The 72,089-nt window shown below is 45.8% G+C and overlaps 1 protein-coding gene and 1 long non-coding RNA gene across 2 annotated transcripts; one reads left to right on the top strand and one right to left on the bottom strand.

Annotated features, from left to right (window-relative positions):
• Positions 1–43,727: 43,727 nt before the first annotated feature.
• LOC119952134 lies at positions 43,728–57,412 on the bottom strand. The gene is made up of 3 exons (XR_005457773.1): positions 57,284–57,412; positions 55,146–55,533; positions 43,728–44,932 (listed from the first exon to the last, which is right to left on the bottom strand). It is a non-coding gene; the product is annotated as an uncharacterized LOC119952134 (long non-coding RNA).
• On the top strand, positions 57,356–68,689 carry LOC119952133 (gastrula zinc finger protein XlCGF8.2DB-like). The gene is made up of 2 exons (XM_038775713.1): positions 57,356–57,423; positions 67,015–68,689. Exon 2 carries the CDS (start codon positions 67,122–67,124, stop codon positions 67,905–67,907), a length of 786 nt encoding a protein of 261 aa, XP_038631641.1. The 5' UTR covers positions 57,356–57,423; positions 67,015–67,121; the 3' UTR covers positions 67,908–68,689.
• The last annotated feature ends 3,400 nt before the right edge of the window (positions 68,690–72,089 follow it).

Genomic DNA, 72,089 nt, shown 5'->3' with positions numbered 1-72,089 from the left:
AGAGATGTAGAGGAAAGGATTGCAAAGATGATTCGCGACAGGAGCGAGAGTAACAGGGTAGTTGTTATGGGGGATTTTAACTTTCCAAATATTGACTGGAAATGCTATAGTTCGAGTACTATAGATGGGTCAGTTTTTGTACAGTGTGTGCAAGAGGGTTTTCTGACACAGTATGTAGACAGGCCAACAAGGGGCGAGGCCACATTGGATTTGGTACTGGGTAATGAACCCGGCCAGGTGTTAGATTTAGATGTAGGTGAGCACTTTGGTGATAGTGATCACAACTCGGTTATGTTTACTTTCGCAATGGGCAGGGATAGGTATGTACCGCAAGGCAAGAATTATAGCTGGGGGAAAGGCAATTATGATGCTATTCGGCAAGATTTAGGATGTATAGGATGGGGAAGGAAACTGCAGGGGATGGGTACAATCGAAATGTGGAGCTTTTTCAAGGAATAGCTACTGCGTGTCCTTGATAAGTATGTACCTGTCAGGCAGGGAGGAAGTTGTCGAGCAAGGGAACCGTGGTTTACTAAGGAAGTTGAAGCACTTGTCAAGAGGAAGAAGAAGGCTTATGTTAGGATGAGACATGAAGGCTCAGTTAGGGCACTTGAGAGTTACAAGTTAGCCAGGAAGGATCAAAAGGGAGAGTTAAGAAGAGCGAGGAGAGGACACGAAAAGTCGTTGGCGGATAGGTTCAAGGAAAACCCTAAGGCTTTCTATAGGTATATCAGGAACAAAAGAATGACTAAAGTAAGATTAGCGCCAATCAAGGATAGTAGTGGAAAGTTGTGTGTGGAATCAGAGGAGAATGGGGAAGCGTTAAATGGATATTTTTCGTCAGTGTTTACACTGGAGAAAGACAATGTTGTCGAGGAGAACACTCAGGTTCAGTCGACCAGGCTAGATGGAATTGAGGTTCAAAAGGAGGAGGTGTTAGCAATTTTGGAAAATGTCAAAATAGATAAGTCCCCTGGGCCAGATGGGATTTATCCTAGGATTCTCTGGGAAGCCAGGGAGGAGATTACAGAGCCTTTGTCCTTGATCTTTATGTCATCTTTGTCGACAGGAATAGTGCCGGAAGACTGGGGGATAGCAAATGTTGTCCCCTTGTTCAAGAAGGGGAGTAGAGACAATCCTGGTAATTATAGACCTGTGAGCCTGACTTCAGTTGTGGGTAAAATGTTGGAAAAGGTTATAAGAGATAGGGTTTATAATCTTGAAAAGAACAAGTTGATTAGCGATAGTCAACACGGTTTTGTGAAGGGTAGGTCATGCCTCACAAACCTTATTGAGTTTTTTGAGAAGGTGACCAAACAGGTGGATCAGGGTAAAGCAGTTGATGTGGTGTATATGGATTTCAGTAAGGCGTTTGATAAGGTTCCCCACGGTAGGCTATTGCAGAAAATAAGGAAGTATGGGATTGAAGGTGATTTAACGGTTCGGATCAGTAATTGGCTAGCTGAAAGAAGACAGAGGGTGGTGGTTGATGGCAAATGTTCATCCTGGAGTTCAGTTACTAGTGGTGTACCGCAAGGATCTCTTTTGGGGCCACTGCTGTTTGTCATTTTTATAAATGACCTGTAAGAGGGTGTAGAAGGATGGGTTAGTAAATTTTCAGATGACACGAAGGTCGGTGGAGTTGTGGATAGTGCTGAAGGATGTTATAGGATACAGAGGGACACAGATAAGCTGCAGAGCTGGGCTGAGAGGTGGCAGATGGAGTTTAATGCGGAAAAGTGTGAGGTGGTTCACTTTGGAAGGAGTAACAGGAATGCAGAGTACTGGGCTAATGGCAAGATTCTTGATAGTGTAGATGAACAGAGAGATCTCGGCATCCAGGTACATAAATCCCTGAAAGTTGCCACCCAGGTTAATAGGGCTGTTAAGAAGGCATATGGTGTGCTAGCCTTTATCAGTAGGGCGATTGAGTTTCGGAGCCACAAGGTCATGCTGCAGCTGTACATAACTCTGGTGCGGCCGTAACTGGAGTACTGCGTGCAGTTCTGGTCACCACATTATAGGAAGGTTGTGGAAGCTTTGGAAAGGGTTCAGAGGAGATTTACTAGGATATTGCCTGGTATGGAGGGAAGGTCTTACGAGGAAAGGCTCAGGGACTTGAGGTTGTTTTCGTTAGAGAGGAGAAGGCTGAGAGGTGACTTAATAGAGACATATAAGATAGTCAGAGGGTTAGATAGGGTGAACAGTGAGAGTCTTTTTCCTCGGATGGTGATGACCAACACGAGGGGACATGGCTTTAAATTGAGGGGTAATAGGTATAGGACAGATGTCAGAGGCAGTTTCTTTACTCTGAGAGTAGTAGGGGTGTGGAACGCCCTGCCTGCAATAGTAGTAGACTCGCCAACTTTAAGGGCATTTAAGTGGTCACTGGATAGACATATGGATGAAAATGGAATAGTGTAGGTCAGATAGGCTTCAGATGGTTTCACAGTTCGGTGCAACATCGAGGGCCGAACGGCCCGTACTGCGCTGTAGTGTTCTATGTTCTATGTTCTAAACTGAAGGCCCAAGATGCCGCTATCAAGGACCTTGAAACAGCCGCAAACAACCAGACTGATCAGATCGTGGCACTGGAAAAAGAGGTGTCAAGACTAGCCGCAACGCATGGTAACCTGAGGGGAAAGGTTGAAGACCAGTTATACCCAGCCAAGCCCTGGGTCACATACATGGCAAAAAGCATTTTTATTTTTACCGCTGAAGCAGACAGGTGTATTGCAGAGTGCGGGCTGGAACAGCGACAACAGGATTGTCGGGGGAGGCCCCCAGGAAAAGAACGGCAACGCGGCAGCAACCCAACAAAGTGAGGAGAGAATAACCTCTCCCCTCCTTCACCCAACGCATCTGGATTGGTGAACAACGAGCCACCATCCGAGAGACCGCCACAGGCAGGAGAAGGTGGCCCCCTGAGTGCAGACGATGGCCACAGCAGAGCAAAAGCAGAGTAGCAAGCGGGACAAGTAGAGGGTAAGATGGGGAAAGAACAGACAGAAATCACAGAGAGTGGGTGGGAGGAAAAGGGAACAATAACTCACAGGAGGACGGTCACCACCCTCACGGGAAATATAGCACCAGGATCATGCAACCGATAAAGGCTGCTGTGCACCCCCAACGGGGGTGGGGGGGACAGAGCCTGGCATGTGCGTGGGGGACAAACAGCAGGGAGGGGGAAGCAAAGGGGATAATGGGCTGGGGGAAGGGGACATGGGGGGGCAAGGGAAGGTGAGAAAGAGGATGGGAAGGGGGCAGGAAGGGGGAGGTCATGGGGAAAGCAAAAGGACCAGGAGCGGAGCGTACCTGATAGTCTGTCTACATCGGGCTGCAACTAGGAGCCCGGCACAAAGAAGCACTGCAGTCAACCACATGGTATGGTATCTGGGTGAAGGGAGATCCCGGAGTACTGGTGCATATCCACATGGCAAATGCACAGTTGGCGGCCCTGTTAGATGACCCCTGGACAAAGAGAAACCCCGGAGTGTAGGACCATATCCGCATGGCGGAGGCACATTTGGTGGCCATGTTGGGTGCCGTTTGGAATAAGGAAACCCTGGAGCACAGAGACCCAACCGAATGGGAAAGCAGTGATAGCGATGATCTTTGATGGCCCCCTAACAAACAGAAACCCCGGAGTGCAGGAATGCATCCACCAGGTAAGTATGCATGGGGGAACAAAACCCCCCATCAGGATAGTCACCTGGAATGTCAGAGGGCTTAACGGCCCAGTGAAAAGATCCAGCATCTTCATCCACCTAAGAAACATGAGAACCGACATAGCCTTGCTCGAACAGACACTCCTGAGAGAACAGGACCAACTGCGGGTATGGAAGGGTGGGACAGACATACCATTCAATACTACGGATCGAGGGCCAGGGGGTTAGCAATTCTGATATATAAGATGATGATGTTCAAGGCGACGAAGATGGTAATGGACCCAGGGGGACGGTACATTATGGTCAGCGGGGCCCTAGATGGGGCATTTGTACTACTCATTAATGTATAGGCTCCCAACTGCGACGACACAAAATTCATTAAATAGACCATGACGAAATCTCCGACATAGAGACGCATTGGCTGATAATGGAGGGGGAGGAGGGGATTTTGAACTGTGTGCAGGACCACAGAAAGTTTGAACCACTAAACGGGGAAGATCTCGAACATGGCAAAGGAACTCGGTCACTCTATGGGGCAGATAGGGGCAGTGGACCCATGGAGATTCACCCCTCAGGAGAGAAGGAGTTCTCCTTGTTTTCCCCAGTACAGAACGTATGCTTGAGGATTGACTTCTTTGTGGTTGGAAAATCTGTGCTTCCAGGGTTAGTCAAGCGTAGTGCATAGAACTTACAGTGCAGAAGGAGGCCATTCGGCCCATTGAGTCTGCACCGAACCAGTTCAGCCCTCACTTCCAGCCTAACCCCATAAACCAATAACCCCTCCTAACCTTTTTTGGTCACCAAGGGCAATTTTTATCATCGCCAATCCACCTGCACTACTATGTTGTGCTTTCTGTGTTTGTGTGCTTTGTTGCGCACCTTCATTTCTCTGTGTATGTTTTAGTTGAATGTGCGTGTGAGTTTGTGTCAGAGTGGGGTGTGCGTGTTTGCGTGTGCCTTTACTTACGTGCGTGTATAAGTGTGTGTACGTTGTATGTGTATGTGTGCGGTTAAATGCGAGCTGCAGTTGGGGAGGAAAATTGCGGTGTGGCATGACAGTTGCGACATGCAATGTTTCTACATGAAATACGGGACAGTCAATAGCCTGTGAATGATTTAGCTTTTCCATTTATTAATGATTTTTACGATGGCATACGATGGATATTTCAATGCATTCTTTAACTCCTGTCTGAACTTACTCTGGGTCACTGCATAAGTACACGTGTTGATACAGCAACTCAGAAGGAGCAGCATGTTTCCAGTTTCTTCCAAAATAAACTTAGGATCATTGAAATTAAATCCTGTAAAATAAGAACCATCTGTAAAGCGCACATACACAACATTTACAACATAGGTTGTCCACAATAGAATGAAATTGCCTGATATAAGGAAGAGTAAAATTATAGACTTCCTCCGGCTCTCCATTTCCGGGTCACACTGAATATTTCCATTGCACTGGGTCTGGAGTCTCCGTCGGGCGCTGCTGGCCGCTACAATGTGTCTGACCGTCAGGGCATTGAGCAGTAAAATCAGTAGGAACGGTAGAGTAGGCGTTAAAACACGGTCGAACCAGTCGAAACTTGTCCACGCAAAAGATGCATAAAAACCTATTTCAATTCGACAAAACCAGGGCACATTGTTAATCACATAAACTGGTTCATACACAAAGTACCAAGGAATGTTTTTCAAAGTTCCGAGGCAGCAAACTGAACATATTACCAGACGAGCTGTTTTTCCGGTGCAATAATTTGTTTTCGTATTCTGGCAACAGATGGCTATGAAACGATCGAAGGTGAAAGCGACGGTCAGCCAGACGGAACAATCACGGGATGAATAGATGAACACGGTGCTGAAACTGCAAGCCGGGGTGGTGGACAGGAAAGTAACTGGAAGATAAGTACCACTGATTGGGTTCAGTAATAGAGCGGTGATCACAACCAGGAGATCGGTTACAGCCATGGAGACCAGGTAACGAGTGATGCAGGTGGAGAGACCGCACTTTCCCCGTGGCAGAATTAGAATAGACATTAGGTTGGCTAATTACAGACCGAGGAAACAAAAAACAAATCAATATATAAAGGGCCCATCAGTCCAGAGTGAAGTGATCAGATTGGCCACATAATCTTACAATAGCTTTTATAGATCTCATAATTTATTCTATGACTTAATGTCATAGAGTCATGGCAATTTACATCAGAGTTAGAGACACTTCAGCCTGCGCCAGTCATCCAACGCCAATTTATTCAAATCCAATTTGGCAGCATTTGGTCCATCGCCTTTTATGCTATTGCGTTTCCTCAAATCCTCTACAAATCCCACATTCCTTACCTTCAATCGTTGAAGGTAACAACAACCGCTGGTTGTTGACCCCGCTACTTCGGAAATGGTTTATTCCTATCTACCTTATCTATGTTTGTCACTATTTTACACAGCTAAATCAGGCCCCCCTGGGCCATTTCTACTCGAAGGTAGCCTAACCAGGCTGTCTTCATCGCTGAAACGCTCCAGCCCAGGCAACATCTTTGTGAATCTCTTCTGCACCCTTTCAAGTGAAAGCACATGCTTCATATGGTTTGGCGAATGAAACTGCATTCAGTACACTATCTTCTGAATAATTCGGATTTTATGCCATTCCATCATAACCGTCTTTCTCCTACACTCTATGTCTCGGCTAATAAAGGTAAGTATCCCATATGCCTTCTTAACCATCTGATTGCCTGTCGCCCAAGATCCCTCCAGTCCTTTATAATTCCTAGCGTCTACCGTTCATTAAATACTTTCTTGTTTTCTTCGTCCTCCCAAAACACATCACTTCACACTTTTCAGGGTTAAATTCCAGTTGATACTCGTCTGCCCATCCTACCAGCTTATCCATGTCACCCTGCAATCTAAGGCTTTCATTGGCGCTATTTCCCACCCGTGCAATATTCCTATAATCTGCAAATTTACTGACCATATCCATACAGTATAGTTTCCATAACTAACATACACCAGAAAGAGCAGGGGACCCAGCATTGATATCTGTGATACACCACTGGGCATAAGCTTCCAGTCACAAACCAACTTTACATAGAATTTACAGTGCAGAAGGAGGCCATTCGGCCCATCGAGTCTGCACTGGCTCATTGAAAGAGCACCCTATCCAAGCCCACACCTCCACCCTATCCCCATAACCCAGTAACCCCACCCAACACTAAGGGCAATTCAGCATGACCACTCCGCCTAACCTGCACATCTTTGGACTGTGGGAGGAAACCGAGCAACCGAAGGAAACCCACGCACACACGGGGAGAACATGCAGACTCCGCACAGAGAGTGAACCAAGCCGGGAATCGAACTTGGGACCCTGGAGCTGTGAAGCAAATTGTGCTAACCACCATGCCACCGTGCTGCCCGAACTTTCGGCCATTACCCTCTGTCCTCTGTCACTGAGCCACTTGCCTTTTTGAGAGTCTTCAATTCGAGATCTTGCCAAAAGCCTTACTGAAATCCATGTCGACTACATGAACTGCACTGCACACCTAGTCATTTCCTACGAAAGCACAATCAAATTTGTTAGACATTATCTCCCCTGGCAAATCCATGCTGACTATTCTTGATTCACCCTTGCCTTTTCAAGTGGAGATTGGTCCTGTCCCTGTGACGCCCCTCCCCCCCCCCCCCCAAAAAAAAGAAAGTCCCTACAACAGATGTCAGATTCACTGGCCTGCAATTAAATAGTTTTCCTGTCTTCCTATCTTCAACCATTGTACCATATTAGCTGTCCCCCAGTCCTGTGATACCTCTGTGGTGGCCAGAGAGGTTTTAAGAAATAGTGTCAGAGCCCCTGAAATAACCTCCCTTGTCTCACACAACAGCTTCGGGTAAATTTCATTTTGGCCTGTAGATTTATCCATATTTTAACCCGTTGAAATGCCGACAGCTCCTCCCTTTCAATGTCGATCGGTTCAATTACATCATAGTGTCCCTGCCCGAATACTATACCAATATCGTCGTTCTCCATAGAGAACACTGATGCAGAATATCTATTTAATACTTCACGAATGTCTTGCAGATCCACACACATGTTGCAACATTCATCCCGAATTATTAGTTGTATTTACCCGCTGGTTACCAACTTGGCTTTAACATACTGATGTAAGATCTTCGGATTCCCCATTACTTTCCATACAAGTGTAGCCAACCCTCCGCCCCCGGTCCCGCTCCCGGTCCAGCTAAAAGCTGCCTGGCTTTAGTCCCTCAAATTAGATCAAATGGAGTAGGCAGTGGCGTAGTGGTATTGTCGCTTGACTAGCAATCCAGAGTAATGTTCCTGGCTCCTGGATTCGAATCCCAGTGGAATTTCAATTCAATAAAATCTGGAATTAAGTATCTAATGACCATGAAACCATTGTGAATTTTCTAAAGACACATATAAAACGCCATCTAATTCACTAATACCTTCAAGGAAGGAAATCTGCCATCCTTACCTGGTCTTGCATATATATAACTCCAGACACACAGACACAAAGCAATGTGGCCGATACTTAAATGATATGGGCAAGCAAGCGATGCCCGGGTAATAAATACTTGGGACGTACAAATCCCATAAAAACGAATAAAGAAACAAAATAGCGCTCTCTAACGTGTAGGCTTCTCTACATGTTGGTTTAAAATACTCTTCTGGATGCACTTTAAGAAATCCGCCTCCTATAAGTCTTTCACACTTTGGCTATCCCAATTAATATTGAGGACCCCGACTATTAATAACCTTTTCTGTTTACATTTCTCTGAGTTTTCTTTCGACAGATCTTCTCTTCTATATATCCCTGACTATTTCAGGCACAAGAGTACACACCCACCAACGTGATTGCCCTCTTTTTGTATTTCAGTTCAACGCATATGGCGCGAATTGAGGAGCTGCTGAGAATACACCCTCCTCGCTGTAGTAATTCACTCCTTGATCAACATTTCAACACCAACTCCTCTCTTGCAACGACCACCACCCCCCCCCCCCACCAACCTTACATCTCGCCTAAAGGCCGTACACCCCAGAACATTGAGCTGCTGCCCTGCCCCTCTAGCAACCATAAGAACATAAGAACTAGGAACAGAAATAATCAAGGCAGCGCCTCAAGCTTGCGCCGCAAATGACCATATCATGGCTGATTTCAACTTCGCCTCAAGTCTACGTTCCTGCCCGTTCTCTTTAACCCTTCAGTTCATGACTAATGCAACATCTGTCTATCTTCTCCATAAAATAACGCAATAACTCGCCATACACCACAACCTGGGATAGTCAATCTCACAGATTGAAGACACATTCAGAGAAGTAATTTGGAATCATGGAATTTACAATGCAAAAGGAGACCATTCGGCCCATCGAGTCTGCAGCGGCCCTTGGACAAAGCATCCTACTTAAGCCCACACCTTCACCCTATCCCTGTAACCCCATTTACCCCACCTAACATTTTGGACACTGAGAGAAATTTAGCATGGTCAATCCACCTAACCTGCATCATTTTGAACTGCTGGTCGAAACCGGAGCACCCGGAGGAAACCCACGCACACACGGGGAGAAAGTGCAAACTCCACACAGACAATCAATCACCCGAGGCCGGATTTGAACCCGGTCCGTGGTGCTGTCAGGCAGCAATACTAACCACTGTGCCACTTTAAATAAATTTAGAGTACGCATTTCTTTTTCAATTAAGGGACAATTAGCGTGACTAATTCGCCTACCATGCACATTTGGGACCCACGCAGACACGAGGAGAACGTGCAAACTCCACATGGACAGTGACCCGGTGCAGGGATCGAACCCGGTTCCTCGGCGCCTTGAGGCAGCAATGCTAACCACTGTGCCGCCCTCCCTGAAATTCCTCCTCACCTCTGTTTTAAATATACTACCCGAATGCTAAATCTACGAGCTCTCCGTTTAGTTTGCCCCACAAGAGCAAGCATCTGCACAACTTTGCCATTATCTGTTATAATCGTCTACACAACAGTTAGATTTTCTCGTATTCTTCTGAACTCCGGAGTGTATCGATGTAAACTTCTCAACCTTTCTTCATACAAGAATCCCTCCATTTCCAGCATTAAACTAGAGGACCTCTTCTGAACTACCTTCAATGCGACGACATCCTTGTTCTAAAACTGTGCACTGCACTCCAGCTGCCCTCTGACCAATGCCTTGTAAGGTTGCAACAACACTTTTCTACTTTTGTAGACCAAAATTTAATTTGCCGTCTTTATTATCTGCTGTACCCTCACAATAGTTTTCTGTGATTCGTGCATGAGGTCACCCAGTTCTCTATGCACCAGAGCACTCTGATGTTTCTCTCCGTTTAGATATTTAGTTGCCTTTCTATGTATAGACCATAATGTTTATCCTCATAGTTATCCACGTGAACCTCCATCTGCGAAATTCTGACCCACTCACCTAACCTATATATATATATGCTTTCGTAAATTACTTAGTTCCATGTTGCAACTTACGAGGGTAAATGTTAGGTGGGGTTACTGGGTTACGGTGATTGGGTGGAGGTATGCGCTTAAGTAGGGTGCTCTTTCCAAAGGCCGGTGCAGATTCGATGGGCCAAATGTCCACTTTCTGCACTGCAAATTCTATGATTCTATGATACCCCATGAAATTTAATGTTGTGTATTATCCATTGTGTAACACCTTATATCTGTGATGGCAGTAATATCCTGATGCCATAATCAACGCCCTCAGTTTATCAGTCTCACCCTTTTTGCATTAAAATAAATGCCACTCGGCCTTATCATGTTCCCTTGCGTCTTAACATGACTCTCTTTGCACTGTCTTCCGCATTGACTTACTTTATCTCCTATACTTCCTGCACATCACCCCCCCCCCCCCACTATCACCACCACCACCACCACCATCGCCCCCACCTCAACACACACACATACCACACAGTGTTCCTCCACAGTGTGATCCCTGCCTAAATAGTCCCAACAGCACTATCAAACTTCCCTTTGAATGGTATTGTTCCCATTCCGGTCCAGGTGTAAGCCGCCTGAGCTTTACCACTCCCACCTGCCCAGAAATGTACTCAGTGACCTAAGAAATGAAAGCCCACCCTCCTGTACCATCTGTTTATTTCTATTCAAACAATGAATCTCGATTAGACCGTAGCTCTCGAATTTCGATGAAGTTCCTGAAACATTCTCCGTATCCTCGGGCTTGTCTGGGTCCACAGTTTTCAAAAATACCATGAACCAGTTTCCAAAGCCTCGCACTAGCAGTTTTTTTTTCTGTCCTGGTATAAATCATCAATCTATCCGTGCATTTCGGCGCCCAAAGTAAGAACCAACCTCAATAGTCTTGATTCAATAATCTCTTTGGATACATGTCGGTGTTGTCAGAGGTGAAATAGAATATTATAGGCAATAAAACATCTTTGTATAAAATTAATAACACTGTAGTAACTCACCTGGGATGCCAATAGCTGCAAGAATGGGATAATAAATTGCATACAAAGGGCTGGGTTCTGATCCAAGCATTCTCTGTCAAAATCTCTGGTGTGTCTACGGACTGTTAGCAGTATCTACAGGTCTTCGGTGAAATTGCTTGAACCTTTCCCTTATTTATACTTAATGCAAACCTCCCGGGGAGCAATTAAATACACCACCTGTGTGGAAGTCATAGTTACTTGAACAAACACATGATTTAACGTTTTACAGTCTGCAGGATTTTAGAGATTATGTTTGAATCTGAAATGCACTCCGTTATAGAATCATTCTGTTTTTTAACAGCTACACATTTCATAATAGAGGATTTTTCAACTGGAGATTAAACATTGGGTTTGGAAACCTGCTGCTTATTATCACGTACCATCGCCATCAGCTGATGAATCAACACCCCTCCATGTTGGACACGACTTTGAGGAAGTAATGGAGAGGGAGGGACAGCGAGCAATATTACACACGTTTAAAATGATTTTTATGCAATAGAGTCGCACTAAATTCAGTAGGAGGAAGGCCTTTCGAGGGGAGAAAAATAAATACGTTACGTGTAGGAGAATGTGAGATTTGCAGAGATGTGAAGAATTGGAAGTCTCAATTATTCCAGGTAGTTACAGATATTAATTGTATTGACACATGTGCCATACCGAGATTCTCATATTAAGTGAATTCGGAACTAAGAATGGTTAGACCCTCTGTTGTATGTGATGGTAACTGCCTGGCACTTGTGTGGCGTGAATGTCACTTTCCCCTTGTAAGACCAAGCCTGGATATTGTCCAGGACTTGCTGCATTTGTATATGGACTGCTTCATTATCTGAGGATCGCGAATGGTGCTTAACATTGTACAGTTATTTGCAAACAGCCCCACTTCAGACCTCATGATGGAAAAGAGGTCAGTGATAAAACAGCTGAAGATGGTTGCGCCTAGGACATTACCCTGAGGAACTCCTGCAGTAATGTCCTTGGACTGAGGTGATTGACCTCCAGCCACCGCAACCATCTTACTTCATGCCGTGTATGAATCCAGCGGAGAGTCCCCAACACCCCCCTCCCCTCCCCCGGCCACAACCCCCCCCGGCCACAACCCCCCCCCCCCTCCCCCCACCCGCGCCCCATTCGCCCCCTCGCGAATCCCATTGACTCCTGCTTTTCTAGGGATTCTTAATTCCATACTCGGTCAAATGTCATCTTGATGTCAAGGACAGTCACGTTCGCATCGCCTCTGCCTCTCATCTATATTGTCCATGTTTGATCCAAGGTTGTAAAGAGATGAAGAGCTGCGTCACCCTGGTGGAACCCAGACTAAGTGTCCGTAGCAGATTATTACTGAGTTGGTGCTGATTGATCGAACTGCTGATGACTCCTTCCACCATTTTCTGATGATGGACAGAAGACTGGTAGGACGGTAATGTGCTGGATTGTACTGGTCCCTTTTCTTGTGCAGAGAACACAGGTGGACACGTTTCGTAATTGTCGGGAGATGCCAGTGTTTTAGCTGCACTGAAACAGCTTGGCTGGGGTGCGGTAACTTCTGGAGCACAAGTACTATTCACAGAATATTTTCAGGGCTCATTGCCTTTCTAGATATCACGTGCAGTAAATCATTTTGCCTGAAGATGAATAGTGTGATGCTGGTGACCTCTGGAGAAGACCTCTGGATCAGCCACTCAGCACATCTGGCTAAAAATAATTGCGAATGCTTCACCTTGTCTTCTGCACTGATATACTGGTCTACGCCATCATTGAATATATTCACAGTGAAGCATCATTCACAGTGCTATCACATCACTCCTGTAATGTGTATTCTAGAACGGCACAAAATATTCTTGCTGTGGCATAACCAATTGTTTTATACAGATCCAGCATAACATCCATGCTCTTAACCTGTATGTCTCGGCTAATAAAGGCAACTTTACCATGTGCATTCGTAACCACTATTTTCACCTGCTCTTTTACCTTAACGCGCCACTCTACATGCAACCAATGTCTCCCTCATCCTCGGTGCTTCCCAGGGTCTTGCCGTTTATTCTGTAGTCCCTTGCCTTGTCTATCCTGCCCAAGTGCATCACCTCACATCTATTCAGATTAAATTCCATTTTCCACTGATCCGCCCATTTTCATTTCATTTTTCATTTCATTTCTTTTCATCAGCCCCTATATATCCTCCTGTAATCATAGGCTATCCTCCTCATTATTGACCACGCCACCAATTTTTGTTTCATCCGCAAAGTTACTGACCAACCCTCCTACATTCATATCTGAATAATTTACATAAACCACATTCACAGCTGGATACAACAGAACTTCATATCTTAGATAAGATCCGTTTATTTTGGAATCGCTCATTGCTGCCTATTAGTTGCCAACTTTTCTGTTTGGCAGGCAATTAGCCCTCTGTTGTAGCTTCACCTGGTTGACACCTGATTTTTAGCTATGCCTGGTGTTGCGTCTGACGTGCTACCCTTGACCCTCCATTGACCCTGGCTTAGTGGGAATGGTAGAGTGGGGGATAAGTCGGGCCATGAGGTTACAGATTGTATTTGAGTGCAACTCTGCTGCTGCTGATGGCCCACAGCGCCTCATGTATGTCTATGCATGAGGTTCTAGATCTGTTCGAAGTTGATCCAATTTAGCACAAAGCTGGTATCGGTGTGAATGAACATCACACAATGAAGGGTATTCTCAATGTAAAGACGGGACTTTGTCTCCTCAAGGCCTGTGCAGTGTTCATTTACACCAATAACTTAATGGGCAGGTACAGCTGCAACAGGTGGGGAATGAGTATGAGATCAAGCATGTTTTCCCCCTTGTCCTTTCCTTCACGACATGCTGCAGTCTGAGTGTCACAGCTCTGACATTTAGGACCCGGCCAGAACGGTCTATGTTGGTACTCCCTAGCCATTTGTCGTAATGGTCTCTGAAGGGTATATTCTCTGCCTTGGCCTCCTCAGTACTTCCTCAAAGTCGTGTCCAACATGGAGGGGTGTTGATTCATCAGCTGATGGCGATGGAACGTGATAATAAGCAGCAGGTTTCCAAACCCAATGTTTAACCTGTAGTCAATCACAATAGAATGAGGTAAAAAGTCACAAGAGTCACCGCTGGTACATTGCAAGCATCGATTTGCATGTCTAACATCACAGCCGAAACACCTGAGAGAACTGATGACACATGAATTTAGAAATTAGAATCAGGAATAAGAACATAAGAACTAGGAGCAGGAGTAGGCCATCTGGCCCCTCGAGCCTGCTCCGCCATTCAATGAGATCATGGCTGATCTTTTGTGGACTCACCTCCACTTTCCGGCCCAAACAGCATAACCCTTAATGCCTTTATTCTTCAAAAACTATCTATCTTTACCTTAAAAACATTTAATGAAGGAGCTTCAACTGCTTCACTGGGCAAGGAATTCCATAGATTCACAACCCTTTGGGTGAAGAAGTTCCTCCTAAACTCAGTCCTAAATCTACTTCTCCTTATTTTGAGGCTATGTCCCCTAGTTCTGCTTTCACCCACCAGTGGAAACAACCTGCCCGCATCTATCCTATCTATTCCCTTCTAAATTCCAACGAGTACAGTCTCAGTCTACTCAACCTCTCCTCATAATCCAACCTCTTCAGCTCTGGGATTAACCTAGTGAATCTCCTCTGCACACCTGCCAGTGCCAGCATGTCCTTTCTCAAGTAAGGAGACCAAAACTGAAAGCAATACTCCAGGTGTGGCCTCACTAACACCTTATACCATTGCAACATAACCTCCCTAGTCTTAAACTCCATCCCTCTAGCAATGAAGGACAAAATTCCATTTGCCTTCTTAATCACCTGTTGCACCTGTAAACCAACTTTCTGTGACACATGCACTAGCACACCCAGGTCTCTCTGCACAGCGGCATGCTTAAATATTTTATTGTTTAAATAATAATCCCGTTTGCTGTTATTCCTACCAAAATGGATAACCTCACATTTTTCAACATTGTATTCCATTTGCCAGACCCTAGCCCATTCACTTAACCTATCCAAATCCCTCTGCAGACTTCCAGTATCCTCTGCACTTTTCACTTTACCACTCAACTTAGTGTCATCCGCAAACTTGGACATATTGCCCTTGGTGCCCAACTCCAAATCATCTATGTAAATTGTGAACAATTGTGGGCCCAACATGGATCCCTGAGGGACAACAGTAGCTGCTGATTGCCAACCAGAGAAACACCCATTAATCCCCACTCTTTGCTTTCTATTAATTAACCAATCCTCTATCCATGCTACTACTTTACCCTTAATGCCATGCATCTTTACCTTATGCAGCAACCTTTTGTGTGGCACCTTGTCAAAGACTTTCAGGAAATCCAGATATACCACATCCATTGGCTCCCCGTTATCTACTGCACTGGTAATGGGTCTAGGACAACTCATCGCAGCCGACTCATCGCCGCCGACTCAGCGCCAGCCCAACTCATCGCCAGCCCAACTCATCGCCAGCCCAACTCATCGCCAGCCCACAATAATAATAAAAACAAATACATAACAAGTAATTACCGACTAACTAGATCCACAAGTTACTCAATTACCAACACACCTATTTGTCAACAAATAAATCTGCTCCTCCACATAACAAGTAATAACCGAACTAGATCCACAAATTACCTTCAGGACAGGAACTTCAATTTTATTTCTTCCAATTTTAAACCCTTTACTTCAATTTTAATTCTTCCAATTTTAAACCCTTTACAATGGAGCAAATTTTAAGCCAGCGAGGCAAAGAGAAGTTTTCTCATAATGGATATTTGTTCATTTTTGATAAATTCAGTAAAACCGAAGGCGATTTGATGTTTTGGCGATGTGAACAGCTCAGCAGATGCAAAGCAAGAATTCACACAAGATTTGGAAACGTAGTGAAATTCATAAATACTCACACCCATGACTCTTCACCAATACGAATAGAAGTGGCAAGGACGACTACAAAAATTAAAACCCGAGCCGAGGAGACAATGGAAAACCCAAGTGTATTGATTAATGAAGTTTTGGCGAATGTTTCCCAAGCGGAACATGCATTACTACCGTGTGCGTCTGCTCTGAAGAAAACAATTCGACGGAAACGGAATCAAATTAGCGTCCCTCCGCCAGACCCAATTGACCTTCATCAGTTAGCAATCCCTGATGAATATGTGACCTACGAAACGGAGCCAAACCAGAAGGAAGTTTTTTTTACTAAAAGACAGTGGGCCCGGAGAAGACAGAATCTTGCTGTTTGGAAGGAGAAGTTGCTTGCAACAGTTGGCTTCATCAGAAGTTTGGTATGTAGATGGAACCTTTAAGATAGCTCCGAAGTTATTTTCTCAGGTTTATATTGTACTGGCTCAAAAATTCGGAGGTTTCATCCCAGTACGTTATGATCTTTTACCTAACAATCAAAAAGTTACATATTCAAGGTTATTTGAAATGATAAAAGAAATTGAGCCCATCGTAAACCCGAAATCAATTGTATGTGATTTTGAACTCGTGGCATTTAGTGCAATCAAAGAAATATTTCCAAACGTAGAATTAAAATGGTGCTTCTTTCACCTTAGTCAAAATATGCAGAAGCACATTGCGGCTTTGGGTCTAACTTCTCGTTATAATAACGACAGCAAGTTTTCGTTACAAGTCAAGATGATACTGGCTCTTGCATTTGTCCCTGTCAAACATATAGATTCCTATATTGAGCCTTAGTTGACGAATTATCTACAGAGCATTTGCCAATTCTGAATTGGCTCGAAAACAATTATATAGGTCGGTTAAAAAGACGCGGAAATAGCAGATGTGCCCCACTCTTCCCAATGGAAATGTGGAATTTGTATGTTCGAACTTTAAATCATGAAGTCAGAACCAACAACCACGCAGAAGCAGCAAACAAGACTACAAATGGAATTAGGGATGGAACATCCTACAATATGGAAATTCATTAATGCACTCAGAAAAGTTCAAAAAGGACGAGACTGTTGTTTGGAATTGCTTATAGCTGGCAGTGTACCACCAGCAAAATTAAAAAGATACCTGGATACTGTTAACCACATTCTTAGGATAGTCCAAAATTTTAATGAAAGGATTCCTATTGAATATTTACGCGGTATTTCTCATAACATAAAATAAGTATTTTCACCTCCATTAATTTTTATTGAGCACACCATGAATTTCAATTTTAAATAAGTCTTTTCACCTCCATTAATTTTTATTGAGCACACCATGAACACCATGAATTTCAATTTTAAATAAGTCTTTTCACCTCCATTAATTTTTATTGAGCACACCATGAATTTCAATTTTTAGTTGGGCTGGCGATGAGTTGGGCTGGCGATGAGTTGGGCTGGCGATGAGTTGGGCTGGCGATGAGTCAGCGGCGATGAGTCGGCGGCGATGAGTCGGCAGCGATGAGTTGTCCCATTCCCCAGGTAATGTCCTCAAAAAATTCCACGAAATTAGTTAGGCACGACCTGCCCTTTATGAACCCATGCTGCGTCTGCCCAATGGGACAATTTCGATCCAGATGCCTCGCTATTTCATCCTTGATGATAGATCCAGCATCTTCCCTACTACCGAAGTTAAGCTCACTGGCCTATAATTTCCTGCTCTCTGCCTACATCCTTTTTTAAACAGTGGTGTCACGTTTGCTAATTTGCAATCCACCGGGACCACCCCAGAGTCTAGTGAATTTTGGTAAATCATCATTAGTGCATCTGCAATTTCCCTACCCATCTCTTTTAGCACTCTGGCATACATTCCATCAGGGCCAGGAGACTTGCCTACCTTTAGCCCCATTAGCTTGCCCATCACTACCTCCTTAGTGATAACAATCCTCTCAAGGTCTTCACCTGTCATAGCCTCATTTCTATCAGTCGCTGGCATGTTATTTGTGTCTTCCACTGTGAAGACCGACCCAAAAAACCTGTTCAGTTCCTCAGCCATTTCCTCATCTCCCATTATTAAAACTCCCTTCTCATCCTCTAAAGGACCAATATTTACCTTAGCCACTCTTTTTTGTTTTATGTATTTGTATAAACTTTTACTGTTTGTTTTTATATTCTGAGCACATTTACTCTCATATTCTATCTTACTCTTCTTTATAGCTTTTTTAGTAGCTTTCTGTTGCCACCTAAAGATTTCCCAGTCCTCTAGTCTCACACCAATCTTTGCCACTTTATATGCGTTTTCCTTCAATTTGATACTCTACCTTGTTTCCTTAGATATCCACGGTCGAATTTCCCTCTTTCTACCATCCTTCCTTTTTGTTGGTATAAACCTTTGCTGAGCACTGGGAAAAATCGCATGGAAGGTTCTCCACTGTTCCTCAACTGTTCCACCATAAAGTCTTTGCTCCCAGTCTACCTTAGCTAGTTCTTCTCTCATCCCATTGTAATCTCTTTTGTTTAAACACAAAACACCAGTATTTGATCTTACTTTCTCACCCTCCATCTGTATTTTAAATTCCACCATATTGTAATCGCTCTTTCCGAGAGGATCCCTAACTATGAGATCATGAATCAATCCTGTCTCATTACACAGGACCAGATCTACTTCCCTCGTAGGTTCCATTACATACTGTTCTAGGAAACTATCGCGGATACATTCTATAAACTCCTCCTCAAGGTTGCCTTGACCGACCTGGTTAAACCAATCGACATGTAGATTAAAATCCCCCATGATAACTGCTGTACCATTTCTACATGCATCTGTTATTTCTATGTTTATTGCCTGCCCGACCATAACATTACTATTTGGTGGCCGATAGACTACTCTTATCAGTGACTTTTTCGCCTTACTATTCCTGATTTCCACCAAATGGATTCAACCTTATCCTCCATAGCACCGATGTCATCCCTTACTATTGCCCGGATGTCATCCTTAACTAACAGAGAAACACCACCTCCCTTACCATCCACTCTGTCCTTCCGAATAGTTTGATGCCCTCGGATATTTAACTCCCAGTCGTGACCATCCTTTAGCCATGTTTCAGTAATGGCCACTAAATCACAGTCATTCACAATGATTTGTGCCATCAACTCATTTACTTTATTCCGAATACTACGAGCATTCAGGTAAAGTACACTTATGTTAGTTTTTTAACCTCTGTTTTGAATCTTCACATCTCCAGCTTTATTCCTTTTAGTATTACTGGGACTATTCACTGAGCTCCCCTCAGTCACTGTACCTTGTACTGTCGCCCTTTTTTTTGACTATGTCTTCTCTGCCTTGCACTTTTCCCCTTACTTCCTTTTGCTTCTGTCCCTGTTTTACTACCTTCCAACTTCCTGCATCGGTTCCCATCCCCCTGCCACATTAGTTTAAACCCTCCCCAACAGCTCTAGCAAACACCCTCCCTAGAACATCGGTTCCAGTCCTGCCCAGGTGCAGACCGTCCGGTTTGTACTGGTCCCACCTCCCCCAGAACCGATCCCAATGCCCCAGGAATTTGAATCCCTCCCTCTTGCATCATCTCTCGAGCCACGCATCCATCCTATCTATCCTGACACTCCTACTCTGACTAGCTCGTGGCACTGGTAGCGATCCTGAGATTACTACCTTTGAGGTTCTACTTTTTAGTTTAACTCCTAACTCCCTGAATTCCGCTTGTAGGACCTCATCCCGTTTTTTACCTATATCGTTGGTGCCTATGTGCACCACGACAGCTGGCTGTTCACCTTCCACCCCAGAATGTTCTGCAGCCGCTCCGAGACATCCTTGACCCTTGCACCAGGGAGGCAACATACCATCCTGGAGTCTCGATTGCGTCCACATAACCGCCTGTCCACAGAACCACAAAATGGGGCATAAGGGCACACCCCCATGCTTGATCCGCCCGCCCCCCACCAGGGCGGCGCCGACTGAGTCCACAGCCATCGCCCATAGTCCGGACCATCCAGACGTGGTTAGAACCTCGCCGTCAGGAATTCGGCCAGTCGGGACCGGAGTATCGCTGGGAGGGCCTCTGGCAATGGCCCTCCCAGCCACGCCACGTAATTTGGGAATGGGCCATTCAGCCCTTTGAACTGCTCCTCCATTCAACATGATGATGGCTGATCCTATTTTCGCTGTGTCCCCACACCCATTTCTGCGTTTAAAATCGAACAAAAATAAAACAAAACCTCTCTCTTACTCGAATACATTAGGAGACTTCGCCTCCACCCCCTTCTGTGGTATAGAATTCCACAAGTTGATCACAATATGAATGAATAAATGTTTTCTCATCTGTAGCCTAAATGGTCTACCCCATATCCACAGACTGTGTACCCTGATTCTAGATTCCGCAAACTGTGTCCCCTGATTACAGATTGCAGGAAAACCTCTGCTCTGCCAGTAGTCTGTCAAGCTTTGTAATAATTTTCTACGTTTTAATTATATCTCCTCTCTTCATTCTAAACTGCAGTAAATATAGGCCCAGTCAAATCAATATCACCTCTCAGGCCACTCACCACAAACCCATTCTCAGCCGAGAAGAACTGCTCTGGTTGAGCGAGATCTAGCAAAGTAAAACTTGCCAACTGCCGCTCAGTGAGGGTTACTTCTAGCTCTATTCAAGGACATTGGTTCAGGTTACACAATATTTTATAACTCTGTGAATGCAGTAACTAATGACATTATGGTTGGTGCTGGATTTGCTCACATGAGCAATTTTGTTGGTTAGTTAAAGTTCCCTCCCAAGCAAGCTGATGAACATCTGATTCGTAAACACACTTTGCGCTACAATGGAGACTGAATTCTCATCAGTGCGTATGGCCTGACTATAATCAACATTGATAAAGTGAACAATAATTTCTATGATAACATCCATTTGTTGGAAGCCACTGTGCTAAATTAAGATAAGCTGCCATTCTTGGTGAATTGAAGCAAGACATATAGTGCAGATTACCAGGCGTGAGGAGGGCATAATTGAACAAACAATGGGGTGTCAGTGATAAAAGGAATACTCTCCTCTTGAGAACATAGGAACCCGAAAACGTACAACCATGAGAATTAGAAGCAGGGAGTAGGTCTGCTCAAATATTCAATCAGATCATGGCTGATCTGACAGCGGTCTCAACGTAATTTTCTTCCCACTGTCATCAACGTTTTATTCGTCAAGAATCTATCTACATCTGCCTTAAAAATATATTTAATGTCTCTGCATTTACTGCTCTCTGAAGAAGAGTAACGTGTGTATACTCTTTATCAGGAATAGGTTTTCCAGCTGCCTAATCAGGACAAGCTGTCTTGTATGCACTACCAATCTATTCATTGTAATAACATCCAAATTGTTCTTTGAAGCAAGATGATCGATAACATGTAGTCTAACGAAAACCATCTGCCATACTTATGGATGGTTTATTAATACATGGGATGTGGCTGATCCAGCATTTATTACCCATAAACTCTGGAATTACATGTAGGGCAGACCAGGTAAGGATGGCAGACTTCCTTCCCTGAAGGACATCGGTGAACCACATGGGTTTTATGACAATCATTCCGATTCATCATTATAATTATATTCAACATTTTTCTCTAATTTAAATTTCTGGATCACAAGCTAAGTGACAAAACCACTATGCAATTGCCTCCCCAATTTTTGCTAAGAACCATAGAAACCCCACAGTGCACGAGGAGGCCATTCAGACCATTGCGTCTGCACCAACCCTGCAAAAGAGCACTCTATTCAGGCCCACTCCCCTGTCAAATCCCCATAACCCCGCTTATTGAACATGGTCAATCCACCTAATTACACATCTTTCGACAGTAAGGGGCAATATAGCATGGCCAATCCACCTAACCTGCACATGTTTGAACCCTAAGAGGCAATTTCGAATGGCCTCATCAAATCAAAATCATTATCAGTAACTAATTTAGAGGTATTGGGTCCTGGACTAAGTCACTTTAATGTTCGAAAAAAGGATAAAGTGGTAGAGTTGAATACAACAAAAACTATGTATATCTGATGCAGAATACAACAAGATACTTACAAAGAAAGTTACAATACAAGTTTCACTTAAAGTTAGACAGAGTGAGTATATAATGTAAGTCTGTTTAAAATGTCTAAACCAGTCTCCTTATACATTCAGGTAATATAGTGTTGAGTAATAAAGTTCTAAATAAAATCACACTATCACAGCTATTCATATACTGTCACAAAGTTTAATTCCATTACAAAGTTAAAGGTAATTGCTTCTTCTTAACTTATGAGTGAAACTAATGAAAGGAACATGTGTTGTTATACTTCACTCTCTTGCGCCTCTCAATTCCTGCTAGCTTCCCTCTATACTTAACACATCCATAGTAACTGTATTCTGTCTAAATTCCCAAGATGCAATATGCTGTCAAGTGAAGCTAAGAATAGTGACAGGATGCTAAACCTAAAATAGACTGCAATTTCATCAGATTCAGACAATAGGATGTTAATTGATTCTTACAAAAAATGAGGAAGGAGCAGTGCTCCTAAAGCTCGTGTTTGAAACAAACCTGTTGGACTTTAACCTGGTGTTGTAAGACTTCTTACTGTGCTCACCCCAGTCCAACACCAGCATCTGCGTGTCCTTGATAAGTATGTACCTGTCAGGCAGGGAGGAAGTTGTCGAGCAAGGGAACCGTGGTTTACTAAGGAAGTTGAAGCACTTGTCAAGAGGAAGAAGAAGGCTTATGTTAATATGAGACATGAAGGCTCAGTTAGGGCACTTGAGAGTTACAAGTTAGCCAGGAAGGACCTAAAGGGAGAGTTAAGAAGAGCGAGGAGAGGACACGAAAGGTCGTTGGCAGATAGGATCAAGGAAACCCCTAAGGCTTTCTGTAGGTATATCAGGAACAAAAGAATGACTAGAGTAAGATTAGGGCCAGTTCTGGTCACCACAATATAGGAAAGATGTGGAAGCTTTGGAAAGGGTTCAGAGGAGATTTACTAGGATGTTGCCTGGTATGGAGGGAAGGTCTTACGAGGAAAGGCTCAGGGACTTGAGGTTGTTTTCGTTAGAGAGGAGAAGGCTGAGAGGTGGCTTAATTGAGACATATAAGATAGTCAGAGAGTTAGATAGGGTGGACAGTGAGAGTCTCTTTCCTCGGGTGGTGATGACCAACACGAGGGGACATAGCTTTAAATTGAGGGGTGGTAGATATAGGACAGATGTCAGAGGCAGTTTCTTTCCTCAGGGAGTAGTAGGAGTGTGGAATGCCCTGCCTGCAACAGTAGTAGACTCGCCAACTTTAAGGGCATTAAAGTGGATAGACATATGGATGAAAATGGAATAGTGTAGGTCAGATAGACTTCAGATGGTTTCACAGGTCGGCGCAACATTGAGGGCCGAAGGGCCCGTACTGCGCTGTAATGTTCTATCTCCATACCATTACAAAAAATGTAAAACATTGACATGATATCAATTTACCTACACCCATATAAAATATATTAAAAGAAAGTAATCAAAGAGGATTGAAATTCTGAGTAAAACTAAATTTAGATTGGATCGGCAGTCATTGTACATTTTGTATTATTAACTTATTTTTCCACATTGAAATTATTCTTCAGAAGTTTGTGGAAAAACATATAAACCTAGTAGTAATCCAATCTATACATCAGAGAAAAAAGTCAGAAGAATAGTAAGTGGAGTAAACATTCCAGAACTTAGGAACAAATGATTTCTAAAAATGACAGGCGTTGAAGTTTAGGGAGTCAGTTGAACTGAAAACTGCAATGATTTTGTACGAAGCAAAAAATAATTCATTGCCTGAAAATTTTGTAAAAGAAAATTGGCTTTAAAGGTTGATGATTGTGAATTAAGTGGGGAAAAGCAACTTTTAAAAATGTTATGTCAGTATGACTTTAAAGTCTGTATTTCAGTTTGTGGGGTGAACCTTTGGAATGCTTTGGATGAAATATGAAAAGATGAGCAGATACTTAAAGCATTAAAAAAATACAAGCACCAAAAGTTTAGGTCATATTAAGTTAGTGTTATGAAGTATTATTAGGATAATCAAGCACAAAAAAAGTTTGAAAAGTATGTGACTGTGAACGAGAAAATGAAGTACTTGAGCTTATTTGTAGTAATAATAATCATTATTTCAAAAAGGAATAGAGATGCATAAGATTGTACTTGTTCCTGGTCTTTTCATCAGGCATGTGCTGTATATCATTTGGTATTTATTTTATTCATGTACTGTGTGTGTGGTACTTTATTATTTGTTTATGTTCGAAATAATCAGTTTAGTGTGACTGCTATTAGGAGGTCCATTAGCTACTCCCCTAGGAGGCTTCTTATGACTCCTTATCTCTACCCAAATTGATTCCACATCCTGATCTTTCAGGTTAAGGTGGTCATTCAGTACTGAACAAAAGTCCCTTCCAAGTTAATGGTCTCAAAACTAAAGCTAAGCATATTAAACAATTTACACCCATTCTAACACACCATGAGTATAGAGAAGGGAGAATGGGACTGATTGGTTTACTCAACAGAGAGCTGGAATAATATTAATGGGCCAAATGGGCGGCATGGTAGCACAGTGGTTAGCACTTTCGCTTCACAGCTCCAGGGCCCCAGCTTAGGCCACTGTCTATGCGCAGTCTGCACGTTCTCCCCGTGCCTGCGTGGGTTTCCTCCAGATGTTCCGGTTTCCTCCCACAGTCCAAAGATGCGCAGTTTAGGTGGTTTGGCCATGCTAAATTGCCCTTAGCGTCCAAAAAGGCTGGGCAGGGATAGGGTAGAGGCATGGGTTTCAGTTTAACTGGGGTGCTCTTTCCGCAGGCCGGTGTAGATTCGAATGAAAAAGCACTCCACTCCCCTGCCCTATCCCTGTATCCAGCAAGTCACTTGACACAAATGGACACTTTTAGCATGACCAATCCACGTATCCTGCACATCTTTGGACTGTGGGAGGAAACCGGAGCACCCTGGGGAAATCCATGCAGACATGAGAACAAGCAGACTCCCAGACAGTCACCCAAGTCTGGAATCCAACCCGGGTCCCTGGCGCTGTGAGGTGAGTGATGAAAGTGTGGAACTCGCTACGACAGCCAGTGGTTGAAGTGCATTGTATGAATGCAATAAAGGGGAAGCGGGATGAGGGAGAAAAGAATAGAATGATATGCTGACGGACAAAGAGGAGTGGGTGAAACATAAATAATGACATACATAAATTGAGCCAACTAGCCTGACCCAATGCAAAAGATACAAATGTATTTATTTTAGATCGATTGGTAGTGAGAGGAAAAGCACTATTTACCATCCAGGATAAAATAAAAGTCCTTCATTAGGTTTTGTGGATCATTTCAGTGGAAATCTGCTGGCCCAGGCTTAAAGAGCATCAGTCCAATGCAAGCAAGGTCATGAGGCCGACCAGTCCAGCAGAAAGAACCCCTCAAACCCCCCCCCCCCCCCCCCCCCCCCTCCTTCACCAAGTGTCAGAATGAACATGGTTCAGTCCTGGGTGTGATTAACAGCAGCAATAACAGCAGAATACAACCCCTGACATCACTCAACTTGCTGGTGTCTCAGCAGGTTGTGCAAATCCTTTCCCACACATAGGGCATATGAACGGTCTGTCCCCAGTGTGAATTCTCTGATGTCTCAGCAGCGTGGATGATCGAGAGAAATCCTTCCCACACTCAGAGCAGGTGAATGGCCTCTCCCCGGTGTGAACTTCCTGGTGTCTCCGCAGAGTACCTGAGGTACTGAATCCCTTGTCACACACGGAGCAGATGAACAGCCTCGCCCCAGTTTGAACTATCTGGTGTGCCATTAAGTTATCTGATTGACCGAATCCCTTCCCACACTCCGAGCAGACAAACGGTCTCTTCCAGTGTGAATTTGCTTGTGTGTCTGCAGGTGGGATGGCTCAGTACATCCCTTCCCACACTCCGAGCAGGTGAACCACCTCTCTCCCGTGTGGCTGCATTGATGAATTTCCAGCATAGAGTATGATCTAACTCCCTTCCCACAGGTTCCACATTTTCACAGTTTCTCCATGGTCCTGGTCTGCTACTGTATCTCCAGATTGGGCGATGAGTTGAATTCTTGTCCACATACACAACATGTGTGAGGCTCCTCCCAGCTGTGATGTGATAAATTGTAACTGGCTAAAGGTCTTTCCACAGTCCCTGCCCTGGAACACTCTCACGTATGTGTCTGAGTGTCTCACAGCCTTTCCAGTCTCATTGATATTTAAACTTTTTTAAATAAGACAGAACTGACAAACATTACTCCTTCCTAGATTCAAACGTTAATGGTATTCAGGCCTTGATGAATCAAGTGACTGTCAGATCTTGACTCACCAACCAATCTGGTATCCTGTAAAAGGAGTTTGCAAATGTCATTGTCAGTATGGGACAGAAATTCAGAACAGACAATTCGACAGAACATTCTTTCCTCTCTCGTTCCCCAATAGCAGCAAATCTCCATCCCACACACCAACCCACCATTCACACTCAGCTGTACATAACATCCATCCTCCCAATTCTCCTGCAGGTACTGCTTGGGATGTAGCACAGTGTTTAGCACTGTTGCTTCATAGTACCCGGGTTTGATTCCCGCTTGGGTCGCTATCTGGGCAGAGTCTGCACGTTCTCTCCGTGTCTGCGTAGGTTTCCTCCGAGTGCTCTGGTTTCCTTCCACAATTCCCAAAAGACGTGCTTGTAAGGTGTATTGGATATTCTGAATTCTCTCTCTGTGTACCCAAACAGGCGCCAGAATGTGGCGACTCGGGGAATTTCACAGTAACTTCATTGCAGTGCTAATGTAAGCCTACTAGTGACAATAATAAAGGTTATTATTATTCAGAGATCCATGCTCACTGAGTTAATGGACAAGATATTTATTGGACTAGAAAATGGATATAACATACAGCACAGTATCACAGTAATGACTCTATGAATGGAAATATGTAACATAACTACAGCGCTATATTATAATGCAAAAAATAAAAATAAACGTGCTTTATTACAGAACCATAAATAACTTCTCTATTCTGTTCCATATTACAACACCAGACACATCATAAGAACATAAGTGCTGGTAGCAGGAGTAAGCAATTTAGCCCCTCGAGCCCGCTCCACCATTCAATATGATCATGGTTGACCTCCTCTGAGCTTCAACCTCATTTCCCTGCCTGTTCTACATATCCCTTCAACCCATTACCAATTTAAAATCTGTCTATCTCGTCCTTAAGTTTACGCAATGTTCTAGCATCCATCGCATTCTGGGATGGTAAATTCCACAGATTCATAACCCTTTGAGAGAAGTAATTCCATCTCACCTCTCTTTTAAATGAACTGTACACAGAACAATATAATTCACTGTACCTTGGAACACGTGACAACAAATCCAAATAAATCCAAATCTGTAACCCCTTTTTCGACAACTATGACTTCTCATTCTAGATTGCCCACAATAGGAAGCATTCATTCCACGCCTACTTTGTCAATACCTTATATGAACTTATATACTTCATTTAGATCTCCCCTCATTTTTCTAAATGCGAGTGCATGCAGGCGTAAATTGCTCAATCTCTCTTCATAAGACAAAACTCTTTGGAATCAATCGAGTGAACCTCCTACGTTAGGGTGCAAAATGAACACTGTGTCAGTGTGCACTCATGAGAGGGACAGTGTGGATATAGAAATCAGGGAGAAGGACCATGATAAAGTTAAAGAAATTAACACAAAGAAGTGATTCTAACCAGTCTGGCAGGCTTAAAAGTAGGCATATCTCCAGGGGCAGATGAAATATATCCCAGGCTGTCGAGTGAGACAAGAGAGGAAATAGCAGGGGCGCTGGCAATAATTTCCAATTCCTCTCTAGCTACAGGAGAAGTGCCGTAGTCCTGGAGGATAGGCAATGTGGTACCATTATTCAAGAAGTGAGGATGAAATAAAATAGGAAACTACAGGCCAGTGAGTTTAACCTCAGTGGTGGTTAAACTATTGGAAGCAATTCTGAGAAGCAGGACTAATCTGCATTTGGAGAGGCAGGGGTTATCAAGAACAATCAGCGTGGTTTTGTTAAGGGGAGGTCATGTCTGACCAACTTGCTTAAATTTTGTGAAGAGGTGACAGGTATGTAGATGAGGGAAATGCATTTCATGTAGTATACTTGGACTTCAGCCAGGCTTTTGATAAGGTACCACATGGGAGACTGATAGTGAATCTAAGCGCCCTTGGAATCCAAAGAAATTTGACAAATTGGATCCAGAATTGGCTGAGTGGGAGGAAGAAGTGGGTGATGGTCGAGGGGTGTTTTTCTCACTGAAAGTCTGTGACCAGTGGGGTACCACAGGGATCAATGTTGGGGCCCTTGCTGTTTGTGGTTTACATTAATAGTTTAGATGCGAATATAGGAGGATTAATCAGCAAGCTCGCAGATCATAGTAAAATTGGTGCAGTGATAAGTAGTGTGGAGTTGAAAGGAGAATCTTGACAGGCTGGTCAGATGGGCTGATCAGTGGCAAATGGAATACAATCCAGATAAATGTGAGATGATGCTCTTGGGCAGGACAAACAACGCAATGGAATACATGCTGAATGCCAGGACACTGGAAAGCATTGAGGATCTGAGGGACCTTGATGTGCTTCCACACTGGAGCACCCTATCTAGGTCCACTCCCCAGCCATTGCCCTGTGACCCATGTAAACTACATGGGCGCGATTCTGCACCCCCCCCCCCCCACGGCCGCCCCACGACACGAATCGCTGCTCGCCATTTTTTATGGCGAACAGCGATTCTCCCCAGGCCAATGGGCCAAGTTCCCAGGCCTTTACGGCCGTTTTTACGGCAGCAAACACACCTGCTTGCTGCCGTCGTAAAAACGGCCGCAACATGCCCGTTTTGGGCATCCAGGGCCCTGTTTGGCACGGCAGTACCACGGCCGTGCCAAGGGGGGCATGGGCCCGTGATCGGTGGGCACCGATCGCGGGCAGTGCGTCCGTAACGGACGCATTCTTTCTCCCTCCGCCGCCCCGCAGGATCAGTCCACGGGTGGCAGAGGGAGGTGACTGCCCCACGCATGGAGCGCATGCGCGGCTGACGTCATCGTGCGCATCAGCCGACGTGACGCTTGCCGCACGGACTTAGCGATGGTCACTAAGGCCGCGATGCCTGGTTCACAGGGCCCCGCTGCTAGCCCCACCTGGGGGGAGAATCGGGTCCCGGGAGGGGGCGCGGAGGTGGCCGTGAAACACGGCCAGTTTCACGGCAGCCTTTACGACTCGCCGCATTTGCGGAGAATTGCGTCCCATGGCATGTCTTTAGTCTGTGGGAGGAAACTCTGAGAAAGCCCATGCAGACACGGTAGCAGAGTAATTGGTTCCTTCACAGCTCCACTGTCCCAAGTTCGATTCCCGGCTTGGGACACTGTCTGTGTGGAGTCTGCACATTCTCCCAGTGTGTGTGTGGGCTTCTTCCAGGAGCTCCGGTTTCCTCTCACAGTCTAAAGATGTGCAGGTTAAGTGGATTGGCCATGCTAAATTGCCTTTAGTGTCCAAAACGGTTGGATGGGTTACTGGGTTATTGGGATAGGGTGGAGGTGTGGGCTTGGGTAGGGTGCTCTTTGCAAGGGCCGGTGCAGACTTGATGGGCCGAATGGCCTTCTTCTGCACTGTATATTCTATGAACTATGACACAGGGAGAGAGAATCAACACCACACATGCATCCAAGGCCAAAAATCGAACCCGGGTTCCTGGGACTGTGAAACAACACTGCTATCCTGATCAGCTTCACTATCTAAATCACTGTACCATGCATGGAGTCCCATTCACTCACCCATGACCATGTCCTCCCGGTTAAATAGCAACTCAATTTAAAATTCACATCCTTCTTTTCAAATACCTCCATGACATTGCTCTCCCCTATTTCCAGTCATACAGATGTTTGAATGTTTTTGCACTGACTCACTTACATTCAGGTTTGATTCAATCGAGTGACTCTGTCAGGTTTTGATCTGATGCTTGGATTGAGTTTTCCACCTCAAATTCTGATCTGATATCCTGCAAAGAAAGTTCATAATATCAGTCCAGGCTAGAAATTGGTCCCCTTGGTTTGTGTTTCCTCCGTGTAAACCATCCGCTTCTCAGCCCCTATAAGAGGAGTTTGCAAAACCCATCAGTGTCAGTCCAGGATAGAGATTCAGAAGATCCTCTCCTGCTGCTTCCTGCTGCCTAGAGCAATGTGCATTGCCCCCTATAAAGATAAAGATGATGGCCGTTGACTCAAAACCTTCAACTTAGGCGGCTGCTGCCGCGGACTCGTTTGGGACGAATGGAGAACCAATCGGTCCTTTCACGGGTTTTCTGGCATCCACTGGGTCTTTATGAAGCCTTCCCACCCACTCCTTCACCTTCATTACCCGCCTATAATCCAGCCGCCCCTCTCCGGTTATGGGACCGGAATTCTATCTTTCCACCACTGCAGCGTCCACACTGCACATGCGCATATCTCAAACCACGCTCCGCATGCTCAGCTCCTAAACTTATCCATGCGCAGCGAACTCCAGTAATGTGGATTGGGCACATTCTGAGAGTCATTAAAGGCAGAACAGTCCTTTGCAATTGGATATGAACCCACTGGACTCTCAGCAGGTTGGGTGACCGATGTAATTATTTTTCCCCATAAACTGAACATTTAAACTGTGTTTTGCCAGTCGGAGTGCACTGATTGTGGATCAAGTCGTTTGAAATTTCAAAACTTGCATTTTAACAGGTGAAATAACTGATGAAACTGCTTCACACATATCAAATATATGAATGGTCTCTCTCTGGTGTGATGCTGTCACTGTGTCAGTAAATTGGAGAACGGAGCAACACTCATTGCACTTTCAACCAATCAATGGTCTTTTCAGGGTGGGATTTACTCATGGGTAAATCCAGCTCAGTTTAAGGGGTGATCTGATCGAAGTATTCAAGATATTAACAGCTGCAGACAGGGGTAGATAAAGATAAAATATTTCCACTGATTGGAGAGTCTAAAACAAGGGGCACAGTCTAAAAATTAGGGCTGGACTGTTCAGGAGAGATGTTTGGAAGAACCTCTTCACTCAAAGGCAGGTAGAGGTTTGCAACTCTCTCCTCCAAACAGCAGTTGAAACTAGATCGGTTATTCATTTTAAATCTGACTGAGGTAGTTCACTGTTGAGCAAAGATCTTAAGGGATATTGGGGGCAGCACGGTAGCACAAGTGGATAGCACTGTGGCTTCATAGTGCCAGGGACCCAGGTTCGATTCCCCGCTAGTTCACCGTCTGTGCGGAGTCTGCACATTCTCCCCGTGTCTGCGTGGGTTTCCTCCGGGTGCTCCAGTTTCCTCCAACAGTCGAAAGACGTGCAAGTTAGGTGGATTGGCCATGATAAATTGCCCTCAGTGACCAAAAAGGTTAGGAGGGGTTATTGGGTTACAGGGATAGGGTGGAAGTGAGGGCTTAAGTGGGCCCTCTAGATGGGCCGCATGGCCTCCTTCTGCACTGTATGTTCTATGTTTTATGTAAAGGCAGCTCTTTGGAGTTCGGTCATAGATCAGCCATGACTTCATTGAATGCCAGGGCAGGCTCGATGGGCTGAACGCCCTACTCCTGTTCCTATTTCCTATGTTCCAATGAAACTCAAACATTCTGACAATGCGTTCCATCGTAAATGACTATGATTTAGTGGCCATTACTGAAACATGGTTAAAGGATGGTCACGACTGGGAGTTAAATATCCGAGGGTATCAAACTATTCGGAAGGACAGAGTGGATGGTAAGGGAGGTGGTGTTGCTCTGTTATTTAAGGATGACATCCGGGCAATAGTAAGGGATGACATCGGTGCTATGGAGAATAAGGTTGAATCCATTTGGGTGGAAATCAGGAATAGTAAGGCGAAAAAGTCACTGATAGGAGTAGTCTACCGGCCACCAAATAGTAACGAGATGGTGGGGCAGGCAATACACAAAGAAATAACTGATGCATGTAGAAATGGTACAGCAGTTATCATGGGGGATTTTAATCTACATGTCGATTGGTTTAACCAGGTCAGTCAAGGCAACCGTGAGGAGGAGTTTATAGAATGTATCCGCGATAGTTTCCTAGAACAGTATGTAATGGAACCTACGAGGGAACAAGCGGTCCTAGATCTTGTCCTGTGTAATGAGACAGGATTGATTCATGATCTCATAGTTAGGGATCCTCTCGGAAGGAGCGATCACAATATGGTGGAATTTAAAATACAGATGGAGGGTGAGAAAGTAAAATCAAATACTAGTGGTTTGTGTTTAAACAAAGGAGATTACAAGGGGATGAGAGAAGAACTAGCTAAGGTAGACTGGGAGCTAAGACTTTATGGTGGAACAGTTAAGGAACAGTGGAGAACCTTCCAAGTGATTTTTCACAGTGCTCAGCAAAGCTTTATACCAACAAAAAGGAAGGACGGAAGAAAGAGGGAAAATCGACCGTGGATATCTAAGGAAATAAGGGAGAGTATCAAATTGAAGGAAAAAGCATATAAAGTGGCAAAGATTGCTGGGAGATTAGAGGACTGGGAAATCTTTAGGGGGCAACAGAAAGCTACTAAAAAAGCTATAAAGAAGAGTAAGATAGAGTATGAGAGTAAACTTGCTCAGAATATAAAAACAGACAGTAAAGGTTTTTACAAATATATAAGACAAAAAAGAGTGGCTAAGGTAAATATTGGTCCTTTAGAGGATGAGAAGGGAGTTTTAATAATGGGAAATGAGGAAATGGCTGAGGAACTGAACAGGTTTTTTGGGTCGGTCTTCACAGTGGAAGACACAAATAACATGCCAGCGGCTGATAGAAATGAGGCTATGACAGGTGAGGACCTTGAGAGGATTGTTATCACTAAGGAGGGAGTGATGGGCAAGCTAATGGGGCTAAAGGTAGACAAGTCTCCTGGCCCTGATGGAATGCATCCCAGAGTGCTAAAAGAGATGGCTAGGGAAATTGCAGATGCACTAGTGATAATTTACCGAAATTCACTAGACTCTGGGGTGGTCCCGGTGGATTGGAAATTAGCAAACGTGACGCCACTGTTTAAAAAAGGAGGTAGGCAGAAAGCAGGAAATTATAGGCCAGTGAGTTTAACTTCGGTAATAGGGAAGATGCTGGAATCTATCATCAAGGAAGAAATTGTGAGGCATCTGGATAGAAATTGTCCCATTGGGCAGACGCAGCATGGGTTCGTAAAAGGCAGGTCATGCCTAACTAATTTAGTGGAATTTTTTGAGGACATTACCAGTGCAGTAGATAACGGGGAGCCGATGGATGTGGTATATCTGGATTTCCAGAAAGCCTTTGACAAGGTGCCACACAAAAGGTTGCTGCATAAGATAAAGATGCATGGCATTAAGGGTAAAGTAGTAGCATGGATAGAGGATTGGTTAATTAATAGAAAGCAAAGAGTTGGGATAAATGGGTGTTTCTCTGGTTGGCAATCATTAGCTAGTGGTGTCCCTCAGGGATCCGTGTTGGGCCCACAATTGTTCACAATTTACATTGATGATTTGGAGTTGGGGACCAAGGGCAATGTGTCCAAGTTTGCAGATGACACTAAGATGAGTGGTAAAGCAAAAAGTGCAGAGGACACTGGAAGTCTGCAGAGGGATTTGGATAGGTTAAGTGAATGGGCTCGTGTCTGGCAGATGGAATACAATGTTGACAAATGTGAGGTTATCCATTTTGGTAGGAATAACAGCAAACGGGATTATTATTTAAACGATAAAATATTAAAGCATGCCGCTGTTCAGAGAGACTTGGGTGTGCTAGTGCATGAGTCACAGAAGGTTGGTTTACAAGTGCAACAGGTGATTAAGAAGGCAAATGGAATTTTGTCCTTCATTGCTAGAGGGATGGAGTTTAAGACTAGGGAGGTTATGTTGCAATTGTATAAGGTGTTAGTACGGCCACACCTGGAGTATTGTGTTCAGTTTTGGTCTCCTTACTTGAGAAAGGATGTACTGGCGCTGGAGGGTGTGCAGAGGAGATTCACTAGGTTAATCCCAGAGCTGAAGGGGTTGGATTATGAGGAGAGGTTGAGTAGACTGGGACTGTACTCGTTGGAATTTAGAAGGATGAGGGGGGATCTTATAGAAACATTTAAAATTATGAAGGGAATAGATAGGATAGATGCGGGCAGTTTGCTTCCACTGGCGGGTGACAGCAGAACTAGGGGGCATAGCCTCAAAATAAGGGGAAGTAGATTTAGGACTGAGTTTAGGAGGAACTTCTTCACCCAAAGGGTTGTGAATCTATGGAATTCCTTGCCCAGTGAAGTAGTTGAGGCTCCTTCATTACATGTTTTTAAGGTAAAGATAGATAGTTTTTTGAAGAATAAAGGGATTAAGGGTTATGGTGTTCGGGCCGGAAAGTGGAGCTGAGTCCACAAAAGATCAGCCATGATCTAATTGAATGGCGGAGCAGGCTCGAGGGGCCAGATGGCCTACTCCTGCTCCTAATTCTTATGTTCTTATGTTCTTATGTTCTCAAAACTCACAAGTAAATAACAGCAAAATACAGTAGATGCTGCCTATCTGAAATGGAGAAAATACTGGAAATACTCCACAGATGTGCATCTGTGCAAAGGAAATATTGTTTATATTGTCGATGACCTTTCTACAGAACTGCATTGAATCAGTGCACAGGCCAAAAATATTAGTTTTGTTTCTAAGTGCAGATTTGCTGAGCATTTGAAGCATTTTCTGATTTTATCTCTGATTAATGAATTTCACGTTAGATTTATCAGTGACTGACTTATATTTATTCTTGTAAATCCACAAATGGAAGCATCTCTCTCTTGTTTACCCTGTCAAACCCTTTCACATTCTTTAAGGCCACAATCAAGTTAACTCTCACTTTCTTATTCAGAGTAAACATGTATGGCCTGTGCAATCTTTCTTTATTAAAATAAGCTTCTAATTCTAACATTATTCCAGTAAATTTCTGTGCAAGTACAACAAATGCAGCACCGGCCTGTTCATTACCTCCATCCAAGCCCCAAACACACTTTCCAGTTGACACAGGATATATTTATACTTCTTGCAATATAATATTGCTAACTTGAAGCTCTTAATGTGATTTCTACACTGAGAATAATAAATCCAGGTTGTGTAACTGCTTGGTGGGACATTGGGCGTGATTCTCCGAGGCCGCACCACTTGGGAGAATCACCAGTCACGCCAGTTTTCCATGTGACGCCGGTCCGACGCGCTCCCGTGATTCCTCCCAACCGGCGAAATCGGTTCTGTCGTTTCCGCGCATTGCATGCTGGAGAATCGCCCGAGACACCCAAAATGCCGATTCTCTGGTACCCCCGCTATTCTCCAGCCTGGATGGCTGATGTCCCAACGGTGTGACCCCAGTTCACGCCATCGCCGTTCACAACTGCTATATACAGTCGTCAGCCAGTCGTGCTGGATGACGCTGAGCACTGAGGAGGTGAGCGGACGGTCCCGGAGACTCCGCAGAGTGGGGAAGGCTTCCCCGAGAATGCTGCGGCCAATGGGGGGTGGGGGAGGGAGTGAGGTGGGAGGGGAAGGGAGTGAGGTGGGAGGGGGGAGGGATTGAGGTGGTGGGGGGAGGGGGAGAGCGATGGAATGGAGGTGGGAGGGGAGAGGGAGGGAATGGAGGTGGGAGGGGGAGAGGGAGTGAATGGGAGTGGGGGGAGAGAGGAAGTGGAGGTGGGAGGGGGAGAAGGAAGGAATGGAGGTGGGAGGGGGAGGGAGTTGGGAGGGTGGGGGAGGGAGGGAGTGAGTGGAGGTGGGAGGCGGAGAGGGAGTGAGTGGAGGTGGTAGGGGGAGAGGGACTGATTGGAGGTGGGAGGGGGAGAGAGGGAGTGGATGTGGGAGGGGGAGGGGGAAGAGAGTTGTGAGGGGGAGGGAGGGAGTGGAGGGGGTCATCCATCCGCGGATGCCAATGTCAGCCGCCCTGCCATGGCAGGACAGTGATGAGGACACGCATGCAGGTTGTCGGGTGGCTGATGGGCAGAGGCGACTGGCGCTCTGGTCAGGAGAACGGTGTTAACTGACCATTGGAGTCAGACAGTGACATGGGGTTAGGTTGGCTGCATGTCTGCAGGCCACCAGGCCACCGGGGCACACAGGCATCCCATGGCACCCGACTGCCGAGGTGTCTAAGAACCTCCATGTAACTTTTCATTTCTTTGCCCCCCACCACCCTTCTGCAGGTCACCATGTATGCCAACCAGACAGCGATGTTCACCGCCGTGGTTGGAGCCGCTGCACTGCAGTTGGCCATCCAGCAGCGTCGACTGCGACAGCCCACAGTGAATGCAGATGCAGGGGCTGCTGCTGCAGCAGAGGGAATGGCCGCGGAGTGGCCCGTCGTCGCTGTACAGGCCACAGGTGCTCATGGCCGGTATGTCCAGGAGGATGCCATGGGGAACATTGACCCCCAAACGCTGAGGAAGGCACACGATGCGGGCACTGATGTCGAAGTGCATGGGGGGGGAGGAGGAGGAGCCACTGATGGTGGCATCACAGGCAGGCCATCAACGCCTAGGGTGTACAGTGACCTAATGTCGCTCGAGGCCCTACCGGACATCACATGTAGGAGGAAACTATGGTTCAGCAGGGAGATGGTCGCACATATCTGCCACATCGTGGGGCACCTTGCAACCACGTGGAACAGGAGGAGGACACGCTATACCGTTGTCCATCAAGGTGATGGTGGCCCTAAACCTCTACGCTACCGGTTCGTTCCAGACGCCGAGCGTGGACCTATCTGGAATCTCACAGGCATCGGTTCACAGGTGCATCCGGGCCATGACCGACGCCTTGTTCGACATCGCTGACAGGTACATTAAATTCCCCGAGGACTGAGCACAGCAGGATGCACGGGCTCATGGATTCGCCAAGGTGGCCTGGATACCGATGGTCCAGGGTGTAATCGATGGTGTTCATGTCCCCATGCACCCACCTGCAGACAACAGGGAAGTGTTCATGAACAGGGTGCATGCTCCATGAACATCCAGGTGGTCTGCGACCCCCACATGAGGATGATGCACGTGTGCGGAAGATACCCCTGGGGTGTGCATGACGCCTACATTCTGGCACAGTCATTCATCCCTGCAATGTTCGAGGGACACCCCCCCCCCCCCCCCCACCCCGGCTGAGGGCTGGTTGCTGGGCGACAGGGGTTATCTGTTGAGGTCATGGCTGATGACGCCAATACGGAGGCCTCAGACCAATGCGGAGAGCCTATACAATGAGGCCCATGCAGCAACCAGGGGTGTGGTGGAGTGGTGCTTTGGCTTGCTAAAGATGCGATTCAGATGCCTGGACCACTCCGGAGGGGCCCTGCAGTACCGTTCCGATAGGGTCGGTCGTATAGTTGTGGTCTGCTGTGCGCTGCACAACATTGCTATGCAGAGGGTAGATGCCCTGGTGGAGGAGTCGGAGCGATAAGCCGATGGCAGAGGTGCTAACGCTAATGAAGAGGAGGAGGAGGATGAGGAGGAGGGGGTGGAGGAGGATGGCGTGCAGCAGGGGCGCAGGACGCAGACACGACCCGGGTGCTGGTTATGTCCAGGAGGCTGCACGACGGCACCATCGAGGACAGCGGGCACGCGATGCAATGGTGGCTGCAAGGTTCACGCACCACGTGGGAGGGGTTTGCTGAACACTACCACTTGCATCACCAGTCATCCACACTGGCACCACATGGCACCTCGGTGGTCACTGCTTTCATCACTTACACTCCAACACTTGCCCGTGTGGGGTAGCTGGCGTCAGAGTGCCGAGGACTACGCTGTCCGACTGCAGTGGGGGGTGGGGTGGGGAAAGGGACAGCACACCCGGCACTTATGTTAAACCGCTCGTCAACCTCAGCGACACTCAGTCACCCTCACGAGCCCCGTGGCACCGGACATGGACATAGTCTTACAAGTTAGGTGCAACAGTGAGTTTAATTGTGAAATTAACAGACAGATGCCCTAGCCCCAACAACTAAACTGTGCCCTGCACCCGTGCCGACTTACTTTGTGTCTAACTTCTTTGCCTTATGGGCCCTGCCACTACGTTTAGGTGTATCCCCAGATGGTACAGCGGGAGTGGAGGCGGACTGCTGAGAATCAAACCCTGCGACATGGCTCCCCATCAGCACGCCTTGCTGGAGTTACCAGGACAGCCCCTGAACCACCTCCTCCCTCGATGAGCCCGGTGGCCCCTGGGGCCTCACTGTGGGTTGGAGGTGCGATTGGAGACATACCCCATCGCACCACCGACACCTGGCACTGCCAGTCCTGGAGGACTGCAGCGGTATCGACCAGAGTCCGAGCGTTTGCAGAGATGGAGCCCAGGGAGTGTGACATTCCTGCCAGGGACTGTGCGACCTCAATCTGTGAGTGCACAATGCCATCCAGCACGTGCGTCAGGCGGTCGTTGCTCTCTGCGACTGACTGCTGGGACTGTGCCATGGCCTGCTGGGACCGGGCCATGGCCCGGTGAGACTCAGCCAGGGCCCGGAGCATGGCAGCAATATCGTGTTGGCTCTGGCACATGGCTGCCTGTGAGAGGGCAGCCCTCTCCTGGGACATGGATGACGCATGCACGTGACGCCCAACGCCTTGCAGAACCTGACCGATGGCCGAAACTGTTTATCATAGAATCATAGAATTTACAGTGCAGAAGGAGGCCATTCGGCCCCTCCAGTCTCCACCGGCTCTTGGAAAGAGCACCCCACCCAAGGTCAACACCTCCACCCCATCCCCATAACCCAGTAACCCCACCCAACACTAAGGGCAATTTTGGACACTATGGGCAATTTATCATGGCCAATCCACCTAACCTGCACATCTTTGGATTGTGGGAGGAAGCCGGAACACCCGGAGGAAACCCACGCACACACTGGGAGGATGTGCAGACTCTGCACAGACAGTGACCCAAGTCTGAATCGAACATGGGACCCTGGAGCTGTGAAGCAATTGTGCTATCCACCCCCTAACCCATTGCCTCCACCGCGGACGCCACACGTGCAGTGTTGGCCTGGGTGGCTGTGATGAGCGGCACCACTCCCTGCTCCTGGATGCGGATGGACTCCTCCAACTGCATCTGCAGCTGCTGGAGGATGGCCCTCATCCCGTTATTGTGTCCCTAGGTTTCCACATGCATCGGGTGTCCGGGTGGGTCAAGTACATGCAGGAACCCGGGAACCATCTGGGCGGCAGCTGGATGCTGGGCCTGGGCTGCCCTCCGACCGTCCAGCCCCTCAGCTGCTCCGAACTCCACCTGTTGTATTGGCTCGGCTGTGTAGTGCACACCAGACCGTGACCCAGGAGCCACATCACTTATTTGCCCAACTGAGGTGAGGGTCTCTGCGATGGTGGATGGTGTGGAAGGCAGCAATGCCGCAAGCTCTAGGTCCTCGTCCGTTAGCAAATCCGGTGTGTCCTGGTCCCACTCATGGCCCGGTGCAGGGCGCACCCGGCCCATGTAATGTTCCGCACTGGGTGACTCCTTTGATTGCGTGACCATCCTCCGTGCATCTACGTCCACTGTCCCTGTCCTGTCACCGTCACTGTCGTGGCTCATGGCCCGACCTTCGAGCAACGCACACCCTTGACTATCGTCACTGTCCGTCCTATGAGCAGCAGTATCGTGTCTGTCTGTCCTCTGTCTGTCCTCTGTGCGTCCCCCTCCAGGGTCCCGGAATGAGAGGATGGCCCTCCTGGCCGACCTCCTGCCACTCTCTGGTGTGCGACCCTGGGTGCAGGTAATGTTGCGGATGGTCGGCAGTGTCTTGGCCGAGATGGCCCTGGACATTCAGCGGCTGGCCCTGGGAAATGGAATGATACGGGGTTCGTTAGACACACTCAGCCGGGTGTACGGTGGTCCAGTGGACAGAGTGTGAGGGGGGAGAGGATGGGTGGTCCAGTGGGCAGAGTGTGAGGGGCGAGAGGATGGATGGTACATTGGGCAGAGTGCGAGGGGGGTGAGGATGGGTGACACAGCGGGAAGAGTGTGAGGGGGGAGAGGATGGGTTGTCCAGCGGGCAGTGAGTGGGGAGAGGATGGTTGGTCCATTGGGCAGAGTGTGAGGGGGAGAGGATGGGTGGTCCAGTGGGCAGAGTGTGAGGGGGGTGAGGATGGGTGATACAGTGGGCAGAGTGTGAGGGGGAGAGAATGGGTGGTCCAGAGGGAAGTGTGAGTGGGGAGAGGATGCGTGGTCCAGTGGGCACACTGTGAGGGGAGAGAGGATTGGTAGTCCAGTGGGCAGAGTGTGAGGGGGGCGAGGATAGGTGATCCAGTGGGCAGAGTGTGAGGGGGAGAGGATGGGTGGTCCAGTGGGCAGAGTGTGAGGGGGGAGAGGATGTGTGGTCCAGTGGGCAGAGTGTGAGGAGAGGGAGGATGGGTGGTCCAGTGGCAGAGTGTGAGGGGGGACAGGATGGGTGGTCCAGTGGGCAGAGTGTGAGGGGGAGAGGATGGGTGGTCCAGTGGGCAGAGTGTGAGGGGGGAGAGGATGGGCTGGGGGGGGGAGAGGCATGCAGGGTTGTCTCACTTGCTTCTGTGCCTCCAACCTCGCATTGCGCGACCTCCCGGGTGGCGGATCCCCCAGCAAGGTCCAGTGCCCTCTGTTCGTACATGGTTAGGGGTTGCAGCTCAGGCGAACCACTCCGGTTCTCATACGCTCGCGGTTGTTTATGAGCTGTCTTGTCCTGTTTGGGGGGGGGGGGGAGGGGGCATGGATAGAGCATCACAATTAGGCGGGTATCGTCAGGGCGTTCAGATATAGGCTACATTAATGCTGGGTGGGGGTAAAGTTGGAGGCACACCATGGCATCTCTCCAGGGAGCTGTGGTGCTCATGTGAGTCGGGTACAACGTTGTTCACCCCCTCCACTCACCCTAGCCCCCCCTCCCCCTCGTGCCCTGGGGGAGTGTTGATGAGGGACATGGGGGGGGGGGGGGGGGTTGTGACCCGGGGGCACCCTCATGGCACTTACCCTGGCAGCCCTGGTGAGGTCATGGAGCTTCTTCCTGCACTGCTCCCCGGACCGAGGGGTGTGCCCCACAGCACTCACTGCGGTGCCAACCTCATGCCAGGTGCATCTCACTGTGCTGGATGGCTGGCGATGCCCACGTCTTGGGCATAGGATGGCCCTATGTAGCTCCACCTCATCGAGGAGGGTGTCCTGGTCCGTGTCCCAGAACCTTGGGGCGGCTCTTCGGGGCTCGGCCATCTCTCCTCCATCTTCTGCTCCCGGGTCCTTCCGTGTGCGGATCGCGCCCTTTAAGACGCGGCGTGACATTATTCGGGCGTCGCGCGCTGATGATGCGGATTTCGCACCACGCCACCCTCGTGTTCCTCGCGGCCCCGATACTAGCCCATTTCCGGGGCCTGAATTGATCATGATCGGTGCCGTTTCGCGCCATCGTGAAACTCGACGGAGTTCATGATGGCGAGGTTGCTCCGGTGTGGCCTCGGAGAATCACGCCCATTATCTTTCAATTTGGTGGGATTTGAGTTTTCAGTCATGTCTTTCTAATTATCTGCCCCAGTCCCAGCCTGATCTCCCTTTGTTCCAATGAATCCCACTGAAAGCTCTTGCAACTGCACCTCATCTCTCCATAAGATATTTTATTACCATAACAATCAATGGGCAGCATGGTAGCACAGTAGTTAGAACAGTTGCTTCACAGCTCCAGCGTCCCAGGTTCGATTTGCGGCTTAGGTCACTGTCTGTGCGGAGTTTGCACATTCTACCCGTATCTGCGTGGGATTCCTTCGGGTGCTCCGGTTTCTTCCCACGGTCTAAAGAGGTGCAGATTAGGTGGGTTGGCCATACCAAATTGTCCTTCGGTTAGTTGGGGTTACTGAGATACGGGGTAGGGTGGAGATGTGCGCTTAAGTAGGGTGCACTTTCCAAGAACCAGTGCAGACTCGATGGCCCAAATGGCCTCCTTCTGCACTGTAAATTCTATGATTCTATGATTTCAATTGTTTCACATGATAACTAGCACCCTAAAGCCGATGCTGATGACATTTCTACTGTTATCATTTATACCTCCTCTGGATTTGATGTTAATTTCTTCTCTTACATTGAAAGTTTCAGAGGAGCCACATTAATGAGGTTGGTGGGTTTTGAAAATTGTACAGCTGCCACTTGTGGTGCTATTTATCCTTACTGTTCACTTCATGTTCATAAGACCAGAAGGCAGAGGAGCAGAATTCGGCCATTTGGTCCATGGAGATTGCTGAACCATTCAATGAGATCATGACTGATCCAATATGATAATCTAAATTCCACTTTCCCACCTTGTCCCCATAACACTTGATTCCCTTACTGATTAAAAACCCGTCTATCTCAGCCTTCAACATACCTAACAACCCAGAATCTACGGCCTCTGTAGTAAACAATTCCACAGATTCAATACCCTCTGAGAGAAAGAAAATCCTCCTCATCTCTGTCTTATATGGGCAACCCTTTACTATAAGATTCTGCCCTCTGGTCCTAGAATCTCCCTCAAAGGGAAAAGACTCTCAGCATCTACCTTGTCAAGCTCCCTGAGAATCCTATATGTTTCAATAAGGTCCGCTCTCATTCCTCTAAACTCCAACGAGTACAAGCCCAACCTACTAAACCTCAGCTCATAAAAGAATCCATCCATATCCAGGATCAACCTAGTGAACCTTCTCTGGGCCGACTCGAATACCAATATATCTTTTCTTAGATAAGTGGACCAACTAGCCTTGGATCGTTTTAGCAATACTTGCCTATTTTTATATCCATTCCCACTGAAATAAAAACCAACCTTCCACTTGTCTTCCCAATGACCCACTGAACTTGCATGCTAGCTTTTTATGATTTATGTATGAGGACTTCTAAATCCCTCTGTATTGCAGTTTTCTGCAGTTTCTCTCCATTTGAATAATATTCAATTCCTTTATTCTTCCGACCAAAGTGCATAGCTTCATACGCTCCGAAATTATGCTCCTTCTGCAAGGTTTCTGTCCAGTTACTGACTTAACCTTTCCATATCCCCCATGAAGACTCTTTGTTTCATCCTCAACACTTGCATTCCTGTCTATGTTTGTGTCATCACCAAACTTGGCAATAGTGCATTCACTTTGCTTGTCCAAGTCATTAATATATATATATTGTACACAATTGTTGTCCCAGCACACCAGTCTGAACTAATTGGTTTGTGTGGAAGCTGGATGGAGAAAGTTGGGAAGTCAGGAATCAGACAAAGGGTTATTTTAAACAGTTTGCCTGAAAATGAAATGAAATGAAAATCGCTTATTGTCACGAGTAGACTTCAATGAAGTTACTGTGAAAAGCCCCTCGTCGCCACATTCCGGCACCTGTTCGGGAAGGCTGTTACGGGAATCGAACCGTGCTGCTGGCCTGCTTGGTCTGCTTTCAAAGCCAGCGATTTAGCCCTGTGCTAAAAAGCCTGGTGGGCTAGTGGAAGGAAGGGAAGTAGCAGAGGCAACTGATCGGATTGTCTCAATCTCAGTGATAAAGAAGCCCAATCATCTCCTTGTTGGAGGTGAGGATGATGGAGACAGGGGAGAATGAGAGCCCTTCAAAAGGAACTAGCTTGTGTCACAGATATCAAAAAGATTCAACAGTGTGTGTGCTTAACACAAAACGGATTTATTTGACTGTTATCCAGAATATTAACTCCTATAGCTGAGTTGGAGTTTACTAATATCAGCAGCAACAGACAACAATCAATATGTTTAAGTCCTGGATGTGATGGAACAGCAAAATTCAATCACTGTAGTTATATGTGAATTTGCAGGTGTTTCAGCAGAGTGGATGAATGAGCAAAACATTTCTCACACTTAGAGCAGGTGAACGGTCTTTACCCAGTGTGAACTCACTGGTGTAGAGTAAGTTGTGATGATCAGCTGTATCCAATCCCACTGAGAGAGCACTTGAATGATCTCGCATCAGTGTGAGCGCATTACCAGAACTTCGGAAACATTTTACACTATCTGGACATTGAAAAGATCTCTCGTCAGGGTGAACTCGCTCGTGTTTCACCAGATTGGATGAATCAGTGAATCCTTTCCCACACTTGGAGAGGGTGAACACCCTCTTCCCAATATGAACTTGCTGCCATCTTAGCAGGTTGGATGATAGAATTCATTCCCACACTGGGAGGAGGTGAACGATCTTTCTGCAGTGTGAACTGACTGGTGTGCGGTTAGGTCACTCAGTCCCGCAGACAGAGCACGTGAACAGTCTCGTCAGTGTGAACACGTTGATGGGACATCAGTTCCTCAGGACTTTTACAGCACATTACGAGCAATTAAAAGGTCTCTCATCAGTGTGAACATGCTGGTTTGTCAGCAGCAGTGAGGAGGTAGTGAAGGCCTTTCTACATTGGGAGCAGATGAACGGTCTCTCCTTGGTGTGAACTCGCTGGTGCACAGTGAGTTTAGATTACGTCTTGAACCCACTCCCAGAGTTAGAGCACCTGAATGGTCTTGCTTCAGTGTGAGCTCGCTGGTGTTTCAGCAGGGTCAGTGTATCAGTGAATCCCTTCCCACATTTGGAGCAGGTGAATGGCCTCTACCCAATGCGACTGCGCCAATGATTTTCCAGTTCTGATGGGTAATTAAACCCCACAGTCGGCACATTGCCATGCTTTCCCCCCAGTGTGACTCCACTTGCGTCTCAACATTGTTTGAACTCTTGTCCACACACAGAATACGTGTACAGTTTCTCTCCATTGTGAATGATGCTTTTTCCTTCCATGTTCAAAATCTGATAATATTCAGGTTATGATAAATTGGACAACTCCATCAGATCCTGATGTGATATCTGGTTTCAGTTTCCCGACTGCAAATCCTCTCCTTTTGATTCCCTGCGAAATTGATTTAAAACAGAAAAAAGAAATGAAAGAGAACTTAGGGGCAGCAGGGTAGTTAGCATAAATGCTTCACAGTTCCAGGGTCCCAGGTTCGTTTCCCGGCTGGGTCACTGTCTGTGTGGAGTCTGCACGTCCTCCCCCTGTGTGCGTGGGTTTCCTCCGGGTGCTCCGGTTTCCTCCCACAGTCCAAAGATGTGCGGGTTAGGTGGATTGGCCATGCTAAATTGCCCGTAGTGTCCTAATAAAAGTAAGGTTAAGGGGGGGTTGTTGGGTTACGGGTATAGGGTGGATACGTGGGTTTGAGTAGGGTGATCATGGCTCGGCACAACATTGAGGGCCGAAGGGCCTGTTCTGTGCTGTACTGTTCTATGTTCTATGTTCTATGATAAAAACAAAAAGGACGTTTGTGAAATTGAATGAATGAATCTGGTCATTTGTGGGGCTGGCACTTGGGAAAAGTGACCATGACGCTGCTGAATTGTCATAAAAACTCAACTCAATACTAATGACCTTGTATTCAGACTACAGTGGACAAATTAACAGCGCAAATTGTTATTCTCTGGTATGGTATGATTCCTATTACAGAGACATGGCTGCAAGCTGACCAAGGCTGGGAAATGGTTCGCCAAGAGTACTCGATATTTAGGAAGGACGGGGGGGAAAAAAAGGAGGTGGGGTTGCATTGTTGGTTAATGCTAAAATTGCAACAGTGAAAGAGAATATTGGCTCATAAAATCTAGATGTAGAATAAATGTGTGGAGCTAAGAAGCAACAAGGGGAGGAAAACATTAATGAGAGTTGTCTCCTGGCCTCCAAACTGTGCTAATATGGTTAGGGTGGAATTAAACAGGAAATTAGAGATCCAAGTAACAAGAAGGGGTTAATTAATAATGTTGTTGAGAGGCATCCTTTAGGGTACAGTGACCCGTACCAGCCTCCCCGGACAGGCGCCGGAATGTGGCGACTAGGGGCTTTTCACAGTAACTTCATTGAAGCCTACTCGTGACAATAAGCGATTTTCATTTTTCATAACATGATCAAATCCTTCATTAGGATGGAAAATTAAGATATCCAATCTGAAACCAGGGTCTTCAATCTCAATAAAGAAAACAACCAAGTTATGAGTTGGGAATTGGCTAATATAGATTGGGCAACGTCATTCAGAGGCATGATGGTGTATCGTCAATAGCTAATACTTAAGAAATAAATGTATGCATAGCAACAGTTATACAAGAAACAGGAGTAGGAGGAGAGCATTTGGCTCTTCGAGCCTGCTCCGCCATTCATATGATCATGGCTGATTATCCAACTCAGTAGCCTAATTCCACCGTCCCGTCCCCCATATCTGTTGATCCCCTTCACCCCAAGTGCGATAGAAACATTCCTTTCTGGCACAAAAACTCAACAAGAAATACGGTCCAACCATGGCTTACAAAATAAATTAAGGATTGTATTGGATCCAAAGTGGCCATTCCCCTTCAAAACAAGTATACCGTTTTGGATGCTGTTGGGGGGGATGACCTACCGGGGGAAGGCCCCAGCGGCCAGGTCTCTGGCACTGAGTCTGGCTATGGGGCTCAGAAGGGAAGGGGGGAGCATAGAAAAGCAATAGTAATAGGAGATTCAATGGTTAGGGGAATAGATAGGAGATTCTGTGGTCGCGAGCGAGACTCCCGAAAGGTATGTTGCCTCCCGGGTGCCAGGGCCAGGGATGTCTCTGATCGTGTCTTCAGGATCCTGAAGGGGGAGGGTGAGCAGCCAGAAGTCGTGGTGCACATTGGTACCAACGATGTAGGTAGGAAAAAGGGTGTGGAGGTAGTAAACAAGTTTAGGGAGTTAGGCTGGAAGTTAAGGGCCAGGACAGACAGAGTTGTCATCTCTGGTTTGTTGCCGGTGCCACGTGATAGCGAGGCTAGGAATAGGGAGAGAGTGCAGTTGAACACGTGGCTGCAGGAATGGTGTAGGAGGGAGGGCTTCAGGTATTTGGATAATTGGAGCGCATTCTGGGGAAGGTGGGACCTGTACAAGCAGGACGGGTTGCATCTGAACCAGAGGGGCACCAATATCCTGGGGGGGAGGTTTTCTAGTACTCTTCGGGAGGGTTTAAACTAATTTGGCAGGGGAATGGGAACCGGATTTGTAGTCCAGCAACTAAGGTAGACGATAGTCAGGACGCCAAAGCACGTAGTGATGCAGTGGGGAAGGTAACAATGACAAAGGAGAGTACTTGCAGGCAAGGAGATGGGTTGAAGTGTGTATACTTTAATGCAAGAAGCATCAGGAATAAGGTGGGTGAACTTAAGGCATGGATCGGTACTTGGGACTACGATGTGGTGGCCATCACGGAAACTTGGATAGAAGAGGGCCAGAAATGGTTGTTGGAGGACCCTGGTTATAGATGTGTCAACAAGATTAGGGAGGGTGGTAAAAGAGGTGGGGGGGGGGGTGGCATTGTTAATTAGAGATAGTATAACAGCTGCAGAAAGGCAGTTCGAGGGGGATCTGCCTACTGAGGTAATATGGGTTGAAGTTAGAAATAGGAAAGGAGCAGTCACCTTGTTGGGAGTGTTCTATAGGCCCCCCAATAGCAGCAGAGACGTGGAGGAACAGATTGGGAAACAGATTCTGGAAAGGTGCAGAAGTCACAGGGTAGTAGTCATGGGCGACTTCAACTTCCCAAACATTGAGTGGAAACTCTTTAGATCAAATAGTTTGGATGGGGTAGTGTTTGTGCAGTGTGTCCAGGAAGCTTTTCTAACACAGTATGTAGATTGTCCGACCAGAGGGGAGGCCATATTGGATTTAGTACTTGGTAATGAACCAGGGCAGGTGATAGATTTGTTAGTGGGGGAGCATTTTGGAGGTAGTGACCACAATTCTGTGACTTTCACTTTAGTAATGGAGAGGGATAGGTGCGAGCAACAGGGCAAGGTTTATAATTGGGGGAAGGGTAAATACAATACTGTCAGACAAGAATTGAAGTGCAGAAGTTGGGAACATAGGCTGTCAGGGAAGGACACAAGTGAAATGTGGAACTTGTTCAAGGAACAGATACTGTGTGTCTTTGATATGTATGTCCCTGTCAGGCAGGGAAGAGATGGTCGAGTGAGGGAACCATGGTTGACAAGAGAGGTTGAATGTCTTGTTAAAAGGAAGAAGGAGACTTATGTAAGGCTGAAGAAACAAGGTTCAGACAGTGCGCTGGAGGGATACAAGATAGCCAGGAGGGAACTGAAGAAAGGGATTAGGAGAGCTAAGAGAGGGCATGAAAAATCTTTGGCGGGTAGGATCAAGGAAAACCCCAAGGCCTTTTACACATACGTGAGAAATATGAGAATGACTAGAGTGAGAGTAGGTCCGATTAAGGACAGTAGCGGGAGATTGTGTATTGAGTCTGAAGAGATAGGAGAGGTCTTGAACAAGTATTTTTCTTCAGTATTTACAAATGAGAGGGGCCATATTGTTGGAGAGGACAGCGTGAAGCAGACTGATAAGCTTGAGGAGATACTTGTCAGGAAGGAAGATGTGTTGCGCGTTTTGAAAAACTTGAGGATAGACAAGTCCCCCGGGCCTGACGGGATATATCCAAGGATTCTATGGGAAGCAAGAAATGAAATTGCAGAGCCGTTGGCAATGATCTTTTCGTCCTCGCTGTCAACAGGGGTGGTACCAGAGGATTGGAGAGTGGCGAATGTCGTGCCCCTGTTCAGAAAAGGGAATAGGGATAACCCTGGGAATTACAGGCCAGTTAGTCTTACTTCGGTGGTAGGCAAAGTAATGGAAAGGGTACTGAGGGATAGGATTTCTGAGCATCTGGAAAGGCATTGCTTGATTAGGGATAGTCAGCACGGATTTGTGAGGGGTAGGTCTTGCCTTACAAGTCTTATTGAATTCTTTGAGGAGGTGACCAAGCATGTGGATGAAGGTAAAGCAGTGGATGTAGTGTACATGGATTTTAGTAAGGCATTTGATAATGTTCCCCATGGTAGGCTTATGCAGAAAGTAAGGAGGCATGGGATAGTGGGAAATTTGGCCAGTTGGATAACAAACTGGCTAACCGATAGAAGACAGAGAGTTGTGGTGGATGGCAAATATTCAGCCTGGAGCCCAGTTATCAGTGGCGTACCGCAGGGATCAGTTCTGGGTCCTCTGCTGTTTGTGATTTTCATTAACGACTTGGATGAGGGAGTTGAAGGGTGGGTCAGTAAATTTGCAGATGATACGAAGATTGGTGGAGTTGTGGATAGTGAGGAGGGCTGTTGTCGGCTTCAAAGAGACATAGATAGAATGCAGAGCTGGGCTGAGAAGTGGCAGATGGAGTTTAACCCTGACAAGTGTGAGGTTGTCCATTTTGGAAGGACAAATCTGAATGCGGAATACAGGGTTAATGGTAGGGTTCTTGGCAATGTGGAGGAGCAGAGAGATCTTGGGGTCTATGTTCATTGTTCTTTGAAAGTTGCCACTCAAGTGGATAGAGCTGTGAAGAAGGCCTATGGTGTGCTAGCGTTCATTAGCAGAGGGATTGAATTTAAGAGCCGTGAGGTGATGATGCAGCTGTACAAAACCTTGGTCAGGCCACATTTGGAGTACTGTGTGCAGTTCTGGTCACCTCATTTTAGGAAGGATGTGGAAGCTTTGGAAAAGGTGCAAAGGAGATTTACCAGGATGTTGCCTGGAATGGAGAGTAGGTCATACGAGGAAAGATTGAGGGTGCTAGGCCTTTTCTCATTAGAACGGAGAAGGATGAGGGGCGACTTGATAGAGGTTTATAAGATGATCAGGGGAATAGATAGAGTAGACAGTCAGAGACTTTTTCCCCGGGTGGAACACACCATTACAAGGGGACATAAATTTAAGATAAATGGTGGAAGATATAGAGGGGATGTCAGAGGTAGGTTCTTTACCCAGAGAGTAGTGGGGGCATGGAATGCACTGCCTGTGGTAGTAGTTGAGTCGGAAAATTTATGGACCTTCAAGCGGCTATTGGATAGGTACTTGGATTAGGGTAGAATAAGGGAGTGTAGGTTAACTTCTTAAGGGCAGCACGGTAGCATTGTGGATAGCATAATTGCTTCACAGCTCCAGGGTCCCAAGTTCGATTTCGACTTGGGTCACTGTCTGTGTGGAGTCTGCACATCCTCCCCGTGACTGCGTGGGTTTCCTCCGGGTACTCCGGTTTCCTCCCACAGTCCAAAGATGTGCAGGTTGGGTGGATTGGCCATGACAAATTGTCCAAAATTCTATGATTAACCTAGGACAAAAGTTCGGCGCAACATCGTGGGCCGAAGGGCCTGTTCTGTGCTGTATTTCTCTATCTATCTATCAAAGAGGAGTCAGGTAAAGATGCTAGAAAAAGCAGCTAGCCTGAGGATTGGGACCAGTTCAGTATTCAACAAAGGAGGACAAAGAGATCAATTAAGAGGATAAAATAAGTATGAGAGCAGGCTTGCAAGTAACATAAACGGGGACTGTAATAGTAGCTGATGGTTAATGTAATAGCTTTAAAAAAACACAAGATTAGTGAAGACAAATGTAGATCCGTTACAGTCCGAAAGTGGAGAATTTATAACAGAGAACATGCGAAGAACAATTGAAAAAGTACTTTAGTTCTGCCTTCATGAGGACAACACATATAACATCCCAGCAATGCGAAGGAATCAAGGGTCTAGTGGGACGGATAAACTGAAGTAAATTCATATTACTAGAAAGATAGTGCTGGAGTAATCAATGGCATTGAAAGCTGATAAATTCCCGAGACCTGATATTCTACATCCCAGTATAGCAAAAGAGGTGGCCTCAAAAATATTGGATGCGTTGGTTGGCATGGTCCAATATTCTGTAGATTCTGGAACAGCACCGGCAGATTGGAACGTGATAAATGTAACCCCGTTATACAAAAATAGGATGGTGGGAGACAACAAGTGAGCCTAACATCAGTAGTTCCGAAAGTTCAAAGTCTATTGTAAAGGACACGATAACAAGACACATAGAAATTACGAACAGAAAAGGCCTTGTTTTGGAAAGGGGACACGGTCATTTCTGACTTTGTATGGGTGGGGAAGGTGCCGAGGGTGGTGAGGACACTGCTACAGAGGCAGAGGCAGCGGGGGGGTTGGCGTTGCTAAACTTGCTTCATTATTATTGGGAAGGCGAAGAGGTAGAGTGGGTTAGGATGGAGGAGGGATCTTGTTTGAGGGCTATGGTGATTGCAGCGTTGCCAATGGCTCCGAGTGGGTATTCAAGGAGCCTGGTGGCGCAGTCCAGAGGGAAGATATGGAATCAATTGAGGAGGCATTTTAGGGTGGAAGGGATGTCGGTGCTAAAGCCGCTGTGCGAGAATCATGTGTTTGAGCTGGGGGGTTGATGGATAGTGTATACAGGAGGTGGAGGGAAGTGGGGCTGGTCAAGGTGTGGGATCTGTATTTGAAGGAAGGGTTTGCCTGTCTGGAGGAGCTAAGGGAGAGGGTAGAGCTGCCGAGGGGGGGTGAGTTCAGGTATCTGCGGGTTACATTGCGCGAAAGGTCTGGACAGGGTTCCCTAGGTTGCCGGGATACACCCTGCTGAAGCGACTGCTGCTCCCGGATGTGGAAGGGGAGGGAAGGATTGAGGATATATACAAGTGGCTGGGGGAGCAGGGAGGTGAGCGGGTGGTGAGGATCAAGGAGGAATTGGAAGCAGTGTTGGGAGGGGAGATCAACTGGGGAGTATGGAGTGAGGCACTGCGTAGGGTAAACAGGACCTCCTCATGTGCAAGGATGAGCCTGATACAGTTTAAGGTGGAGGACAGGGTGCATATGACTGGGGTGAGAATGAATAGGTTGTTTCAGGGGATAGCAGGTGAGTGTCAGGGGTGTGGGCGGGGGCCAGCGAATCAGGCGCACATGTTTTGAGGTTGCAGAAAATTGGGAAGATTCTGGGCGGGAGTGTTCGCAGTCTTATCCAGGCTAGTGGAGGAGGAGGTGGACCCAGACCCTATGGTGGCGATATTTGGGGGTCTCAGAGAAGCCGGAGCTCATGGAGAAGAGGAAGGCCGATGGCTTGGCCTTCACCTCTCTGATTGCACAGCGGCGAATTTTGCTGGAGTGGCGGTCGGATCGCCACCAGGGGTAGCGGCTTGGTTGGGTGACCTGTACGACTTCCTGCGATTACAGAAGATAAAGTATGAGATAAGGGGCTCTTCGGGGGGGGGGGGGGGGGGGGGGGGGGGGTGGGGTCAGGAAAGGTGGGGGATGTTTGTGACCGTGTTTGAGAGGCTGTTCATCGCGGGGGTGGGCGAGTGAAAAAGAGGAAAAATCTGTGCAGGCTATATAATTGATTGTTGGGAAGCATGTTTCCCGGGGTGTTTGTTCGCTGTAACCTGTTTTGATACATGTTTGTAATAAAATACATTTATGAAAAACAAGTTATCAACAGGATTACACCAAGTGAACGTTAATTTATGAAAGGGAAATCATGTTTGATAAATCTAATGGAGTGTTTTGAGGACAAAACTAGTAGAATAGATAAGGGTGGACCAGTGGATGCGGTCTCATTTGAAGTTTCAGGAAGCTTTTGATAAAGTCTCACATAAGAGGTTGTGTGTGTAGAATTAAAAGGCATGGAATTGGGGGTAATATACCAGAATTGTATGCCGTTTTGGCTTCCTTATCCAAAAAAGGATATACTTGCCATCAAGGAAGTCCAGCGAATGTTCACCAGACTGATTCCTGGGATGGCAGGAAATAGATAGATTTCTAGACTTTAAAGGTTTGAAGGGAATGGGGAGAGTGCAGGGGTATGGCGTTATGATATAGAATCAGCCATGATCATATTGAATGGCGGAGCAGGCTCAAAGGGCCAAATAGCCTACTCATATTTTGTATATTTCTGTGTTTCTACTGGCATGGATTGAGAAGTAGCGAGCGGACAGGAAACAGAGAGTAGGAATCAATGGGTCTTTATTCAAAGTAGCAGATAGTGACTGGTGGTGTCCCACAGAGATCAGTACTTGGGTCCAAACAATTTACAATATACATCAATGATTTGGATGAGGGAACGTAAAGTAATATTTTCAAGTTTGCTGATCATATGAAACTTGGTGGAAATGCGAATAGTGAGGACGATGCAAGGGGCTTTACGATCATTTAGACAAGTTGAGCAAGTGGGCAAATACATGGTAGGCACAGTATAATGTGGATAAATGTAAAGTTATCTACTTCGAACAGAGAAAAAGAAAGGCAAAGTATTATTTAAAATGGTAACAGATTGGGAAATGTTGACATACAAAGGGACCTGGGGGTTCCAGTACACTAATTGCTCAAAGCAAGCATACAGGTACAGCAAGCAGTTAGGAAGGCAAATTGTATTTTGTCCTTTTTGCAAGAGGACCCGAGTGCAGGAGAAAGGACATCTTACTGCAGCTATACAGGACCTTGGTGCGATCACACCTCGAAAAATAAGTGCAGTTTCAATCTCCTTATCTAAGAAAGGATATAGTTTCTATTGAAGTAGTGCAGTGAAAGGTAACCAGACTGATTCCTGGGATGGCAGGATTATTGTAGGAGGAGAGATTAGGTCAACTAGGCCTGTATTCACTGGAATTTAGAATAAATGAGGGGGGATCTCATTGAAACATATAACATTCTGACAGGGCTGTACAGACTAGATGCATGGATGTTGTTTCCACTGGTTGAAGTGTCTAGAACAAGGGGTGACAGTCCCAGGATAGAGGGTTGGCCATTTAGGATTTAGATGTGGAGAAATCCCTTCACTCCGAGGATGGTGAACCTGTGAAATTCTCTACCACAGAAGGCTGTGGAGGTCAAATCACTAAATATACTTAGGTAGGAAAAAGATAGATTTCTAGACTCTAAAAGTGTAACGGCGTAGGGGGGAGGGGAGGACTGTGGTGTTGAGAGAGAGGATCAACCATGACCCTAGGGAATGACAGAGAAGGCTTGAAGGGCTGAATGGCCTCCAAGTTCTAGTTTCCCTTACCTCCAGGAAAGGGAAACTGTCGCCCGGTCTGGGCCAACACAAAGCTCTGACTTTTGTGGTCGGGCAGAGAGAGGGAGAAGTGGGAGCAGCAGACAATGGTCGAGAGGGATTTTAATAGCTACAACCCAACCAGAACTTTGACAGAATCTGCCAAACGCTCAACCTCCACCACCTAGATGGACCAGGGTGGGAGGTGTATGTCAGCAGCATCAGCTCCAAGTCACCCACTGTCTTGACATCAAATACTGATTAAGGGAAGCAAAGTTATTTTAAATCCTGAGATTTTGGCCATTGTCTTTCTGTCCCCAGTAAAAACTCCACTCCCTTGCCACCTACTCCATCCCTCTCTCTAGCCACTATGTGAGGTCAAACCAGACTGTTCACTACCAAGCTGAAATCATGGAATTTCTACAGTGCAAAAGGAGGCCATTCAGCCATTTAAGTCTGCACCAACCCGTTGAAAGACCTACCCACCTAGGCCCACTCCCCCACTCAATCCCCATAACCCCACCTAACCTGGACATCCCTGAACACTAAGGGGAAATTTTATCATGGCCAACCCCCCTAACCTGCATATCCTTTAAGTGTGGGAGGAAACCGGAGCACACGGGGGAAACCCGGGCAGACATGTGGAGGAAGTGCAAACTCCACACAGAAAATTATCGAAGATCGGAATCGAACCCGAGTCTCTGGAGCTGTGAGGCAGCAGAGCCATCCACTGTGCCCCAACTTATTTCACCCCCAGCTGAGTTTCCGGCAACATATCTGTGCATCTCCAAGGCCGCCTATTTTCACCTCAGTAACGTCGCTCGACTTTGCCATCTACTCCATTCCTCTCTGAGTTCATGTTTCTGAAACTCTCATCCATCCCTTTATTACCTCCAAACTTGACCTTTCTAACACACCCTTGGCAGGTTTCCCAAATACAATTCCTCAGAAAATTTAGATGATTTTTTTATTTGTTTATGGGATTTGGGCGTCACTGGCATGACCAACACTTGTTGCCTATCACTTGAGAACAGTCAAGAGTCAATCATATTGCTGTGTCTGTAGTGACGTATAGGCCAAAACAGGTGAGGATAACAGATTTCCTTCCTTAAAGGATACCAGTGAACCAGAGGGGTTTTTATAACACTTGTTGATAGTTTCATGATTACTATTCCTGAGACCAACTTCGAATTCCAGGTTATTTTAACATCAAATTGATTCATTTAAATTAAATTCCACAAACCAGCCTGAGTGGGGTTTGAACCTGTTTCTGGAGCATTAGCCTGGGACGCTGACTTTGTTCAGTGATATAACCACGAGGTCATCATCTCATCACTTTTTCAAATCTCTGCTGCCTGCATCCTCTGCACTGAGTCCCATTTACTCAAAACATCACCCTGGCTCACTGACGTCCAGACTTCCGGTTCAACAGCAACTCAATTTCAAATTCTCATTCTTGCTTTTCAAATCCCTCATTCATATTGTTCTTCCTTATTTCCAGTCACACAGATGTTTGAGTCTTTTTCCGTAGACACAATTGCATTCAAGTTCTGATGAATGAAGACACTGTCAGTGTTCGTTCTGATGTTTGGTTTGAGATTTCCACCTTTAAATCCTGATTTTCAAATATCCTGAAAAAAAATTCACTGTCAGTCCAGAAAAAAAATTAAGAGACAAACATTCACCCATGGTTTGAGTTTTGTGTGTGTAAATCCTCGTTTTCTAATCCCCTCGAAAAGGAGTTTCTAAAATCCATCAATGTCTGTTCAGGACAGAAATTGAAAAGATTGTCTCTGCGCACGCGCCATCATTCCCATTGCCCCCTACAAAAATGGCAGCCGGTAACTAAGGCTAGCAGCGGAAACGCGGTCCCGCAATTACTGCCTGATTGATGCAATTCCGGCATCTATGTTTTTATTCTGGGTTTAATATGACCACAACATATTTATGAACCTTCCCCAGCCTTTCGGCCACCTCCATTACGCTCCTTGCATCCACAACTTCTCTCCGATTCTGGGCCAAAATAACCACTCACCCGTTGGAGGAGCACAGACACAGCATGTTCTTTTTTAAAATTCATTTCTTCCAATTAAGGGGCAATTTAGCATGGCCAATCCACCTAGCCCGCACAAGCACGGGGAGAATGTGCAAACTCCACACGGACAGTGACCCAGAGCCAGGATTGAACCTGGGACCTCAGTGCCGTGAGGCTGCAGGGCTAACCCACTGTGCCACCATGCTGCCACCACTGCGCATGTTCTAACGGGAGATCATGTTGTGCAGGCTCCAATTAGAGACCGCAATGCGCATGTTTAATTCACAATCCGACTACAATGGGGGGGGGGGGGGCAGGGGGCTGGGGGCAAAGTGACTGTATGCTGGCTCTGCAGTTGGTGGCCTGTTTAAAGGAACTATTGTTTTGGAATGAACTGTGGCCCCTTCGTGGGTGAGGAGAGGTTTTCCCTCTTGCTCTCACATTGTACCCTATATAGGTGCTTTTCCAGTAGTCTGTGCTTTCCGCCGATGTGGGGATGCCATTGGGCACAGGGGGTGGTTGTGTATGTACGCTGATGGTTTTTCTATCTTGTAACTGCTTTTGACATGTCATGTTTTTTTCTGGACTATGCTGTTTCTGCATGTTTCTGTATTGTTGTCGATAAACTTAGTTGTCAATAAACTAAAAAAAAACCACACCTGCGCAAGATGCTTCTCTGCCGATGATGGAGCACATTGTGCACTGAAACTAACACTGGGCTGCTTTCTGATATGCTTGTGATTGAAACATCAAAAACCAAGATATAAAGTTATTAAATCAATGGATATTCTAACCAAATAGCACGGGACCCTCCACTCCTGTAACCTGCACATCTTTGGACACTAAGGGCAATTTAGCATGGCCAATTCACCTAACCTGAACATCTTTGGACTGTGGGAGGAAACCGGAGCACCTGGAGGAAGCCCATGCAGACACGGGGAGAATGTGCAAACGCCTCACCTGCTTAGGTTTAGTTCAGTCCACATCTGGGGCTGGTTTAGCACAGTAGGCTAAACAGCTGGCTTGTATAGCAGAACAAAGCCAGCAGCGCGGGTTCAATTCCCGTACCGGTCTCCTCGAAAGGTGCCGGAATATGGCGACTGGGGCTTTTCACTGTAACTTTATTGAAGTCTACTTGTGACAATAACCAATTATTATTATCTAACTGTGGGAATTCTGTTGTTGTTAATTACATCCTGGACAGAACCATGCTGGATGGTTTGTGCACTTCATTTGCGGATTTAATTGATTTCATAGTTTTATATATTTTCCGAAGGGTTCCGTAACCATACCATGTATCATCATTTTCTTTGAGCAAAATCGCCTTTCAATGTCGGGAGACTTACCCAACATTCACAGCGAATCAGTAAGTGCTCTGTCTTCACTTCAAACGCGGTCTCGCAGCATGGAGTGTGATTTCAGATGCGCGCATGCGCACCCTAGCTGCTGCTGCTGAGGAATGGTGGATATTGCGGTTCTGTGGCAGGTGAGAAACAGACAGTAGACCGTTGATAGTGGTGAACGGCAGGGTGGAGACGTTTCATAAATACATAGTAGAAGACCGAGAACCCGAATACGAACCGATCGGTCCCACATTCGCACCAAACGGGGTGGCGGCAGCAGCTGCCTGAGTTGCAGGCCCGACTTCACAGCCGTCTACTTTATTGGGGCTTTGTTTCGCGGGGCGCATGCGTGGTTATCCTGCGCCAGCCAGCAGGAGGACTCAACGTTGTCCATTTCTGTCCTGGATTGACACTGATGGATTTTGGAAACTCCTTTTACAGGGATTAGAAGAGGGGGATTTACACGCAAAAGTCAAAACAAGGGTTATTTTAGTCTCTTTTCATTTCTATCCTGCATGTTTATGTAATGATAATGACTTTCTTTTGCAGGATATTTGGAGTATTGTGTGCAGTTCTGGTCACCTCATTATAGGAAGGATGTGGAAGCATTGGAAAGGGTGCAAAGGAGATTTACCAGGATGCTGCCTGGTTTGCACGATCGGTCTTATGAGGAAAGGTTGAGGGAGCTAGGGCTTTTCTCTTTGGAGCGGAGGAGGATGAGAGGCGACTTAATAGAGGTTTAAAAGATGATGAGGGGGATTGCTAGAGTGGACATTCAGAGACTATTTCCTCGGGTGGATGTAGCTGTTACAAGGGGGCATAACTATAAAATTCAGGGTGGGAGATATAGGAGGGATGTCAGTGGTAGGTTCTTTACTCGGAGAGTGGTTAGGTTGTGGAATGGAGTGCCTGCTGTGATAGTGGAGTTGGACACTTTAGGAACTTTCAAGCGGTTATTGGATAGGCACATGGAGCACACCAGAATGACAGGGAGTGGGATAGCTTGATCTTGGTTTCGGACAATGCTCGGCACAACATCGAGGGCCGAAGGGCCAGTTCTATGCTGTACTGTTCTATGTTCTATGATATTAGAAGAGCAGAATTTAAAGGCAGAAATTTCAAACCAAACATCAGAACAAAACCTGACAGTCACTCGATTTATCCAAACCTGAGTGTAAGTGGGTGTAAGTGCAGTGCTCCGAAAGCTAGTGCTTGAAACAAACCTGTTGGACTTTAACCTGGTGTTGTCAGACTTCTTACTGTGCCCACCCCAGTCCAACGCTGGCAGCTCCACATCATGTGTGTAAGTGAGTCAGTGCAAAAAAAATCAACCGTCTGTCTGACTGGAAATGAGGAAGAGCAATGTGATGGAGGGATTTGAAAAGAACAATGACAATTTTAAATTGAGTTGTTGTTTAACCAGGAGAACGGGGTTATGGGTGAGTAAGTGGGACTCAGTGCAGAGGACAGGGATTTAGAATGGGAAGCCAGTCAGTGTGTTTGAATCATCAAGTGTAGAGGTAATAAAGGAATGGATGACTGTTTCGGAAACATGGAACAGGATCGGGACTGATGACCTTGGGAGGTTACTTGCTGGAGCGTTTGGGAGGCTTTAAACTAATGTGGCCGGGGGTTGGAAACCTATGTAAGGATTCAGAGCAGAGGATATCAAGACAGCAAGGAGAATAAGAAAGTGATAGGCAGAGAATTAAAATACCTGTATCAGATAATGACACTGTAAAAAAAATAAGGGCAGGACAAGGAACTTTAAAAGAACTAGCCTCAAAGTTTTGTACCTGAACACGTGGAGCATTCAAAACAAAATAGATGAATATGTTGCGCAGATAGATGTAAAGGGGTATGATATAGTTGGGATTATGGAGACAAGTATGCAAGGTGACCAAACATTGAGGGCTATTCAGTTTTTAGGAAGGACAGACAGACAGGAAAAGGTGGTTAAGTTGCATTGCTGATTGAAGAAGATATTGATACAATATGGGGAAAGATATTAGCACAGCTGATGTGGAGTCTGTCTGGGTCGAGTTATGAAACACAAAGGGCAAAATATATTCATAGGGATGGATCGCCACAGACCACCAAACTGCAGTGGGAATGTTGGGAAGAGCATTCAACAGGAAATCAGAGATGCATGTGATATATAATTGTTGACTTTAATCTGCATAAAGATAGGATAACTCGAATTAGTCACAGTACAATAGAGGAGGAATTTCTCGCGGGTTTATGGGGTGGTTTTCTGAAGCAATATGTCAAGGAATCAACGAGGGAACAGGCCATCTTGGATTGGGTGTTGTGCAATGAACATAGAACATTACAACGCAGGACAGGCCCTTCGGCCCTCGATGTTGCGCCGACCTGTGAAACCCCTCTAAAGCCCATCTACACTATTCCCTTATCGTCCATTTGTCTATCCAATGACCATTTGAATGCCCTTAGTGTTGGCGAGTCCACTACTGTTGCAGGCAGGGCATTCCACGCCCTTACTACTCTCTGACTAAAGAACCTACCTCTGACATCTGTCCTTTATCTATCTCCCCTCAGTTGAAAGCTATGTCCCCTCGAGCTAGACACCACTATCCGAGGAAAAAGGCTCTCACTGTCCACCCTATCTAATCCTCTGATCATCTTGTATGCCTCAATTAAGTCACCTCTTAACCTTCTCTCTAACGAAAACAGCCTTAAGTCCCTCAGCCTTTCCTCACAAGATCTTCCCTCCATACCAGGCAACATCCTGGTAAATCTCCTCTGCACCCTTTCCAATGCTTCCACATCCTTCCTATAATGCGGTGACCAGAACTGCACGCAATACTCCAAATGCGGCCGCACCAGAGTTTTATACAATTGCAACATGGCCTCATGGCTCCGAAACTCAATCCCTCTACCAATAAAAGCTAACACACCGTACGCCTTCTTAACAACGCTGTCAACCTGGGTGGCAACTTTCAGGGATCTATGTACATGGACACCGAGATCTCTCTGCTCATCCACACTACGAAGAATCTTACCATTAGCCCAGTACTCTGTCTTCCTGTTATTCCTTCCAAAATGAATAACCTCGCACTTTTCTGCATTGAACTCCATTTGCCACCTGTCAGCCCAGCTCTGCAGCTTATCTATGTCCCTCTGTAACTTGTAACATCCTTCTGCACTGTCCACAATCCACCGACTTTAGTGTCATCTGCAAATTTACTCATCCATCCTTCTACGCCCTCCTCCAGGTCATTTATAAAAATTACAAACAGCAGTGGCCCCAAAACAGATCCTTGTGGTACACCACTAGTAACTGGACTCCAGTCTGAACATTTCCCATCAACCACCCCCCTTGTCTTCCAGCTAGCCAATTTCTGATCCAAACTGCTGAATCACCCTGAATCCCATGCCTCCATATTTTCTGCAATAGGCTACCGTTGGGAACCTTATCAAACGCTTTACTGAAATCCATATACACCACATCAACTGCTTTACCCTCATCCACCTGTTTGGTCACCTTCTCAAAGAACTCAATAAGGTTTGTGAGGCACGACCTATCCTTCACAAAACCATGTTGACTATCCCTAATCAAATTATTCCTTTCCAGATGATTATACATCCTATCTCTTATAAACCTTTCCAATACTTTGCCCACAACAGAGGTAAGGCTCACTGGTCTATAGTTACCGGGGTTGTCTCTGCTCCTCTTCTTGAACAAGGGGACAGCGTTTGCTATCCTCCAATCTTCTGGCACTATTCCTGTAGACAAAGGTGACTTAAAGATCAAAGCCAAAGGCTCAGCAATCACCTCCCTTGCTTCCCAGAGAATCCTAGGATAAATTCCATCCGGCCCAGGGGATTTATCTATTTTCACACTTTCCAGAATCGCTAACACCTTCTTCTTATGAACCTCAAGCCCTTCTAGTCTAGTAGCCTGTATCTCAGTATTCTCCTCGACAACATTGACTTTTTCCTGTGTGAATACTGATGAAAAATATTCATTTAGCACCTCTCCTATCTCGAAATCCATGCACAACTTCCCACTATTGTCCTTGACTGGCCCTACTCTTACCCTAGTCATTCTTTTATTCCTGACATATCTATAGAAAGCTTTAGGGTTATCCTTGATCCTACCTGCCAAAGACTTCTCATGTCCCCTCCTGGCTCTTCTTAGCTCTCTCTTTCGATCCTTCCTAGCTAACTTGTAACTCTCAAGCGCCCTAACTGAACCTTCACGTCCCATCTCCACATAAGCCTCCTTCTTCCTCTTGACAAGTGTTTCAACTGCTTTAGTAAACCACTGTTCCCTCGCTCAACCACTTCCTCCCTGCCTGACAAGTACATACTTATCAAGGACACGCAGTAGCTGTTCCTTGAACATGCTGCACAGTTCCATTGTGCCCATCCGCTGCAGTTTTCCTCTCCATCCGATGCATCCTAAGTCTTGCCTCATCGCATCATAATTGCCTTTCCCCCAGATATAACTCTTGCCCTGCGGTATATACCTGTCCCTTTCCATCACTAAAGTAAACATAATCGAATTGTGGTCACTATCACCAAAGTGCTCACCTACCTCCAAATCTAACACCTGTCCTGGTTCATTACCCTGAAAGGATTAGTTGGCAATCTAGTTGTGAGAGAACTCTTGGGGATGAGTCACCATAATATGATAAAGCTGAATTGAGCCTGCAGTTTGGTCGATCTGCCAAAATTTTCCAAAGCATGTGATCGATGACAGCATGATTTCTTTCGCAGACACCATTACTAAATAGGCTTTCTGCAGCCATGTTCATAACTCTGATATTCATGTTTTCGCACATATCCCTAAACTCATCATTAGCAAGTTCTCCCCCATTGTCCGGAAGGAATTTTGCCGTTGGACCCATTCCTGTCCCGATCCATTTTTCCAGGATTTGATCCAGAATTACTCTCTTTACTTCGTACAATCGTTGATTGACTAAATCTGGTTGCTAAATCTACAAAATGCTAAATAAATATATTATTTGCTTTATCCCAGATTTTAAGGTCCATAGCCACAATGTCGTTAAAATCCCTGGCCAAAGGTAGGCTTACTATCGGTCGTGCTGGTGTCCTTCTGTACTTCCTACAAACTTCACAGCGATCACTAACCTGTTGTATCAGTTTAGTATAGTCGTCATCCCTTACCCTTGCATCCTTTAATAAAATTTTCAGCCTCAGAGGAGACGGATGTGCAAATTGCCTATGCAGTTTTACTACAACAAGCTTTTTATCAGCTAAAGTCCCATTTTCAACTGCCATTAACACATCCTTAACCACTCTACTTGAAATATAATTTGTCAGTAATGGAATACAATAGTGTCCCGACTGTGTAAATTGTTAGTCCACCGTCTTTCCAAAAACTGTTGCTTTATCCTGTTCCATATCCAGTTTCATGTGTGCTTTCTTCATTGACGGTCTACTCAGAAGCAAAGGTATCTCACTTGATAAAACATCCGTGCTAATGAAACGATTCACTCCAGCAATATTGCAAGGGATCACCACTCTTTTCAGCGACTTCAGAGTATTATCATCCCCAAACCTGAAACTTGGGGAACTTTCAAATTTCTTAACCTTGTTACGATTTTCAGCATTCAAGGAGTCCAGATAACATTTTAACCAGTCAATCCCACACACAGTAGATGTGCAGCCACTGTCCAATACAGCACAGTTGAAGGATTCTGCAACCAACACCCTCATTACCGGCGTAAAACTGCTTGTTAGTAGGACAATGCCTTCTTTCTGGTCACTATCTTTTTCCTCCTCTGACCCTTCCGTGTCATGTGTTGCTTCAAACACTCGATCATAACAAGTTGAACAGTTGAAAGCATAATGGTATTGAGAGTCACATCGAAAACATTGATTTATCATGCCCCTTGCATTTCTGGGGTTCATCTTCCTATTGTAGGTTCTAACTGGGTTTCTGTCTTCATAATTTCCTTGTCTTGGTCTCCTTTTTATAGTCTTGAAGCCTGTTCATAGCCAGACAATTTCACCATCCTGTTAGTAGTGTATCTTCCAAATTCTGCCTTATTGCAGGCTGACCTATTTGGGTCATCAGAGCCATCGGAATCAAATGTTTCCCCAGAAACTTTTGTAAAGCTTTGTCATCTGTTCGAATAAGGTATCCTTATCTGTAAACTGAACTCCTGTCAAAACGAGGAGTCTATCCATGTTGCTCACTCGAGCACAGTCAAGTAATTTAAAGGCCAACACAGACTGTGGAAATTCCAGGTTGCGTTTCTGCAGCCTTTTATGTAGTCTGCCAAATTCCATTATATAGTCTTCCATGGATAAATCCTCCATTTTCCAGAACTTATCAAAATCCTACCATGCTTCATACGCACTTAACAAGTCATCTTTCTTATAAATCTTATCCAATAATGTAATAAAGTCGCCAGACCTTCTTCTGAGTCTAACTCTTCCAATTCCAACTCAGAAAGCACTTTGTTTCAGATTTTACTGCCATATGGTAAAGGAAGAACCAATGTCATACCTTGTTTTCTCTTTCCCAAAGCAGTTACCTTTGTCCACATAACTACTGCACTTCTCCATTGGTCGTACGATTCCCTTTCAGAAAAAAACGAGAGGATAGTCATATCCAGTCATCTTTATCCTGGGTTCAGCCATATATCCCTTTTTTTTCACTCACTCCTTGGTTTGATCTGGAAAAATTGTATCTTTCAACCCTTCACATTTATACAGCAACCATCCTCTGCTACTGATTGTTAGACGTATTAGATGGTGTGGTATGAAGAGACAAAAGTTCTGTTCCTTTTTCACCAACACACTTTTATTTCTTCCAACAGACTCTGCACAAAACTCTACACATCACCAGACCCAGAGGCCACCTGAAGCCCCTTTACATATTAGTGTCAATTATTGGACACTTAACATAAATGAGACAACGAATTGCAATGTCTCTTAACCCATTACTTAATGAGACATGATCTGGCTATGATGGGCTGGGAAACATTATTGAAAGGAAGGACAGTGGACAGGCAATGGCAGACATTCAAGGAACAAATAGGTGAACTCCAAATGGCATTTATTCCAATTTGGCGCAAGAGTAGAAAGAGAACTGTGGCCAAACCATGGCTTGGGAAATTAGAAATAGTATTAAATTCAAATAAGAGGCATACAAATTAGCAAGAAAAAGCAATAGCCCTGAGGATTGGGAACAGTTTAAAATTCAGCAAAGTTGAACCAAGGGGATTGATTAAGAAGGAAGCTAGCAGGGAACATCGAAACTGACTGTATCCCCATGTCTGCGTGTGTCTCTCCCCCAAAACCCAAAATATGTGCAGGATAGGTGGACTGGCCACACTAAATTGCCCCTTTACAAAGTTTCTATAGTAATGTGAAGAAAAAAGATTGATAAAAACTAATGTAGTTTTTAATAACAGTCAGAAAAGGGAGAATTCATAACGGGGAACAAAGAAATGGCTGAGTAACAAAATTCATACTTTGCTTCTGTCTTCACAAAGAAATGATGTGGAGATGCCGGCGTTGGACTGGGGTGAGCACAGTAAGAAGTCTTACAACACCAGGTTAAAGTCCAACAGGTTTGTTTCAAACACGAGCTTTCGGAGCACGGGCCATTCACCTGAAGAAGGAGCCGTGCTCCGAAAGCTCGTGTTTGAAACAAACCTGTTGGACTTTAACCTGGTGTTGTAAGACTTCTTACTGTGTTCACAAAGAAAGGCATGAATAATGTATTAAAAGTTCTCAGAAACACAAGTTTCAGTGAAGAGCTGAAGGAAATGAGTATTGGTAAAGAAATGGTTTTATGGAAATTAATGGGATTGAACATGGCAAATCTCTGGGGCCTGGTAATCTTCATCCCAGAGTTCTTGATAATAATAACAATAATAATCGCTTATTGTCACAAGTAGGCTTCAATGAAGTTACTGTGAAAAGCCTCTCGTCACCACATTCCGCCGCCTGTTCGGGAAGGCCGGTACGGGAATTGAACCCACGCTGCTGGCATTGCTCTGCATTACAAACCGGCTGTTCAGCCCGGATGTAGCCCTAGAAATAGTAGATCCACTAGTGGGCATTTTCCAAAATTCGCTGGACTCTCGAATAGTTCCGACAGATTGGAGGGTGGCGAATATCACCCCGCTATTCAAAAAGTGATGAGAGAGGCCCCTACTGAAACAGTATGTTGATAGTCCAACCAGGAAGGGGGCATTACTGGAACTAGAACACTCTTGGATAAGGAGAAGAGTGGTCCTCGAATGAGGGTGCTGAATTGGGGGAAAACTAACTCCAACAGAATTCCGCAAGAGCTGGAGATTATGGATTGGGAGGTTGTGTTTGAGGGTAAATCCACATTTCATATATGGGAGTCTTTTAGAGACCAGTTGATTAGAGTGCCATATTCCTGTGCAAATGAAGAAAAGAAATGGCAGGATTAGGGAACCATGGATGACAGGGGAAATTGTGAGACTAGTCAAAAAGAAAAAGGAAGCATACACAAGGTCCAGGCAACTGAAAACAGACAAAGCTTTTGAAGAACATAGAGAAAGTTGGAACAAACTCAAACAGGGAGTTAGGAGGGCTAAAAGATGATGAAACATCATTGACAAACAGGGTCAAGGAAAATGTGTATATAATATATATATATATATAAGAGGGTAGCTAGGGAAAGAGTAGGCCCACTCAAGGACAAAGAAGGGAGGTTGTGTGTGGAGTCAGGAAGTGGGTGAGATCCTTAATGCGTACTTTACATCGGTATTCACCAAGGAGAGGGACATGAGATTAGGGATGGGTTTGTGAGTACTCTAGGACATGCCAGCATATCAAGGAGGTGGTGTGGGATATTTTAAAATGCATTAAGGTACACAAGTTCTCTGGACCGGATGGGACATATCCCAGGTTATTGTGGGAGGCTCTTGGGGCTAAAGGTTTCAAGGGAAATGGGGGAAGGCATGATTACGGTATTGAACTTGATGATCATCCATGATTATAATGAATGATAGAGCAGGCTCAATGGACCGAATGGCCTCCTCCTGCTATTTTCTATGTATGACCCAGTCCAGCAATGTGACTGAGATAAATAATTGATTCTTTGAGATGACACAGATATGTGGTCAGAAGCTCACCTGGTGGTAAAATAATTCATCATGGCTGTGAACAGTCTGTGTCAGTCTCAGTTCGTGGTCAGGGAGAGGGATGAAGTCAGTGGCAAAGGAATAGAGTTTGTAGCAGGGACTGAAGACTGTGACTTCAGTCTTCCCAATATTTAAACGGTGGAAATTTCTGTTCATCCAGTACTGGATGTCAGACAAGACAGGATGGTGTGTTAATTAGAGGAAAACATGGAGTGATGTGTTCACATACACCGGCTACCGTGGTCCTTCTAGGTGGAAGGGTTTGAGCGTCTATCAACGTTCTGGTCAGGTGGTAAATGTGAAATGTTATCTCGCACTTTCATCCCCAGCCACCCATACTGCTGTTTGTCTTTCTGTCTCTGACACTTTCCCTCTCTTCATTTCTGTTCTTACTGAAACCAAAGTCTTGAGTAGGTAGAGGGTTCCCTTTCCTGAAGGACATTAGTGAACCAGTTGGCATTTTACAACAATCCAGCAACTTTCATGGTCACTTTTTCCTAGTGCCAGCCCCACAAATTATCAGATTAATTCAGCTTCAATTCACAACCTGCCTTTGTGTTTTTTGTGGGTCCTCTCTCACTCCCTTTTTTCTGTTCTTAATTCATTTCACAGGGTGTTAGAAGGAGAGGATTTGCAGTCGGGAAAGTCAAAGCAAACAACACATCAGGATCTGACAGTCACCCAATTTCTCATAACCTGAATATCATCAGACTTTGAATATGGAAGGGAAAAGCAGCATTCACAGTGGAGAGAAACCGTACAAGTGTTCTGTGTGTGGACGTGTCTTCACCCAATCATCTGGCCTATCAAAACACAAGTGCAGTCACAATATTGAGAAACCCTGGAAATGTGAGTGTTGTGGAAAGGGATTCAGATCCCCATCTGACCTGGAAACTCATCGACGTATTCACACTGGGGAGAGGCCGTTTACCTGCTCTAAGTGTGGGAAGGGATTCACTCATTCTTCCACCCTCCTGAGACACCAGCGAGTTCACACTGAGGAGAGACCTTTTAAATGCCCAGACTGCGGGAAGAGTTATAAGAGTTTCGGGAACCTGATGACCCATCAACGTGTTCACACCGATGAGAAACCATTCAGGTGCTCTCACTGCGGGAGTAGATTTAGACACTCATCCCATCTCACTGTACACCAGCGCAGTCACACTGGGGAGAGACCATTCACCTGCTCTGAATGTGGGAAGAGGTTCACTCATTCATCTACGCTGCTGAAACACCGGCGAATTCACTCTGATGAGAGACATTTTAAATGCACAGACTGTGGGAACTGTTTTAAAACATCCTGGGAACTAATGTGCCATCAACGTGTTCACACTGAGGAGAGACCATTCAGGTGCTCTCACTGTGGGACTGGGTTCAGGCGATCATCTGAACTTACTGCACACCAGCGAATTCACACTGGGGAGAGACCGTTCACCTGCTCCCAGTGTGGGAAGGGATTCACTCGGTCATCCCACCTCCTCAGACACCAGCGAGTTCACAATTAACTGCAGTGACTGTAATTTGCTGTCAACCATATCCAGGACTGAACTATGTTTATTAGGGGTCTGTTTGTGCTAATGTTAAGAAACGTTCAGCCCCAAGACAAGAATCTGAATCTAAACAAAGGCTCTATGAAGGTATGAGGGATGCGTTGGCTATGAAATATCCGGTAACTTCCTTGAAAGACATGACTGTGGAGAGGCAATGACTAATATTTAGGAACCAGTGCCAGGCATTGGAACATTCATTTCTAATGCAAAAAAAATAGCAGGCAAAATGGCCTAATCATAGACAGCTAAAGAAATAAGGCGAGTATTAGATCCAAAACAGAATCATATAAAGTTGCTCGAAAAAGTTATAAGCCAGGAGGATTGGGAGTAGTTCAGAATTTTGCAAAGGAGGACCAAGAGATTGATTAAGGAGAAAAAGTAGAGTATGAGCACAAACTTGCAAGAAATAAAAACCGGACTGTTAAAGCTCCCATAAGTGTGTAAAAAGATAAAGGTTTGAGAAAACAAATGGAAGCCCCTTACAGTCCAAAACAAGAGGATTTATAATGGAAAACAAGGAAATGGCAGACTACTACTTTAGTTCTGCCTTCACAGAACTTCCCAGAAATGTTCGGAAAGCAAGGGTTAATGCTCGGAAAGCAAGGTTCTCGTAAGGGGCCTCACGGTAGCATGGTGGTTAGCATCAATGCTTCACAGCTCCAGGGTCCCAGGTTCGATTCCCGGCTGGGTCACAGTCTGTGTGGAGTCTGCACGTCCTCCCTGTGTGTGCGTGGGTTTCCTCCGGGTGCTCCGGTTTCCTCCCACAGTCCAAAGATGTGCGGGTTAGGTGGATTGGCCATGCTAAATTGCCCGTAGTGTAAGGTTAATGGGGGGATTGTTTGGTTACGGGTATCCGGGTGACGTGGGTTTAAAGGAGGGTGATCATTGTTCGGCACAACATCGAGGGCCGAAGGGCCTGTTCTGTGCTGTACTGTTCTATGTTCTAAGAAGGAGGAATTGTAGGTAATTAGTATTCGTTAAAAAAAGTACCAGAGTCATCTTCCAAAATTTTGTAGATTCTGGAACAGTCTCGGCAGAAGTGATGGTGACAAACATAACTCTGCTGTTTATAAACATGAGGGAGGAAGCGATAATTACAGAACACTTAGCCTCACACCAATATGAGAGAAAATGCGAGAGTCTGTTATAAAAGACACTTGGAAAATATCAAATGCAATTAGACAAAGTCAACATGGATTTGTGAAAGGGAAATCAGGTTTGACGAACATGCTGGAGATATTTGAGATTAGGATACAAAATTAAAGCACATGGGATTGGGGGTTGCTGAGTGGGAAAGATGGCCAACACTGTACCATAAGGCATGATGGGAAAATAGGACAATTGCTAATATTGGACTGTAAAGCATGGTGGTAAATCTGTCAGGGACCAGTTTAGCTCAATTGGCTGGACAGCTGGTTCGTGATAAAGAGCGAGGCCAGCAGCACGGGTTCAATTCCTGCACTGGCTGAGATTATTCATGAAAGCCCCACCTTCTCAAACATGTCCCTCGCCTGAGGTGTGGTGACCCTCACGTTAAATCACCACCAGTCAGCTCTCCCCTTCAAAGAGGAAAGCAGTTTCTGGTCATCTGGATTTGGCGATATTGCCTTACTTGTGTCTTGTCTGTGTGAGAAAACTGCATTTCTCTGCAAAATGGATTTTCTGCACACAGACAGAAAGGAGACTTGTAGCTGGACATCACACTGTGAAACAATGCCTTTGTTATCGAACCCCGAGATAAAATTATCTCAAGCAGAAGCTGGAAGGATTGCTGAATTGAACCTGTATAAATATGGTAGCACAGGGCAGCACGATGGCGCAGAGGGTTAGCCCTACTGCTTCATGGCGCGAAGGTCCCAGGTTCGATCCCGGCTCTGGATCACTGTCCGTGTGGAGTTTGCACATTCTCCTCATGTTTGCGTGGGTTTCGCACCCACAACCCAAAGATGTGCAGGCCAGGTGGATTGGCCACGCTAAATTGACCCTTAATTGGAAAAAAATAATTCGGTGCTCTAAATTTATTTTTAAAAACTAAAAAAATAAATACAGTAGCACTGAGATTTCACCAACGATAATCTAGGATCAACAGTTATGCGTTCAGACCTGAAATTCAAGGCCCACCAGCAAGCACCCTCAGAGTGACCCTGGTCAAGTTCACTCTAATCATCAGATAATTTATCTTGATTCAAGCCATGCAGCTTGAAAGTTACGCAACTGTTTAAATAAAACCATAGCTAAAGTCTTAGAGAAATAATAAAAACTGTATTTAAAGGTAAATCTACCTGGCTGTGAGTATTCAATACATTTTGCATTAGTAAGTTGCGGTCAGCAGAGGCAGAACATATTGGCATCCCATCTAACTTTAGAAGTGATTGGTGATCGGTTCTGAGTCAAACATCTCAACCTCCCAAACTGAGCCTGAATTAAGAGGGCAGTAGTCCCACGTGATGACCAGGATAAAGTGGGTGAAGAGTGAATAAGACAATTAGTAGAGCATGTTTGAACCACAGATGTTGCAGATAAAATTGCTAGAGTTAAAAGATTAAAGTGACCAACTGTAGATGTAAGCTCCAGTAATCAGCCTTGAGGGGTGAGGAGAGACCGGACAGGAAGTTAGCGACAGGAGTATGTGGAAAGGAGTTTAAAAGGATTAAAGAGAAACATCCTCTTCATGTCTGCCAGAACTTGGTCAATTACTGAGTTCTGGGGATGGTTTAGCACAGTGGGCTAAACAGCTGGCTTGTAATGCAGAGTAAAGATCAGCAGCGCAGGTTCAGTTCCCGTACCGGCCTTCTCGAACAGGCTCTGGAATGTGGCAACTAGGGGCTTTACACAGTAACTTCATTGAAGCCTACTTGTGACAATAAGCGATTATTATTATTATTATTATTGAGAAATGGCTGAATCTGGGCCAGAATGGGAAAAGGCACACAAGGAGTACCTGAACCATAAATGGCCCAAATGGACAGATAGTTTTGGGAACAAATTAACAGTTCTGCGATCAGAGACAGTGGGAAGCAGCCCACTCAGAGTCAAGAAACCGCGCATTGAAATATGAAACACTTTATACTTAGTTGCATGGGAGATTTAAATGATAAATAAATGGAGATAGAAAATTTGAGGCATGATAAATGCATGGAGATTGAGAATTTAAAGCTAGAGTTAGTGCAAGCTGCAAAATCAAAATGACTCACAGAGGTGCAGAAAAATCAAATGGATTCTGATTCCAAATGGAAACTGAGAAAGCTTAATCTGAGCCAATTCCAAACGGAAACTGAGAAAGCTTTTCTGGAAAAGGAATGAGCTGTTAGTGAACAAAGCTCAGCTCAGAAAGAAATTAAAAGGTTTAATAGGAGATGTGGTAATTTACAAGTAACCGTAAAATTGTTGCATAAAACAATTAAAACATTTTGACATCAAACCACTACCCGCAGTTGTCAGCATGAGACAGACAAGTTGAAGTCATAACTCCAGATCTGGAAGGATCCAATGAGCATCTTTGGAGTTCTAGGATCAAAGCATTCAGCAAAAGGTGAGGAAGATGCAAGTGTACTGGATGAACCATCTCAGAAATTTGGTGATCGGGAAGAAGCCGAGAGGCCTGAGCCTCCTCCGTCTGAACATCGTAGCCCTATTGCTCCGCAACCAATTCCCATGAACCCCATCATAACAACACAGATCAGAGGCATGGAGTATAGCACACCATATACAGTACTCAGCAGAAACAGCAAAAACGATTCCGGTATGGGTTCTTTAATAACATCCATCAACAGGGGTTTCTTCACCGTAGATGAGGAGCAGAAACACTTGTTGATGTGTTTAGGTTCAGCTTTTTGCTCAGCCTTATCAGGTGTATCCAGGAAGGCTTCTTGATGCAATAGGTCGATAGTCCAGCTAGGGAAGGGACAGTACTGGATCTGGTATTGGGGAATGAACCTGGACAAGTGGTTGAGGTTTCAGTAGGGGAACATTTTGGGAGTAGTGACCACAATTCCGTATGTTTTTGGGTACTTTTGGATAGGGATGAGGGTAACCCTCGGGTTAAGGTGCTAAACTGGGGAAAGGCAAATTACAATAACATCAGACAGGAATTGAACCCTGTTGGAGGGTAAATCAACATCGGACATGTGGGAGTCT

Source organism: Scyliorhinus canicula, chromosome 17, assembly GCF_902713615.1.
Source record: "Scyliorhinus canicula chromosome 17, sScyCan1.1, whole genome shotgun sequence".
In the NCBI taxonomy this organism is placed as follows: Eukaryota; Metazoa; Chordata; class Chondrichthyes; order Carcharhiniformes; family Scyliorhinidae; genus Scyliorhinus; species Scyliorhinus canicula.
Note: the sequence above shows the minus strand (reverse complement) of the source record. Positions and strands in the feature narration are given on the sequence as shown.

Coding starts and splice junctions, on each gene's coding strand:
- LOC119952133 (XM_038775713.1), top strand. CDS start 67,122: ATGGAAGGGAAAAGCAGCATTCACAGTGGAGAGAAACCGTACAAGTGT.